The sequence below is a fragment of the Chiloscyllium plagiosum genome, chromosome 34, assembly GCF_004010195.1.
Source record: "Chiloscyllium plagiosum isolate BGI_BamShark_2017 chromosome 34, ASM401019v2, whole genome shotgun sequence".
In the NCBI taxonomy this organism is placed as follows: Eukaryota; Metazoa; Chordata; class Chondrichthyes; order Orectolobiformes; family Hemiscylliidae; genus Chiloscyllium; species Chiloscyllium plagiosum.
In genome coordinates this window covers 26,274,458-26,346,546 of record NC_057743.1, presented here as the reverse complement: position 1 = coordinate 26,346,546, position 72,089 = coordinate 26,274,458, and the positions used below count along the sequence as shown (strand labels likewise).

The following is a 72,089-nucleotide window of genomic DNA, read 5'->3' as shown; positions in this document are numbered from 1 at the left end:
CAATTATACAAGTACGGGAATGTTGCTTCAGGTGTACAGGACCTTAATAAGACTACCTCTGGAATTCTGATCCAATTTTGGTCTCTTTATTTAAAAATATAATTATATTGAAGCTCACTCCACTGATTTTTGTGATGGAATGTTATCTTACAAGAAAATATTAAGCATTTCAAAACTAAACTCAATGGAGTTTATAAAAATGAGAGGTGATCTTATAAAAACATAAAAGGATCTTTTGTCAGAATGGATACCAGAAGGATGTTTCATATTCTGTTAGAGATTAGACACAGTTTAAAAATAAGAATTATCTTATTTGAGGCTGAGGTGAAAAGAAGCATTTTCTTCAGGAAAATTGTTAGCCTGTGAAATTGTTTTCCTTGTTATTGAATATATTCAAGGCTGAATTAAACAGATTTTTGAACTGCAAGGAAGTGAAACATTATGAACAGACAGAAAAATGGATTTCAGGCCACAATCAGATTAGGCATCAGATTTATCAAATGCCATAACAGTCTGCAGAGGCTTTATAGACTACTCCTATTCCTAATTTTTGTGTTCCTATTGCATTCTCATACATCTTTTCACTCCAAATTGAATTTAGACTCTCACACTAGAGCTGAAAGAGCAGAATTTTAACATTTGCACCACATATTTGATTTGATTTGATTTATTCTTGTCACATGTAACGAGGTACAGTGAAAAGTTTTGTTTTGCATGCTGTACAGCAGATCATACCAAAGTGCACTAGGGTAATAAAACAGAGTGAGGAATACAATGTTACAGCTGCAGAAAAGATGCACAGAGACCAAGATCAATATTAAATTTAAAATTTGGGAGGTACATAACAGCAGTGAAGAAACTGTTCTTGAATCTATTTGTACATGCAAACTTTTATATCTTCTACCCAATGGAAGAGAGTAAAAATAGGTTGGGAGCAGTCTTTGACTATGTTGGTTGCTTTCCCAAGGTAGCAGGAAATATTGATAGGGTCAATAGATGGACGGCTGGTTTGCTTGATAGAATGGGTTGTGTTCACAACTCTCTGTAGTTTCTTGCAATCTTGGGAAGACCAATTGCCAAACCACATTGTGATACACCCAGATCGAATGTTTTCTATGGTACATCTATAAAAATTGCCAAGAGTTCTCGTGGACATGTTGAATTTCCTTAGCTTCCTGAGGAAGTACAGATGTTGTGTGATTTCTTCACCATTGGGTCAACACAGTGGACCAGGATGGATTATTGGTGATCTCACCCCCAGGAACATGACACCCTGGATGATCTCCATCTCAGCATCATTGATTCAGACAGGGACATGCCCTCCACTCTGCTTCCTGAAGTCAATGACCAGCTGCTTTGTTTTGCTGACTTCAATGGAGAGATTATTGTCTTTACACCATGCTGCTAAGCACTCAAGCTCTTTCCTGTATTCCGTTTCACCATTGTTTGAGATCTACTCTACAACTATGGTGTCATCAGCAAACATGTAAATGGAGTTGAGGCAGAATTTGACCACATAGTCGCAAGCGTATAAAGACTATAGGAGGGGGCTGAGTATGCAGCCTTGCAGGGCACTGGTATTGAGGATTATGGTGGAGGACGTGTTGTCACCTATTCTGACTGACTGTGGTCAGGAAGTCGAGGATCCAGTTAGAGAGGAGGGAGCCAAAATGTGGGTCTCGGAGTTTAGAGATGAATTTGTTTGGAATTATGGTGTTGAAGGCAGAGCTAAAGTCATTAAGTAGGAGCCTGACATATGTATCCTTGTTATCCAGATATTCCAGGGATGAGTGTGGGGCCAGGAAACTGGTGTCTGCTGTGGAGCTGTTGCACTGGTAAATTTCAAAGGAATTTGGTAGGCTGGAGTTGATGTCAGCCATGACTAACCTCTTGAAGCACTTCATAATTATGGAGGTCAGAGCCACCAGGCAGTAGTCATTGAGGCACCCTGCATGATTTTCCTTTGGCACTGGGATGTTGGTGATCTTCTTGAAGTAGGTGGGGACTTTAGATCATAGTAAGGAGAGGTTAAAGATGTCTATGAATACTCCCGCTAGGTAGTCCATACAGCATCTGAGTGCACAGCCAGGGACTCTAACTACAAAGGTCACTTTCCATGGGTTCATTCTCAAGAAGACCAATCTGCAGCAGTGACCATAGGTAGGGGGGCATCCAAGGCTGGTGAGATAGGTGACACTGTTTCATTGACCTTCCATTCAAAGTAAGTGTACAGTGCATTGATATCATTGGGTCAGAATGTACTGTTGCCCCCGATTCTGTTCGACTTTGCTTTGTTGCCCGTAATGTTGTGTTCCACAGCTTAATGTTTCAAATTGTATTGTAATATTTTGCTCAAAGAAGAGTATTGAAGATGCAAAGTCATTATTTGAGGGTGAGCTAGAAGTCATCCTGGTTAACATTTCTCCCTCTGCTGGAGACACACACCAAAAAAAGCAGGTTATTTGATCATCATTTTTAATGCTGTTTGTACATGTTGTACTGCACAACAATTGGTATACATCAAAGTAACTCCTCATTCATTAAACATTTTGAATTTGAATAAATACAACTCAACTTTTTTTTTCAGCAGCTGTATTAAAGTAAGAGAGAAGAAATGAGCAGTATCCAAGAAAAGCAATCTCCTCAGAACTTAATAAATTACACAGAATTACAGAACAACCAACAAGCAACTTCACAAAACACACGATGATCCCAGCCAGCTGAGTTCCTCATGGGAAGATTCTGAATGGATTCTAGACATTTTCCAAAATAAAGCAAAAATAAATAACAGAAGCAATTTTAGTTGACAAAATTGACTGGATAAATTGTTCACTTTTGTGAAGGATGAGAGACCTAGTGGACACTAATTCATGTGGTCTAATGGAATTGTGGTTATGACACTAGATGAGTACTCCAGAAACCCAGACTAATGATCCAAGAGCACAAATCCCATTGCAGCAGCTATGGAATTTAAATTCAGTTAAATTAATTAAAACTGGAATTTAAAAATCTTAGCACAGACCTAGTGATGTGGAAACTACTGGATTATTGAAAGCCCTAACTGATTCACAAATGTCCTCTCCTTCTCAAATCTGGCCTTATATGTGATAGCAGGCCAACATCAATTTGGTTGACTCTTAACTGAAATGGCGTTGCAAGGCACTTAGTTGTGTGGCAATGAGGAAATAAGTGTCAGTCATGCCAGTCATATGAAAATCCTATGAACAAATTAGCAGTAAGCAGGAAAGTGAGGTAAAATCTCATTTTGGTGAAGTATAGATCTATAGAACCAGTAACTTGGAAGGATATTTGAGGTGGATGGTATAGGTATGTTCAAGCAGCATAGAGAGCTGTACTTAGTGAGGAAAGCTACTGAGGGAAGTGAAGAGTGTAGCTGCAGTGTACCTCAGTTGCAGTTCACCTGGGAATAGCATAAGATAATAAAACTGAAACGTGCTGAGTTTGATATCTGGTATGTTCAGAATTAGAGCTGAAAATGTGTTGCTGGAAAAGCGCAGCAGGTCAGGCAGCATCCAAGGAGTAGGAGAATTGACGTTTCGGGCATGAGCCCTTCTTCAGGAATGCCCGAAACGTCGATTCTCCTGCTCCTTGGATGCTGCCTGACCTGCTGCGCTTTTCCAGCAACACATTTTCAGCTCTGATCTCCAGCATCTGGAGTCCTCACTTTCTCCTTTGTTCAGAATTAGTTAATCTCATCCAATACAGTGTCCAGGTAACTCCAACTGGCCTCAGGGCTGTCTTGGTTGCAAGGACAAAAGTTAAGCTCCTGATGATTATTGGGTGACTCATCCGTGCTCTTCTAAGGGGCTGCAAGTATACATGTCATTAGAAGGGGCATGATTGACCTCAGGTGTGATATCTCTGATGATCAAAAGATTGACTAAAATCAGAAGAATAAAATCTTGTATTTACACAGCCTTTCAGAACCTCAGAATATCCCAAAGCACTTTACACTCAAATAAGTACCTATGAGATCTAGTGACTCTTGAATGTAGGACAGCAGCCAAATTGTGCACAGCAAAGCCTGCAAACAGCAATGTGATAATGACTAGAATCTGTTTCAAGTGATGTTATTTCAGGGGTAGATGTAAAAGAATTTTCTTATTCTTCTTCAGTAGTGTCATGGAAGCGTTTATGCCCATGATGTAAAAAGGGAAAAGAGGCTTCAATTTAGTATTTCTTGAGAAATTATTGAGCATCTTCAACAATGCAACAGTCCCCCAGCATTGTCCTGGAAATGTTGACTGGATTATGATCTCAACTGTCTGGAGCAGGGCCTTTGGAAATTGTGTTGACGTAAAGAGGCACTGGAAGCGCAGAGAAAATCATACCCCAGTGAGAAGTCAGCAATTGACGAAAAGGAGGAAAAATGATGTTGGGAGAAACAGAGAAAGATTCTCAATTCTCACCATGTTTAACATAGTAAAATGACCCAAAGGAAGAGAATTTTTAGGCAAAAATTTGATACCAATCCACAGAGATATTAGGACAAGTAACCAAAAGCTTGCTCAAATAAGGCAGGATTTAAAAATAATCTCAAAGGGGAGAAATGGAGATGTTTAAGATGGAATTTCAGAGCTTAGGACACAGACAGCTGAAGGCTTTACCTTCAGAACAGAAGACAGAAGAAGGCAAGAATGGCCATATAAAGGAGAATGCTATTTGTTCAGCTCAATATTCAAATATTTTCTTATAATGTTTCAAAATTGAGAAACTCAAGAAAGTTACTCTATGCTTTCCTATGGCTGGCAGATTTGAGTGATAGTCAGATATCAGTTAAATGCTGTGCTATGATACTTAAACAGCCAGACTACCTATCGAGAGAAGAGTTAATACTCTGGAAGCAATCCAGAATTCAAGATTTTGGTATAATGTCTGCCACCCACATTCTTCTAGTTCAGCTGAAGAAACTCTGGATTCACTCCAGGATAGAAGTAACTGTACAAACTGGGCTAATTGCCATGGAGATGTCAGCACAACGCACTTCTGTTAAGTGTATAATCGATTTTCGACACACATCAGCAGCAGCACACACAAGAGAAGCTATAAGCTACACAGTGATAAAAATTAATTTATTTGGAGAAATCAGTTTTTATATCCTTAGTAATAAAATCATGTCAGGTGGAGCTGAGTTATACAAATCAGAAAGGTCCTAGGTATGAGATCTCTGCCCTGTGCTATGTCAGATAGCTTCAGTTGAGTTGTTAAAATTGGCCTTAATTGGCAAGCTAGGGTGAATAAAAATTCACCAGGATTCTCACCCTGGATCACTATTCACTAATTATCACTGGAAAACACACTTTGTGGAAGTTGGTCAAGATAAGATTGGCCGGCATGTCTTCAACAGCAGCTTGTTTTTATACAGTGTCTTCAATGTAATAAAAAGTCTGAAGGTGCTTTATATGTGGAATCAAACAAAATTTATCATCAAACCAAATGAAGAGCACACAGCCAAAAGCTTGGTCAAAACATTAGGTCAAAAAAAATTACAAAAGAGAGATTGACAGGGAGGAAATTTAGGCAAAGGAGGCTACAGTTTAGAGTCTTAGAAACTAAAGGCACAGCGATCAATGGCAGGGTGATTAAAACGAGTCTATGATGACAGGTGCACAGTTATTGGAGGGCTTTGGAGAAGATCATAGAGTTTGGGAGGTGTGAGGCTATAAAAGAATTTGAAAACAAGAATGTGAATCTTCTAGGACAGATGTCAGAGGGATGTTCTTTACTCAGCAAGTCGTAAGGGCGTGGAACATCCTGCCTGCAGTAGTAGACTCGCCAACTTAAGGACATTTAAATGGTCATTGGATAAATATATGGATGATAATGGAATAGTGTAAGTTAGATGGGCTTCAGATCAGTTTCACAGATTGGCGCAACATCGAGGGCCGAGGGGCCTGTCCTGTACTGCAATGTTCTATGTTCTATAATGGTGATTATGATTAATTAGTAATAATTGACAGTCAGCAAGTATAAGGGTGAAGCGTGAGCAAGATTTGGGGTGAATTGAAACATGGGAAGTCAGGCTTTGACCTCAAGTTGCAGAGAGGAAATGTGAAAGGTCAGCCAAGATTGCTTTGGAACGACCATGTCCAGGGATCATAAAGGCATGGATAAACTTTCATCAGCAGATGAGATGGAATAGTGGTACAGTTGGGCAATATTACATGATAGAAATAGATTGTCTTTATTGATGGTGCATATATGTAGGAGGACACTCATTTTTCAGGCAGCTTATACTCCACAGTCTATCAATTTTCACTGCCTTTGCTCATGAAGAAAGAATGGTCATTTGGAACTGGTATTGGAACACTAGTGACACCAATGGTGCCAAGTACAATTGGTACACTAGGAGTGAATGTTGGATTCCACATAAAAAGGAAGTCAATGCAGATCTAAGGGGGCCCAGTGAGGACTTGTTTATTACTTCCAAGCTTCAATTAGCTCGACATGAAACTCATTTTCATAGCACTCAGTCATTATCACCATCATTTATTTCAGAAAAAACATTTTTTGGAATAAGAAGAGATATAAAAATTGTATGTCAGGAAATCTAAAACTAAAACAAAAAGATGAGACACTCAGCATTTGTGGAAAAGACTGGTATCCTGCTGAGTAATTCCAACATTTTCTGTTTTTGTTGCATATTTCTTGGGTCTCGGTATTACAGCACACTAAATATTTGTTTTTTGAGTCTGTGACTTGCATTTGAAGTAAACCCAGATAATGGGGCTCACCATTTTCGACATCTCCAGCTCACCATTTTCTCTTTCCCTGGCTTATTAGCAGCCATTCCTTTATCTACCTGTCTTTCTCTCACTTTCTGGGCTCCGAAAGCTAGTACTTCCAAATAAACCTATTGGACTATAACCTGGTGCTGTGTGACTTTTAACTTTGTCCACCCCAGTCCAACACCGGCACATCCACATCATCAGCATAAATGATACTATCAGTTCTGAAGAAATCACCAGACTCAAAACATTAACTCTGTTTTCTCTTCACAGATGATGCTGAGTTTCTCCAATAATTTCTGGGTTTTTTTCAGATCTTCAGCATCCACAGTTCTTTGTTTTATTATGATGGGACTCTCTGTTAGTTGTAAGCATCCTGCCTAGGTGAGGGAAGTTTCACACCAGTCCCTTGAGCCCACAACATAGAAGTGACTCCCATTATACCTTACGAATTCCATAAAAATAGATTATCTGTTCACCCATCTCATTCCCCACTTGTGATAATTTGCTATTCTCAAACCGATTGCTGTGAATGATTACATACAAGCTTTGACTACTTTTCTAAAGTGTGAAGTGCTGTGGGACACCCTCGGATGAAAATGCTATATAAATGCATAATATTTCTTTCCAATCAGGCAACATATAAAATTGCCTGCAATTCAAAAACAGTTGACACTATACAAAATACCTGAAGCAGAGAGGACAAGACAGGAGGTGGACAAAAGAAATTGCCGCAACAGGAGGAGATTTACTTGGGTTCAGTTTCAGGCCAAGATGCCTTGTTGGGCTAAGGTTTGTTCTGGTAATTTGGACAATTCTGACCATGGCCCATCTCTAAGTTATTGATAGTGAACCTCCACCTTGTACTGTTGCTGTCCAGCTGATATTGATGTTGCCATGATGCTGTTAGTTGGGAAATTCCAGGATTTTACCCAGTAAACATGAATATGTTCAATTTATTCAAATAAAGATGGTGTATGGCTTGGAGAAGAACTTAAGAGCAAATATATTGTCTGACATTGCCACCCTTGTTCATTCTCGGTGATAAATGACACAAAACTAGGAGAAGCTGTTCAAGTCTGTCTCTACACTATATCTTATCCTTGACATTTGAAACACAAAATGAAAGTGCTCCATTCCTAAATGCAGATATTCCTTACTTAATAAGAACAAAATTCACAAAGTACAAAAAGAAATGTTAAAAAAACTACACTTTTATCAGATTATAGTGCTGTCAGTATTCATTTTATCTGATGGGCTCCTTGCAGAATGTTAAGTTTCTATGGAGACGAGCCAAAGCGGTTTTTTTGCAAGTTGTTCGTCTGGGAACTGCTGACGAATGTAATTTATAGAAGAGTTACATGACTTGCATTAATCCAGCACCACCAACCTCCAGTCAGTCATTAAAAAGTGATGACTTTGTTATAAAAGATCATGAGATTTCAGGGCTGCTGAATGACATTAAAATCCATGTCTCTACAGAAAGATCATCATATACTTTCTGTATTTTACTGCTTTTCAGGTAGCCTGCCATTTTCCCCAGGACAACGTTTTGCATAATGCAATATTTCTGTGCACATTCATTTTAGATAAGAGCATCACTCCTTTATGAAACATTGACCAATCAGAACTATTTCTATAACAGCTTTAGTATGATAACAAGTGTGCATTTATTTAGTGCTGTTAATTCGGTTAAGCATAACCCAAGGGACTTTAACAGAGTTTTACTAAACACAGTTTGAAGCTAAGGAGTATTGGGATAGGTGACCAAACATTTGGTTGATGACACATTGCATGGAACATCTTAAAGAAGGACAAAGTAGGAGAGGTTTAGATAAGGAATTCCAAAGCTTTGGACCAAAGAAGTCAACAGCCAGCAGGCAATGATACAGCAATTAAAACCAAAAATGTGCAGATGCCCTGAATTAAAGGACCGCTAAGAACCTGGAGGTTTGAGGACTAGGATTAGACTACAGAGATAGGGACAAGTGAGGCCTTACAGGGATTCTAAGTCAACATGCTACAACAATACCCCACAACACACTACCATAACATCTATCAGCCCATATCATAACAGCCTTCAAAGCTCTACCATCTTGCCCAATAATTGGAGCAGGATACTCTTCAAATCCTTACGATTACATCCCAAAAACCTAATATATCACCTTCAGTGCCATACTGTAATAGTCAGTAATATCCCAAAATAATTCTTATTGATATATTTATGTAACACATACTAACATTCTGCCAAATAGTGGAAATATTCTGGGGTTTTGCTTGATCAAATTTGGAGGGGGGAAACGAGTCCCGACCTTTCACCACGTGGTTCATTGCAAAAATGTGTTCAATAATACTCCCAAGAATTCCTTGGTATATTTTTCTACATATAGATACTACATAAATGCAAGCGTTTTGTTGCCATGGAGGTTATTATAGGAGTTGTTCACTTTGATCAATGTTTTTCAGACTGTCGCCTCAGGTAATCATGTGCTACAGGGTCCATATAAATTCTGTACAACTGGCGTGTTGGGGTAGAAATTCTTTTCCTTACTGTATGGTTTTTACCTTCTAACCTCTTTCCATGTTGGATCCTCATACATGGTGCCATTATTTTAAACTCAATTCCCACCTTTCCCAAAACTCCCGAATCTCTCTTCTAGTGTAGTGTAGCTTTTTCAAAGCACTGAAAGCAGCCATTTCATAAATGATATTGTTTGTGAACATGGTGCTTTCTCACATTGCATCCTCCTCTGTATTTCTGCAGAATTCAATGAGATTAAGGTCTGAAACACCATACTCTGCTCTGTCGTTGAACTCTGTGAGATTGCTCCTAACTTTTAATGTATTAATTCATTGCAGACCTGACAAGGTCAGCATTCGTTAGCCATCTCTTGTTGTCCTTGAGAAGATCTGGTGAGCCTCCTTCTTCAACTATTCAGTCTATGTGGTAACAGTACTGCCAAATTGTTGTTCCATTCCTAAATTCCAAGGCATGCTATTATCATTAGACTACTAATCCAGCTACTATTCTGGGGAACCAAGTTTGATTAGTGGAAGATGGTGGAATTTTAATTCAATTAAAAAATAAATTATGGAAACCAAGAATTTACTAATGATCATGAAACCATTATCGGTTGTTGAAAAAGTTCATCTGGCTCACTAATGTCCTTCAGGGAAAGAAATCTCCATCCTCATCTGGTTTGGCCTACATGTGACTCCAGACCCAGGGCAATATGGTTGATTCTCAACTGCCATTTGAAATGGCCTAGCATGCCAGTCAGTTGTAACAATCGCTATGAAGTCTTAACAAAGAAATGAAACCGGACAGACCACTTGCCATCCACATAGGCACCAGAAAAGACAACAGCAGAAACAGCCCTGTTGACCCTGCAAAGTTCTCCTGACTAACAGCTGGGGGGTAGTGCCAAAATTGGGAGATTAGTCAAGCAACTGCCAGTATAGTCATACTCACAGAATCAAATGTTAGTGACAATATCCAAGACACCATCACCATCCCTGGATGTGTCCTGTCTCACTGGCAAGACAGATCCAGCAGAGGAGGCAGCATGGTAGTAAACAGTTGGGAAGGAGTTGCCCAGGGAATCCTCAACATTGACTCCAGACCTCATGAAGTCCTAGGTTACATATAGGTAAAGAAACATCCTGCTAATTACCATGTACTGACTCCACTGATGAATAAATACTCTTCGAAGTTGAAACAACAATTGGATGCAGCACTTAGGGTGGCAAGGGTGCAAAATGTAGTCTGGGAGTGGGATTTCAATGTCCACAACAAGAGTGGCTCAGCAGCAGCACTACTGATCGGGCTGATCGGTCCGAAAGGACATAGCTGCTAAACTGGTTCTGCAGCAAGTAGTGAGGGAACCAATGAAGGGGCAAAACATATTTGACCTCATCCTTACCAATCTGCCCGCTCTAGCTGCTTCTGTCCATGATATATGGACTGGGTGGACAAAGTTAAATATCAAACAACACCAGGTTATAGTCCAACAGGTTTATTTGGAAGTACAAGCTTTCAGAGCGCTGCTCCTTCATCAAGTAGCTACCTTATAAAGGAACAGCGCTCTGAAAGCTTGTACTTCCAAATAAACCTGTTGGACTATAATCTGGTGTTGTTTGATATTTAACTCTGTCCATGGCAGCATTGGTAAGGGTGACTATCACACAGTCCTTGTGAAGATGAAGGCCCATCTTCACACTGTGAATACCCACCATTGTGTTATGTGATATTACCATGGTGCTAAATGGGAGAGACTTTAAACCAATCTAGGAATTCAAGACTGAGCATCAGTCACCATCAATAGTAGCAGAACTGTACTTTAGCACAATCTGCAACATCCAGCATATCCTCCACTTAACCATAACTGTCAAGCCAAGGATTAACCCTGGTTCAATGGAGTGTGCTGGAACAGCATCAGACATACCTAGAATAAGGTGTCAACCTGGTGAAACTATCAAACAGGACAACTTGCATGCCAAACAACATAAGCAGCAAGTGACAGACAGAGTTAAATGATCCCACAACCAATGGATCAGATCTAAGTTCTGCAATCCTGCCATATCCAGTCATGAATAGTAGTGGACAGTTAAGCTCACTGGAGAAGGAAGCTCCACAAATGTTCCCAACCTATTCATCTATTTGTCTCCGTCTTAAATATATTCAATGACCTGGCCTCCACTGTCATTTTTGGCACTGAATTCCATAGATTTGCCACACTCTGGCTGAAGAAGTTTCTGCTTATCTCCTTTCTAAAAGGTCTTCTCTTTACTCTAAGACTGTGCCCTTGGATCCTACCAATGGAAACATCTTCCCAACATCTACTGATGCAAAGTAATTATTCAGTTCCTCAGCCATTTCTTGTTCCCCACTACTATCTCTCCAGTGTCATTTTCCAGTGGTCCAATATCCACTTTTGCCCTTTACATCAAGAAACTCTTACAGTCTTTCTTTATATTACTGGCTAGCTTACCCTCATATTTAATCTTCTCCCTCCTTATTTCTTTTTTTGTTGGTCTTTGTAAGCTTCCCAATCCTCTGGTTAACCACTGCCCTTTGCCACATTATATGCTTTCTCTTTTGTTTTTATGCTATCCTGACTTCCCCAGTCAGCCATGGTTGCCTCATCCTCCTTCTACCATGCTTCTTTTTCTTCGGGATGAATCTCTGCTGTGTCTCCTGAATTACTCCCAGATATTCCAGCCATTGCTGTTCCAATGTGTTTCCTGCTAGGCTCCTCTCCCAGTCAATTCTATCCAGCTCCTCCCTCAAGCCTCTGTAGTTGCCTTTATTAAGCTTTAGTACCGTTACCTCTGATACTATCTTCTCCCCCTCAAATTGCAGAGTAAATTCAATTATATTATGCTCACTGCCTCTTAAAGGTTCCTTTTACCTTAAGCTTTCTTATCAAGTCTGCCTCATTGCACAACATTAAACCCAATATTGCCTGTTCCCTAGTGGACTCCACCACAAGCTCCTCCAAAAGCTTTCTTGTAGACATTCTACAAATTCCTTTTCTTGCAAATCACTACCAATCTGATTTTCCCATATTGAAATCCCTCAGGATCACTATAACTTTGCCTTTCCTGTACATCTTTTCTATCTTGTGTCCTAGCTCCTGACTACTGTTTGGAGGCCTGTTCATAATTCCAACTATGTTTTTTTCACATTACAGTTCCTCAATTCTACCCACACAGATTCTACACTATCTGACCCTACTTTGTTTCTTACTATTGATTTAATTTAATTTCTTTCGAATAAGGCAACCTTACCCCTCTGCCCACCAGCCTATTTTTCCAATAGGATGTATATCCTTGAATATTCAGCTCCCAATCCTGATCCACTTGAAGCCACGTCTCCGTGATGGCCACCATGCTGTAACTGCCAATTTCGATCTACACCACAAGCTCATTTACCTTATTCCTGATACTGTATGCATTTAGATATAACACCTTCAGTCCTGTATTAACCGTCCCTCTTCTCGCTGACATTTGTTTGTCCAGTGTGCTTGAAGTTTGATTGCTAACCCTTTTCAAACACTCTGTCCGAGTTGTATCTGTGCTGGAGACTTTAATGACCTCGCTGCAGTTCTGTACTCTTGCTTCCTCTTTAATTCAGGTTTTCTAATTTCTCCTATAACTGAATGCTTACCCACCTCCCACTTAGTTTCATCAATCTTCTTCGTTACTTCTTCAAAAAACTTAATCAAGTTTATGAGACATGATTTCCCACACACAAATCCATGTTGACTATCACTAATCAGTTCTTGCCTTTCCAAACATATGTACATCCTGTTCCTCAGAATTTCTTCCAACAACTTGCCCACCACCGATGTCAGGCTCACTAGTCTATAGTTCCCTGCCTTGTCCTAACCACCTTTCTTAAACAGTGGCACCATGTTAGCCAACCTTCTGGGCATCTCACCTGTGACTATCGATGATACAAATATCTCAGCAAGGGGCCCAGCAATCACTTCCCTTTCTACCCTAGAACTCTGTGACAAGCCAGGGAACTATAGACCAGTGAGCCTGATGTCGGTGGTGGGCAATTCGTTGGAGGGAATCCTGAGGGACAGAATGTACATGTATTTGGAAAGGTAAGGACTGATTAGGGATAGTCAACATGGTTTTGCGCGTGGGAAATTATGTCTCACAAATTTGATTGAGTTTTTTGAAGAAGTAACGAAGTGGATTGATGAGGGCAGAGCGGTAGATGTGATCTATATGGACTTCAGTAAGGCATTCAACAAGGTTCCCCATGGGAGTCTGGTTAGCAAGGTTAGATCTCATGTAATACAGGGAGAACTAGCCATTTGGATAATGAACTGGCTCGAAGGTAGAAGACAGAGAGTGGTGGTGTAGGGCGTGTTTTACAGACTGGAGGCCTGTGACCAGTGGAGTGCCACAAGAATCGGCGCTGGGTCCACTACTTTTCATCATTTATATAAATGATTTGGATGTAAGCATAAGCAGCATAGTTAGTAAGTTTGCAGATGACACCAAAATTGGAGTGTAGTGGACAGCGAAGAAGGTTACCTCAGATTACAACAGGATCTTGATCAGATGGGTCAGTGGGCTGAGAAGTGGCAGATGGAGTTTAATTTAGATAAATGTGAGGTGCTGCATTTTGGGAAAGCAAACCTTAGCAGGACTTATACACTTAATGGTAAGGTCCAAGGGAGTGTTGATGAACAAGAGATCTTGGAGTGCAGGTTCATAGCTCCTTGAAAGCGGAGTCGCAAGTAGATAGGATAGTGAAACAGGCGTTTGGTCTGCTTTCCTTTATTGGTCAGAGTATTGAGTACAGGAGTTGGGAGGTCATGTTGCAGCTGTACTGTACAGGTTAGGCCACTTTTGGAATACTGCGTGCAATTCTGGTCTCATTCCTATCGGAAAGATGTCAAGAAACTTGAAAGGGTTCAGAAAAGTTTTACAAGGATGTTGCCAGGGTTGGAAAATTCGAGCAATGGGGAGAGTTTGAATAGGCTGGGGCCATTTTCCCTGGAGCATCAGAGGCTGAGGGATGACCTTATAGAGGCTTATAAAATCATGAGGGGCATGGATAGGATAAATAGACAAAGTCTCTTCCCTGGGGTGGGGGAGTCCAGAACTAGAGGGCATAGTTTTAGGGTGAGAGGGAGAAGATATAAAAGAGACCCAAGGTGGTACGTGTATGGAATGAGCTGCCAGGGGAAGTCATGGAGGCTAGTAGAATTGCAACATTTAAAAGGCATTTGGATGGGCATATGAATAGGAAAGGTTTGGAGGGATATGGGCCAGGTGCTGGCAGGTGGTACAAAGGTGTCTAGGTACAGATACTCAAGATCAAATTCTTAGGAAATAAAAGAAATTAGGCAAATAAAGAAATAAGCAGTCCAGCATTACAAGTCATAGGAATAAATCAGAAAGATAAAGAAGTGAAAATTTCAGAATATCAATCTTTCTGACCCCAGTCCAAGATGGCACTCAGCCTCAAGGGAGACTTCCACTGCCTTGACACTGCCTGCACCAGACCCACCAGCATAGGAGTTGCCCCACTTTAAGTACCATCTCTTCACTGCAGGATGCTAGTGAACCCACATCCCTGGACCATCTGGACAACAAGGACATATACATCAAACTCTTGCTCATTAATACAGCTCTGCCTTCAACACCATTATCCCCTCCAGAATAAACTCAAAACTCTGAGACATAGGTCTCGGCTCCACCCTCTGCAACCAGATTCTCAGCTTTCTGACCCATAGACCACAATCAGTGTAGATAAGACAACTGCACTTCCTCCACGATAACATTCAACACTGGAGCACTGGATGCGTTCTCAGCCCCCTACTGTACTCTACAAGTTTGCCGACGACATCACCGTGGTAGGACGGATATCAAACAATGATGCATCAGAATACATAAAGGAGGTAGAAGGCTTGGTGACATGGTACAATGCTAACACTCTCTACGTCAGGAAATCAAAAGAACTGATCATTGACTTCAGAAAGAAAGGAGAAGCACACGCCCCCATTTATATCAACACAGCAGAGGTTGAGAGGGTTGAGAGCATTTAGTCCCGACGAGTGATGATACCTGACAACCTGTCCTGGATTTCCCACACAGGTGCAATGGTCAAGAAGGCACAATGATGCCTCCTCTTCCTCAGGCAGCTCAGGAAATTTGGCATGTCCATAAGTACCTCACCAACTTTTACAGGTGCACCATATAAAGCATATTGTTTGGTGCATAACGCCCTGGTATGACATCAGCTCTGCCAAGGACTGTAAAACTTGGTTGTGTGCACACAGCCCAGACCATCCATCATGGACTCCAAGTATACCACTCATTGCTGCGGAAAGGCTGACAACATCATCAAAGACCCATCCCATCCTGGTAATGTTCTCCTAGAACCACTTCTGTCAGGCAGAAGATACAGAAGCATGCACACACACCAGCAGGCCTCAGATCAGCTTTTTCCTTGTTGTTATTAAACTGATGAACACACTCTCCAACTTCAAATAATGTTGATTTTGTTAATGTTTTTCTTGCGTTGTGCAATGTAGCCTGTGTGCCTCACTCTGTCCATTTTTTTTTCACCCTATAATCTGGATGTCCTTGCTTACTATGACCTGTACTGCTTGCAAACAAAACTTTACACTAAACTTAGGTACATGTGACAATAAATCAAATCAATCAGAATGACCCCGCTGCCACAGCCATAGGCCCCAAGTGGCAGGAGAATGAACTTGCTGCCACTGCCTCCTATGACTGGGACAAACCACGTCTGCCATTTCACATCCAGCCCTCTCTCGCTGCCACACCAATGCTACCGACCAACCCGCCACAGAAAAAAAGAAACAAAAGAACAAAAGGAAAATAAAGTCAAAGAGCAGAAGCAAAAGTAAAACAAAGAAGGAAAGAGGGTGGGCCTCGTGCTAGAGCTCGTATGTAGCCCTGTTACTCTGCCACTACCTTGCACCAGGTTGGTGAGAAACAGGATGTTCATCAGTGATCACACTATATTCAGCACCATTCACGATTCCTCAGATACTAAAGATACTATAATAACTTACTTTATTCATTTGTGAGATATGGGTGTCACTGGCTAGGCTGGCATTTATTGCCTGTCCCCAGCTGCCCTTAAGAAGGACTTGGCCTAACAAATGGGAAGTAACATATGTGCCACCCAAATGCCAGGCAATGACCATCTCTAATAAGAGACAATCTAACCACAGCCGCTTGAAATTCAATTGTTTTACCATCACGGAACATCTCTGAACATCCTTTGGGTTACCACTGACCAGAAACTTAACTGAACTTGCCACATAGACACAATAGCTACAAGAGCAGGTCAGAAGCTAGGAATACTGCAGCAAGTAACTCACCTCCTGACTCTCTAAAGCCTATCATCTACAAGGCACAAGTCAGAAGTATGATGGAATATTCCCCACGTGCCCAGATGGATGCAGCTCCAAAAACACTCAGGAAGCTTGACACAATCCAGAACAAAGCAGCCTGTGATTGGCACCATATCCATAACCATCCAGTCAACTGATGCTCAGTAGCAGCACAGTGCACTAGTTATAAGATGCAATGTAGAAATTAATCAAAAATCCTGGAACAACAAATTCCACACCCATGACTACTTCCATCTAGAAAGGCCAAGTTAGCAGATAAATGGGAACACCACCACCTGCAAGTTCTGCTGCAAGTCACTCACCATCCTGACTCAGAATATATTGCCATTCCTTCAGCGTTGTTGGGTCAAAGTACTGGAATTCCCTCCCTAAGGGGTCAACCTATGAGACATGGACTGCAGCAGTTCAAAAGGGCAGCTCACCAAGTCCTTCTTAAGGGCAGCTGGGGACAGGCAATAAATGCCGGCCTAGCCAGTGACACCCATATCTCACAAATGAATAAAGTAAGTTATTATAGCGTGGGTCATGTACCCCCAAAAATAACGTCTCTGTCTTCTTCCATTATATTAGTTCAAGAGTTCTCCCAAATATTTATCCTTAGCTCCTCTTATTTTATCTATATCTTGTCACTCAATAACATCAGCTGAAGAATAAAAAGTACTGCAGAAACACAGCATGTCTGGCAGCATCCATGGAGATAAAAACAAAGATCCAGTATGTCTCTTCCTAAGGAACTGAAATGAGCTGGAAAATGATGGCTTTTATTTGATGCTGCTATCAAAGAGAGAGGAGGAAGGAGTGGATCAGATGGTGAGGCTGCCCAGAGGGATAATCAAAATAAGAGTATTAATGATGGTAAAGTTTAAATAGATGCAAAACAGGTGTCGATGGCAGGTATGAAAAGCAGAAAATAGGTTCAGTTTTGCCAACAGCAAACCTATTACAAATGTAATCACAAATGGAGCACAGCATTCATGTTCTTAAGTTGTTGAACTCAACATTGGGTCCTGAAGGCTGTACAGTGCCTAAGTAGAAATGAGGTGTTGCTTTTCAGGGAACTGAGCCTCATAGGAACACTACAGCAGGCATAGGATGTACCTGTTGGTATGAGAGCAAGGTGGTGTATTGAAACTGCAAGCGAGTAGAAGGTCAGGGTTGTTCTTACAAACAGATCAGAGGAGTTCCAGACAGCAGTCCCCCAATCTGCATTTGGGTCTTGCTGATGTACAGGAGATTGCATCATAAGCAACGTATACAGTTAACTGGATTGTTAGAAGTTCAACTAAACTGCAGTTTCAGCTGGAAGATGTGTTTGGGGCCTTGGACAGTGAGGAGGGGGAAGAAATAAGGGCAAGTGTTACACCTTCTGTAATTGCATGAGAAGATGTCATGGGCAGGGATGAGGAAGTGTTAGGAGTGACAACAGAGTGGACTTGGTGTCAAGAAGAGATTGGTCCTTGCGAAATGCTGACAGTGAAGAAGCGAAGATGTGTTTGGTGGTGCCATCCTGCTGGAGGTTATGAAATAGCAGAGGATGATCCTTTGAATGCAGAGGCGGGTGGGGTGGAAATTGAGGACAAGAAGGACCCTATCATTATTCTGGCAGGGAGCAGAAGTGGGTCCAGACAGAGTCCTTATTGAGAGGAACTGTAGTCAAGGTGACTGGGGGAGCCAGTGGGTTTGTAGTGGATATTGGTGGACAGTTGATCCTCAAAAATAGGAAGAGGAGTCAAGGAAGAGTCAGAGATGGACCAGGTGAAGGGAAGAATGGAAATTGAAAGTAAAACGAACTAATTCTACATGACAGCAGGAAGCAACATTGTAATCTGTGCTGTTTTCTGCTGAGGTCCAGAGTTAATTGGTTTTGATGTGATTAGTGCACCAGATAGAGTTGTGGGACATCTCTATGACACTGAATATTCCACATACCCCTTAAAGAGACAGTCATAACTAAGATACAACACTGACTTGGAGGAAATGTGACGAGTTGAAGGAGAAATTGTTAAAAGTGAGAACAACCCCAACAGGGAAGAAAGGTCGTGGTGTACAGGGGCTATTCAAATCTGCTTTCAATGAAGAAATGTGAAGAGACTTTAGAATATCCCAACGGGGATTGGGCATGTACGGGCTTCATTACCTGTTAGCATGGGGTCACATCTCACATGGTGATACTCAGCTTTCCTTTTCCATAATAGTTTTGAAACCCCTTGCTGTCTCTCTGCAGTCCGAGTAGTAGGTCACAAATTCCTCCAGGAGACTAAGCCTCCAGGAGACTAAGCCTCCAGGACAAATTCTGTTTCCCTACCACTATCTTTGGGCAGAATTTTACCAGTCCCCAGGAGGTGGGAACAGAGCCTGGGGCGAGACAGGCTGTGTATTATTGGGAAAATCATGAGGAACTATAATGGTTCTCCAACTGTATCCCATGGTTGGGAAATTTTACTAATGACAGCAGCATAATCAGATAGGCTGCCCAAGTGAAGTAGCTGGGCACCAGTTTACATGAATTATATCCATTACTGACCTTTTTATGGTGCTGCAGGCCCTTTGATAATAGCATATCAAAACCCAACACGTACAGAAGTTAAATGGAATCGGTTTCTCAATTACAGCCAGAGCTTTTTTTATGTGCATGACTGGCAGGGGAAATTTTGCAGGTGGAGTTTTCTTCCATTAGGTACCTATTTATGTTTGTTTAAAATTATATGTATACTTGTTCTGCACTGCAAATCCCTGCCTCAGAAACAACCAATATTCTTGGGCCGATTGATCCAGTTGGGTGGTTGTGAGCAAACTGGGGCCTACAGTAAGGCTTTTTAGCTGCCACCGCCGCATGTAAAACTAAGGAGGCAATCCATCTAGTTTCCGTCAGAATCAGTTCTCCTTTCTCTTTCCATAAATGCTACCAGGCTTGCTGACCATTTCCAGCGTTTATTTGATATACGAGGTGTTTTGACGACCTGAAATGTGCCATTACAAAGTCTTAAAGGTCCAAACTCTCGCTTCTGGGACGTCATTTCCTGTTTGATTGGGTTCACACCCCACACCCCACACCAAAGTCCTCCCAGGCCAGCAGAGGGCAGCACAAAGGAGTTGTGCCGTATGAAAGGAGAGGGAATCTCTTGGTGAATCGTTCCCTCCTCGGCAGCCGGGGCCTGGCGAGAAGCCGGTGCCCCGCTACGGGGTGAAAGGTGACAATGGCGGCGGCCTTGGTGGATGAAGAGATTAATAACGATGACTTTTACGCACTTCTGAACGTCAGGAGGGAGGTGAGGGGGTGGTTGTCGTTACCGCGCTCGGTTTATTTTGTGGCTGATTTAGTGAAGGGCATGTCGCGGGAGGAGGAGGTGGCAATCTCGTCGTCAGTTGCTGCTTTGTCGTTGGTGACCGCGGGCGCCTGGCGGATTTCAGTTAACGTGCGGCACGGCCTTAACTAACACCGTGCGATCCGCCGTGTAATACAACACATTCATATGTGTATAGAGCAAACCTGAATATTAATGTAGAAGCCTATTTTAATTATTAATCAGGCTGTTCAATTATTATAAATAACTCAATAGTGCATGGACTTTTTATTTTTCCCCAACTATCTCACGATCTGTTTGAAAATTTTACACTTAATCCACTTGATTTGTGGGTAAACGCAGACACGACAGTTGGGTTTTGTCCTTGTGAAGGTATGACATAACGAAACTGGCATCTGTCCAGTTTAAGGACCGTGCAACCTCAGGCTAATTAAGTTTCCCCGGCCATTGCTTCTGAACCCGGCTGTCGGTAACCTTGCTGTCCAGGTTGACCCAGAGCTGAGCTTGTAACCCCTGTTCACATCTTCATCAAGATCGACTACTTCTCGTTCCGTAATATCAGCCAATTCTCCCTCTTGATTAAAGTGTGTGCCGCAGAAATTTTGATATTCAAGGTTGTCTTCTCCAAACTCGCCAGTCAACTATGTACCATCCTCTACATTTGAGCTCACCCTAAACTCGACAGACCATCTGACCAACTCCTGCTTGCTGATCTGTTCTGCACTTTGAGCTACATTAGCATCTAATCTGGTAATGCCTCTTTTAAGAATCTCTCTCTTCTACTCAGATTGTTCCTTTTGCTAGCTATAGAACATAGAAAAATACATCAGTACAGGCCCTTTGGCCCTCGATGTTGTGCCGATCCAAGCCCACCTAACCTACACTAGCCCACTATCCTCCATATGCCTATCCAATGCCTGTTTAAATGCCCATAAAGAGGGAGAGTCCACCACTGCTACTGGCAGGGCATTCCATGAACTCACGACTCGCTGAGTAAAGAATCTACCCCTATGCCTCCACATCCTTCCTATAGTATGTCGACCAAAACTGCACACAATATTCCAGATGCGGCTGCACCAGAGTCTTATACAACTGCAACATGACCTCAGGGCTCCGGAACTCAATTCCTCTACCAATAAAAGCCAGTACGCCATATGCCTAAAAGCCAGCACTATTTACCTGGGTGGCAACTTTCAGAGATCTGTGTGCATGGACACCAAGATCCCTCTGCTCATCCACACTACCAAGTATCCGACCATTAGCCCAGTACCCCATCTTCTTGTTACTCTTACCTTTCAACTTTACAAACTACCAAGACTTTTGTCCTCTTCCAATTCTGGTCTAGTATGAAACACAATGTTAATTGTGCCATCATTGGCAGCGAAACCTTCAGTTGCCAATGTGTCTGATCTATTATTGAAGTGCATTATATACTAAGGGATTCAAATGTATACTAGGCGATATGAGTGCCGTGCCTGAAGAATTTGTCCTTTAACCTTTTTGACTTGGCAGCAGCATTGACTCTCTTCGATGTGATGGCTGCGCACATTTAGTGTGCAATTATTTTGAGTGAAGGTCAACCAGTTTCAAGTGGACATGAAGAAATAAGCTGTACCTGTAAAGTGACCATTTTTGGATATGTTTCACTTCTCCAAAATATTGAGGTTTCAATTTTGTTACTGATAATGGCATAATTATTATACAAGAAGTGTGTTGTCACAGTGTACTGATGTGAAGATATAAAAAGTCCCAAGAACTATTGCTTTTTGCCAAATCCAAAAAGTACTGGGGCAGTGGTTTAAGACTTTGCTTTGCTGCTGACAAAAATCAGTAGCCTCAATAATTAAAGCCTGTATATCACGTGACATAGAAATACATGGAAGGAATTGATTCCCATAGCAAAAGACATATTGGCACCTGTTTATATTGTAGATAGTCTTAGTGCAACATTTTTTGGAATAGAGAGCCTTGTCAGCAAGTGGTAACTCTGGCACAGATTCATATGGGTGTTAATCCAGGGTGTGTAATCTGCCAAAAAAGTGGTGAGTTTGCAAGCTACTATTTTTGCACAGAATGAAATGTAAGGTTACATTCTTCTGGATACAAGCGTAGTATTTTGACATAATTAGAACCTTGCCAAAGTTTACTATGCTCCAGTAATAAGTTCCCAACTGGACTGAGTAGGCATAGATGTCTAGTAGGAGTCAAGTGTATTTCCCAGTGGAAACAAGCCTAACTTCATGACTTCATTGGATTGCTTGCTGGGAGATAGAGAAGAGGATGAAAAGGTAGAAGTCATTGTTTTATATAGTCATAGAGATGTACAGCGTGGCATACCCTTCGGTCCAACTTGACCATGCCGACCAGATATCCCAACCCAATCTAGTCTCACCTGCCAGCACCTGTCCCATATCCCTGCAAACCTTTTCTATTCATACACCCATCCAGATGCCTTTTAAATGTTGCAATTGTACTAGCCTCCACCACTTCCTCTGGCAGCTCATTCCAGACATGTACCACTCTCTGCGTGAAAAAGTTGCCCCTTCGGTCTTTTTTTATATCTTTTCCCCCCTCACCCTAAACCTATGCCCTCTAGTTCTGGACTCCCTCACCACATGGAAAAGACTTTGTCTATTTATCTGATCCAGGCTGTTCATGACTTTATAAATCTCTATAAGGTCATCCCACAGCCTCCGACGCTCCAGGGAAAACATGCCAGCCTATTCAACCTCTCCCTATAGCACAAATCCTCCAACCCTGGCAACATCCTTGTACATCTCTGCTGAACCCTTTCAAGTTTCACAACATCTTTCCGAAAGGAATGAGACCAGAATTGCACGTAATATTCCAACAGTGGCCTAACCAATGTCCTGTACAGCTGCAACGTTACCTCCTAACTCCTGTACTCACTCAGTACTCTGACCAATAAAAGAAAGCATACCAAACACCTTCTTCATTATCTTATCTACTTGCAACTCCACTTTCAAGGAGCTATGAACCTGCACTCCAAGGTCTCTTTGTTCAGCAACAGTCCCTAGGACTTTACCATTAAGTGTACAAGTCCTGCTAAGGGTTGCTTTCCCAAAATGGAGCACCTCACATTTATCTAAATTAAAATCCATCTGCCACTTCTCAGCCCATTGGCCCATTTGATCAAGGTCCCGTTGTAATCTGAGGTAACCTCCTTTGCTGTCCACTACACCTCCAATTTTGGTGTCATCTGCAAACTTACTAACTATACCTCTTATGTTCACACCCAAGTCATTTAAATCAATGATGAAAAGTAGTGGACCCAGCACCGATCCTTGTGGCACTCCACTGGTCACAGACCTCCAGTCTGAAAAACAACCCTGTGCCACCACTCTCTGTCTTCTACCTTTCAGCCAGTTCTGTGTCTGAATGGCTAGTTCACCTTTGTATTACATGAGGTCTAACCTTACCAACCAGTCTCCCATGGGGAACCTTGTTGAACATCTTACTGAAGTCCATATAGATCACGTCTATCGCCCTGCCTCATTAATCCTCTTTGTTACTTCTTCCAAGAAAACTCAATCAAGTTTGTGAGACATGATTTCCCATGCATAAAACCATGTTGACTATCCCTAATCAGCCCTTGCCTTTCCAAATATATGTACATCCTGTCCTTCGGGATTCCCTCCAACAACCTGCCCACTACCAACCTCAAGCTCACTGGTCTATAGTTCCCTGGCTTGTCCTTACCACCCTTCTTAAACTGTGGCACCACGTTAGCCAAACTATAGTCTTCCGGCACCTCACCTGTGACTATTGATGATACAAATATCTCAGCAAGAGGCTCATCAATCACTTCCCTAGTTTCCCACAGAGTACTAGGATACACCTGATCAGGTCCTGGGGATTTATCCACTTCTCTGCGTTTCAAACATCCAACACTTCCTCCTCTGTAATACGGACATTTTTCAAGGTGTCACCATCTATTTCCCTACATTCTATATCTTCCATGTCCTTTTCCACAGTAAATACTGATGCAAAATGCAAATTTAGTATCTTCCCCTATCTCCTGCAGCCCACACAAAGGCTGCCTTCCTAATCTTTGAGAGGACTTATTCTCTCCCTAGTTACCCTTTTGTCCTTAATGTATTTGTAAAAACCCTTTGGATTCTCCTTGACTCTATTTGCCAAAGCTATCTCATGTCCCCTTTTTAACCCTCCTGATTTCCCTCTTACGTATATTCCTACTGCTTTTATACTCTCCTAAGGATTCACTCGATCTGTCCTGTCTATACCTGACATATGCTTCTTTATTTTTCTTAAACAAACCCTCAATTTCTTTAGTCATCCAGTATTCCCTACACCTACCAGCCTTCCCTTTCACCCTGGCAGGAATATTCTGATTCTGGACTCTCGTTATCTCATTTCTGAAGGCTTCCCATTTTCCAGCCTTCCCTTTACCTGCGAACATCTGCCCCCAGTCAGCTTTTGAAAGTTCTTGACTAATACCATCAAAATTAGCCCTTCTCCAGTTTAGAACTTCAACTTTTAGATCTGGTCTATCCTTTTCCATCACTTTTTTAAAAATCTAATAGAATTATGGTCACTGGCCCCAAGTGCTCCCCCACTGACAGCTCAGTCACCTGCCCTGCCTTATTTCCTAAGAGTAGGTCAAGTTTTGCACCTTTACAGCTGTAATGCTATCCCTTATCAAAAATGCCACTCGCTCTCCTCTCTTGTCTCCCTTTCTGTCTTTCCTGTAACATTTGTATCCTGGAACATTATGCTGCCAGTCCTGCCCATCCCTGAGCCATATTTCTGTAATTGCTATGATATCCCAGTCCCATGTTTCTAACCATGCCCTGAGTTCATCTGCCTTCCCTGTTAGGCCTTTTGCATTGAAATAAATGCAGTTTAATTTATCAATCTTACCTTTGTTCTCTGCTTGGTCCCTGCCTGCCGTGACTGTTTTCAACTGTACATTTTATCTAAAAATGAATCTTAAGAAATGCTGTGCAATTTCCAGATCAAAAATTGTAAATGGTGAACTTTTGGAGAATGTTTGATTATTTCACAGATAATTGTCAGAGTTTAGCAAATCTAAAATACTGAATGTATTCTCAGTAGAAAAATTGGAACTGTTACACTGTAAATCATTGGCATCCCATATAGCTTCATGGTTTGCTTCAAATATAGAAAATACACTGAAAACAATTACTAACCCTGCACTTGAAATTGCTCCAGTACAATCCAATCACTGGGGTCTCAGAAAAATGTAGCAGTGGAGCCATCAAATGTTTCTTCTGGTGTATATCCACTCAGTTGAAAAAAAAGTCCTAAATGTCGGCTCCATCTGGAAGAGCACATTGATTTTTATAGACTAAAGTATTAGGCAAAAGCGAGGACTGCAGATGCTGGAAACCAGAGTCTAGATTGGAGTGGGTGCTGGAAAAGTACAGCAGGTCAGGCAGCATCCGAGGAGCAGGAAAATCGATGTTTCAGGCAAAAAACCTTCATCAGGAATGGAGGCCAGGCTTTTGCCCAAAACGTCGATTTTCCTGCTCCTTGGATGCTGCCTGAACTGCTGTGCTTTTCCAGCACCGCTCTAATCTAGAGTAAAGTATTGGGGAGTATAAACCTGCCTCTGGCAATTAAGGGATAAGTGAAGAGAATCACAGTCGAGGTAATATTGACAGGGCATATCTGTACCAAGTCATTGAATCCAGTGATGGTATGCTTGAAATATATTGGTATTGCTTTAGATTGCTTTGCCTGATAACTCCTTGGCTGTTTTGTGAGTTAGGTATGCATATAATCAAACTTTTATTTTTGTTTTGAAAATCATTTTATTATCAACAAATGTTTGTTTCTAGTCATCACTAGAATATCAGCTCTTGGGTTAACATTTTTACATCATAGCTACTCTGAAATCTTGTCCAGTCTTTGAATACTGTGGATGAAGTGAATAATAACCATTTTAAAGATGGAACATTTCAAACTCTGCAACAACTGGAATTGATTGCTTTCAGTTGGGTACATGTCCAAGAAAATACTCTTAGATCAGGTATGTATGGTTCAGATCCTTAGCTCCTTCTTTCGTACCTTAAGGAAACATAGACTTGCAAGTAACCATGTCTGCAGGACTAACTTTGCTTTTGTCTGATGAACTAGATTAAATTCAGCACTGAGCTGTTGGGTTACTGAGAGAATCTCCATTCCACTGCATGTTCACTGTACAAACAATCTTGTGTTTAACTTTTTCTTATACAAACCTTACTCCAACAAACATCTATCCAGAATTCAAACTATTGACTATTGTCAGACATTGTCTGGTAATCTGTTCCATTAATAATGAGCCCTCTTGCTTGTTGAAGGTCTGTATATAATACATGACGATTGGAGCTACATGAAGCATCAAGGCTCTGAGTCCTTGTTGCAATCTTGTTGAGCTCTTTTTTTTTTAAGAAAGGATCTTAATTACTGCATGTAAAAGCTTATTGATGTGTTCTTTAGCTTTCCTAATTTGGCCAGTTTATAAGTGCATTGTATGCTTTGGGTAAGAGAGATCCCTGGACAGTGCACCTTGATGTGATTGTGTGCTCCAATAGTCTTGCTCCTGCTGGTTGAGGAAGGAGGATATCCACTCAAGTTACAGCTCCTGGTTGCTATCCAGCTGAATGCTCTGATGTCAAGTGAGTACAGGAAAGCACTTGGCTGAAGTGTTTCCTTCAGATGAGCCAGCTCATTCAAAGAAGTGCTGCTTTGTTGACTATTGGTCTCAAATCCAGGTGAAAGTTGAAGGGAAGGAGAAGGTAGGTGGGAGGAGGAGTAAGGAAACAAATTTCATTCACCCTCCAATATATTCTATTGATAACACACTGACAGTGTGGGATTGACAGATGTAGCTTGTTATGATCTGGGTGGAGATGGTACCTTGCCCTGTACAACCACTACAGACGTAAGTTGTCATTCATCAAATGTTGAACATCTGACCTTAAGGACTCATCTGTGATGGATGATTCAATCTGCTGTCTCAATGAATTCAATATTCACGAGAAATGAAACTGTTCACTTATATCACATAATCAATAGATTATTAAATAATTTGTCAAATAACTAGGGAGAGAAGGTCATTCTTGAAGTGCCTATTCAGGGATCTTCACTTCTAATTTAGTTTTATATTAATAACTGTATGTAATATGATTGTATGGATCAAAGGTTCGAACAATATTTTACTTTTAAACTTTGATTCCCTGTCATGTTTCTTGTCTATTTTGGCTTGCTTTTGTCAGGTGATGGGTGCAGGTATAATGATATAGGTTAGCTTCTCTCCCAAGCTGTCAGAATTAATTGACAGATTTTTCATTGCAGTATTAGTATTGATGCATATCATCAAGATTGCTCTAAAATGGTGCATCGTATTCTGGCCTTTCTTGGTGTGGCTGATAATGTGGCTTTCATTTTTAGTAGGGTAGATGAAGAAGAGGCCGTCGTTCTGAAGGCTAATTGGTCGAGTTGATCCAGATGCAGACTGCTTTCATGTGCTTTGTAGTGCTGACTAAATGGGCTGGGAATATTGCTTGGTGTCAACCATGTTGAATGAGAGATAAGGAAGTAGTTTCCCAAACAATGAATTATCTTTCTAAAATAAACTGTAATTTCTGGTCATTTAAACATCATTAGATAAAGATTTATGTTTTGGGTGTTTATCTTTTGTTCAAATTGGAAAGATCTATTTTGCACCCTGCTTCCAGTGATTCCAGTTTCAGCTTTATTTTACAAAATGCTACTTAATGCCATTGGACCTTTTTTAAAAAATATGGTTTTGAATAATGTTTACAAAAATAAAGCTTTGGAAAAAAATTCCTATCTGTCCTTTGATGAGGCTTCATTGAAGAACCTAGTGGTCAAAGTTAAAGTCTCAACCAATGTCTTACTGAAAGCTTGCCCATTGGAATGCAGTGAACTGCATTGTAAATAGACAGGGCATAGATCAGCACCTGTGTCTCTCCACACTTTGAATTCCTGATTTTATTTGTTGTTGCTGGAGGTCCTGCTGCTTTAGACTGGAAGAAAGCAAAATTCTGGGTGAATTGTTCAATTAATTACTCCTGTTTTCACGTGGCCTCTTCACTTACTGTTGAGGTTCTGGCTGCTTCCCAACTCTTAACTGTCTTTTTGTCAGAACACAAGTTTCTGGAAGCAAATCCCTGATGCCTCTTAGCAAACATGCTGAACATGTATGTATTGATTGAAATGGTGTACCAGAAGTCTAATACTGTAGTTAGTTTTACCGTGGAATGATGCACCACTGATACTGCTCATTAGTTTTCCTGTTACATTTGAGATACAGAAAATGTTTTGCACTGGGCTAAAACTATTGATCAAATTTGTTTGTAAGCAAGATCTGAACTCTTGAATAGTGAAGGGTCTTGACAAAGTAAACTTAAGAGAAACTACTCCTGTTGGCAGAAGAAGTGAGAACCAAAGGACACTGAGTTTAGATGATTGGCAAGGAAGCAAACTGGGTCTGAGGAAAAACATTTTACATAATAATATGATGTTATCAGTTAAATTTGGCTTGATGATATTGTTGCTGGACTATTAATCCAGAGACACTGTCGTGTTCTGAAGACATGGGTTCAAATCTTGCCATGGCTAATGGTGGAATTAAGAGTCTAATGATGATCATGAAACCAATGTTGAATGTTGTGGGGGGAAAAAAGCATTTGGTTCACTGTCCTAAAGAGAAGGAAATCTGCCGTCTTTACCTGGTCTGGCCTATATTTGACTCCAGATCTGCAACAATATGGTTGACTTTTAACTGCCCTGCAGGCAATCAGGGATTGACAGTAAATTCTGGCCAGCCAGTGATGCCCACATTACCTGAATTAATAAAACAACAGTCTGGAATGCAACACCTGAGTGTATTGAAGCAGATAAAGTTAGGAGCTTTGAAGTATTTGGATAAGCTCTTGAAAAGATTTTCAGGACATTGGGGCAAGTGTAAGGAAGTGAGAAAGCCTGCATGGGCACGATGGACTAAACTGTCTCTAATTGTGCTGTAACCATTCTATGATTTGATATATCAACTCCTTCACATTTGAAACTTCACTACTCATTATAGAGACAAGTAATTTGAAAAACCCTAGTTTGTTGACCGTGTGTATCTCTTGAGATCATTCTTTCAAGTAGAAACAGCCTTTGAAGAATGGATATATTGTTTCTCAGGTTTTAGAAAATATATTATTTGTCACTCAAAAATATAGTGTGAACAATCTCTGGGGTTCTTTTTTGCTTTTGATATCTAATCACTATAAACTATTTTGGGTGCCTGCCACAATTCTACAAGCACTAATATTTGAAAACTGAGATTGGTAAATAACTGGATTCGATCCTGATTATAATAAATGATGCCTCTAATGGCTGGCCCTGTCTCTCTTTGCCCCTACCCGAGTGCCAAATATATGTCTTGGCTGGATTGTCTTATTGAGGAGAAAGGCATTGTACTTTGTTTATACATAGAACATAACAGCACAGACAGGCCCTTTGGCCCTCGATGTTATGCCGACCCGTGAACTAATCTAAGCCCATCCCCTACACTATCCCATCATATCTAAGGATTGTTTAAATATCACTAATGTGGCTGAGTGAACTACATTGGCAGGCAGGGCATTCCATGCCTTTACCACACTCTGAGTAAAGAATCTTCCTCTGACATCTGTCTTAAATCTATCACCCCTCCATTTGTAGCTATGCCCTCCTCGTACAAGCTGACATCATCATCCTAAGAAAGAGACTTTCACTGTCTACCCTATCTAATCCTCTGATCATCTTGTATGGTTCTATCAAATCCCCTCTGAGCCTTCTTTTCTCTCAGCCTTTCCTCATAAGATCTTCTCTCTAGACCAGGCAACATTCTGGTAAATCTCCTCTGCACCTTTTCCAATGCTTCCACATCCTTCATGTAATGGGCAACCAGAACGGTAGCTGAAAATATATTGCTGGAAAAGCACAGCAGGTCAGGCAGCATCCAAGGAACAGGAGAATCGACGTTTCGGGCATAAGCCCTTCTTCAGGAACGGTACACAATATTCCAAGTGTGACTGCACTAGTGTTTTGTTTTGCTGCAGCATGACATTACGGCTCCAGAACTCAATCCCACTACCAATAAAACCTAACGCACAGTGTGCCTTCTTAACAGCACTGTCAACCTGGGTGGCAACTTTCAAGGATCTATGTACATGGACTCCAATATCCCTCTGCACATCCACACTACCAAGAATCTTTCCATTGACCCAGTACCATCCTGTTATTCTTACCAAAGCGAATCACCTCACATTTATCTGCCTTGAACTCCATTTGCCACCTCTCAGCCCAATTCTACAGTTTATCCAAGTCCCTCTGCAATCTGCAACATTCTTCCACACATCCACTACTCCACCAAGTTTAGTGTCATCTGCAAACTTACTAATCCATCTACCTATGCCTGTGTCCAAGTCATTTATAAAAATGACAAACAGCGGTGGTCCCAAAACACATCCTTGTGGCACAGCACTAGTAACCAGACTCCAGGCTGAATGTTTTCCATCAAACACCACTCACTGCCTTTTTCCAGAAAGCTCGTTTCTAATCCAGACTGCTAAATCTTCCTCCATCCCATGCCTCTGCATTTTCTCCACCCTTCAGGCTCTCTGCCTGTATTCCTGATGAAGGGCTTATGCCCGAAACGTCGATTTTACTGCTCCTCGGATGCTACCTGAACTGCTGTGCTTTTCCAGCACAACTCTAATCTAGACCCCCATTTTCTCCAAATGCCTACCATGTGGAAGCTTATCAAAGGCTTTACTGAAGTCCATGTACACCACGTCAACTGCCCTACCCTCATCCACATGCTTGGTCACCTTCTCAAAAAAACTCAGTGAGGTTTGTGAGACATGACCTGCCCTTGACAAAACCATGTTGACTATCTGCAATCAAATGATTGCGTGCAAGATGACTATAAATCCTATCTCTCATAATCCTTTCCAAAACTTTTCCTCCAACAGATGTAAGACTCACTGCTCTATAATTACCTGGGTCATCTCTATTGCCCTTCTTGAACAAGGGCACAATATTTGCAATCCTCCAGTCCTCTGGTACTAAACCTGTAGACAATGATGACTCAAAGATCAAAGCCAAATGCTGCAACATCTCCTCCCTAGCTTCCCAGAGAATCCTCAGATAAATCCCATCCGGCCCAGGGGACTTGTCTACTTTCACTCCTTCTAGAATTGTTGTCAGCTCTTCCTTACTAACCTTGATCCTTTCTACTCTAATATCTTGTATATCATTCTTCTCCTCTACAATATTCTGCTTTTCCTGAGTGAAAACCGATTGAAAAATATTCACTTAAAACCTCTCTGACCTCCATAGGGTCCACACACAATTTCCACTTCTGTCTTTGACTGACCCTATTCCTACCCTAGTCATCCTTTTGTTCCTCACTATAGAATCTATAGAAAGATTTAGGGTTCTCCTTTATTCTACCTGCTAAAGACTGCTCAAATCCTCTCCTTGCTCTTCTTAACTCTCTCTCTTTAAATCTTTCCTAGCTAATCTGTATTTCACCATCACCTCATCTGAACTATCTCATCTTAAAGTCACATAAGCCTCCTTCTTCCGCTTAACAAGGGATGCAATTTCTTTAGTAAATCATGGTTCCCTTACCTTATCACCTCCTTGATACATACATGCCTGACAGGGATGTATGTATCAAGGACACACAATATCTGTTCCTTAAACCACCTCCACATTTTGACTGTCCCCATCCCCTGCATTTTGCTACTCCATTCTATGCATCCTAAATCTTGCCTAATCACATTATAATTGCCCTTCCCCCATCAATAACTCTTGCTCTGTAGCATGTACCTATCCCTTTCCATTGCTAAACCAAACATAATAGAATTATGGTCACTCTCTCCAAAGTGCTCACCTACCACTAAATCAAACACCTGGCCTAGTTCATTACCATGCACAAGATCCAGTGTGGCCTCCTCTCTTGTTGGCCCTTCAACATAATGTGCCAGGAAACCCTCCTGCACACAGAGTGTCATGGTGTCATAGAGGTGTACAGCATGGAAACAGACCGGTCGGTCCAACTCGTTCATGCCTACCAGATATCCTATTGGACAAAACCTGATCCATCCTACGTACTAGAGTTATAGCATTTCCAGTCAATGTTGGGGAAGTTAGAGTCCCCCATAGTGACCACCCTTTTACTTTCACTCCTACCCAGAAACACTTTGCCAATCCTCTCCTCCATATCCCTGGAACTCTAGATATTATAACCCCTCTAGTTCAAGCGAAGACTGTCCTGTTTGTAGAGGTCCCACCTTCCCTAGAATGACCCCCAATTTTCCATGTAGCTGATACCCTCCCTTCTGCAGCCACATGTTCAGCTGATCTCTCTCCCCATTCCTTGCCTTGCTATCATGTGGCACAGGTAACAAACCAGAGATAACAACTCTGTTCTCAATGATACATTGATGGTAACAGAATACAGAAATATTTTCTTTTGAGATACTTTGATCTATCAAAGCACTGCATAATAGCTGGGATAATCTTGACTACGAATTTTTTTCTGCTGGAGCACAACGTGGTTTACATTTCATCACACTTTCACAATAATATGAAGTTTTGCAGGCTGTTTAACAGTCTGACATGCTGCAACATGAACACTGGTTCTTGGGCTACAACTCTTTTTTATCCTAATTGTTGGGGTCTTACTGGATAGAGTCCCACAACCCACTTAATGAGGGGATCACTCACAACACATTCACAATGTTGGACATTGACCCAAAAATTTAACCACTGATTCTGATGTCCACTTGCTATTGCTGTCTCAAGTGGGGTTTAAACTTAGGTTAAATATTTTCCAATCGATCTGTTCAGACTAGACCTTTGGAACAGATTGATTGATTAGATTTGGGTTCCCTGGCTCAGTGGTAGGTACACTAAGACTGTACCATAAAAGTCCTTTAAAATTAGAATGTTCTGGCTCCTTGGGAATATTACCTTTTTAACTAGTGAGGTTTAAGGAGAAATAGCAGTACTGTATCTTGCTGCAGTCAATGTATCACAGCTGGGGAGCAAGACAATGGAACCCAAAGGCACAGAGCAATAAGTGATCTGAAAGCTGTAGACAAGGCAGGTCTCAAATACTCTTGCTCTTTATTAGTTCACAGCTTAAAGAATTTTGAATAAAGTTATGGATGAGTTGGCCAGTGAGTAACTGCATGAATGATTGTGGCACAATTGTTCAGGACTGATATTCTTCCATATTTGAGCACCCCACTAACATTTACTCCAGGTTAACATATGAAGGATGATCACTGGGTGAGGTCAAGAAAGGCAATAAATTCTAAAGCTAGATCCTTTCCTTGGTTTTATTGTTAATGGGTATTGCTGTGGAGGATCAAGAAAGCAGTGTTCAGAAAATTAATGATCCTGCTGAAACACTCTTCCAAGAGAAAAGTGGTAGAAGAACAGTTTGTCTCTTGAGCTCATGAGTTTTAAACTACTAATTCTACCAACAAGTTCCACTTTCCAAAACATTCACAAGGAAAATTTGTTGCAAATGATGACAAACTAATACTGACTGCAGAAAGTATATGTTAATGACTGTGTCTAACAGCTTTTGGAGCCTATCATCTTTCTTTTTGACTATTTTAGTCAAAGGTGATTACCTTTGTTGTTTAACTTCCTTATGCTTGTTTTGATGGCTTTTTAGTTCTATTGAGTGAGAAACATGACTATCCAAGCAAGGAAGATCCCCAGTTCCCACCTCTTGCTGTGCTTGCTGATCACAGCAGTGAAAATAGCAAGAGTGTTTTAGTGGATTTGAATGTTTCTGGAGCCAGGTGAAAAATCTTGAGTGAGATATTGGGGCTTAATTTGTAAACTAGTGACTCCTACCTTTAAAGTGTCATCATGTGAGGGTATGATCAAGCTGTGCTGTTTATCTCTAGTTGATTTTTAAAATTCTTTCAAAAGATGTGGGCTTTGCTGGCAAACATTTTTTATCCATCTTTAGTAACCCCTGAGAAGGTGATGGTGAGCTGCTTTCTTAAACTACTAGAGTCCATGTAATGTTGAGAAGAAGTTTGACCTAATGGCAGAGAGACAATGGCAACATAGTTCTCAGTCAAGGTGATGTGTGACTTGGAAAGAAACTTGCAAGGTGTTGGGACTCTATCAACACTCTGTTTAGTTTCCTCCCTGGCTATGCAGGCCTCCATGGCTCATGTGCATCAGCGGCTTCTGAAACTGGAAGTTAACGCCACAATCAATGAGCCAACACTAATCACTGTGCATGGAACCTTGAAGTGGCTGTGCATTACTTCGAGGTATTTTAGTTCTGCTGCCCTTGTCGTTCTAGTTTGTAGAGATTGCAGGTTACAAAGATGCTTTTGAACATGTCTTGGTGAGTTCATCTTGCAGATGATATCAATTGTTGCCACTCTGTGTCCCTGGTGGAGGAAGTTAATCTTTAAAATGGTGGCTGGCGTGCCAATTAAACAAGCTGTCTTGTACTGTATAGTACTGAGTTCCTTAGGTGGTGTTGGATTCATCTCGGCAAGTGGAGAATATTTCATTTCACTCTTGATGTGCTTTAGATGGTGGGCAGACATTAGGAAGTCGGAGATAAGTTACTTGCTGCAGAATTCTCAGCCTCTGACCTGCTCATTATATTTATGGCTGGTGCAGTTAAATTCCTCATCAGTAACCACAAGATTTTGAAATTGAAGGATTCAGCATGAATGTTGCTTGCCATTATCAGTCCTCGTCTGCATACAACCATGTACATTTCAGTATCTGAGCAGTTGTGAATATTATTGAATGTTGTGCAATCATCAGCAAACATCTCAACTTTTTGATGGAGGTGAGATCATGAATGCAACTAAAGCTGTTGGTGTTTCGATAAAGGACACTACCCTGAGGATGTTTTATGGCTCAGATGACTGGCTTCCAAAATCTACTACCATTCCTTTTGCTAGATATGACTTTAATTAAGGCAAAGTTTTTTTTTCCCATCTCCTACTGACTTCAATTTTGCTAGAGTTTCTTGATACCACCTTTATTCAAATGCTGCCTTGATGTCATGGGAGGTCACTCTCATCTCGGGCGGCACGGTGGCACAGTGGTTAGCACTGCTGCCTCACAGCGCCAAAGACCCGGGTTCAATTCCCGCCTCAGGCGACTGACTGTGTGGAGTTTGCACATTCTCCCCGTGTCTGCGTGGGTTTCCTCCGGGTGCTCCGGTTTCCTCCCACAGTCCAAAGATGTGCAGGTCAGGTGAATTGGCCATGCTAAATTGCCTGTAGTGTTAGGTAAGGGGTAAATGTAGGGGTATGGGTGGGTTTCGCTTCGGCAGGTCGGTGTGGACTTGTTGGGCCGAAGGGCCTGTTTCCACACTGTAATCTAATCTAATCTAAAATCTAATCTCACTTCTTAGATTCAGGTCTTTTGTCAAGTTCTAGACTATGGCTGTAATGAATGGTCTTGATAGAACCCAAACTGCGTATAATTGATCAAGTTGTTTCTGGATAAATGCTTTTGTTGTACTTCAGTGACCCCTTCCCTCACTTTGATGATCAAGAGTAGACTAGGGAAACAATTAACTGAGTTGGATTTGACTTTTGTTTGTGGACAGCACTAACCAGGGCAAGTTTCCATGTTGATGGATAGATGCTATTGTTGTAATTCATAGAACCCAACCCATCAGCCCATCCAGTCCACACCAACCCTCCAAAGAGCATCATACCCAGACCACCACCATCCCCCACCCATCCCTGTACCCTAGCCCCATAACCCTGCTAATCCACATAATCTGCACATCCCTGGACAATGCAGGACAATTTAGCATGGCCAATCCACCTAACCTAGTTATATTGGAACAGCTTGATTGGAATAGTTCTGGTGTATAAGTTTTCAGTGCTACTACCAGAATATTGTTAGGGCCCATTTTCTTGGCAGTATCCATATGTGTTCAGTTTCTTATAAAGTAAATCAAATTAATTGATGACTGGCATCCACGATGCTGGTGACCTCTGATAAATTGGGGAGTAAGAGGCAAAGTAAGTTTTCCCTCTTGTTGGTCTCTCACAACCTGCTGCAGACCAAATCCAGCAGCTATGTCCTTCAGGACTCATTCAATTTGGTCAGTATTTGTGCATCAAGCCACACTTGATGATCGACCTTTAAATCTCCACCCACAGTGCATTCTGCATACCTTTGCCATCCTCGGTGCTTCTTCCAATTGATGTTAACATGGAGGAGTATTGATTCACCAGCTGAAGGAGGGCAGTAGGTACAAATTTAAAATTATAATTAGTAAATCTAGAATTAAAATCTTTACTCATTAATAATGACAATGAAACTAGCATTGATTGTAAAGACTTATTTTGTTCACTAACATTGTTTTGGGAAGGAAATCTGCTATCCAGTCCTGGCCTGGATGTGACACCTGACCCACAGTAATGGTCAACTCTTAAATAGCCCTGTTGACTCTAGAGAGTCCTTCTTACTAACCACTTTCAATTCCAACATTGAGAGAGTTGTACCACAGACCAATAGCAGATGAAAGCAATAGGTAATCAGCAGGAGATTCCTTTGCTTGAGACATCATGTGGTCCAGAGTCAACATCAGAGGCAAATCCCATCCGACTGTATACCACTGTGCTGTCACCTCTAGATCTGTGCTGCTGCTGGACAGGGCATAACAGGATTTTTGGTGTTAGTGGTGTCTGATATATTGATGGTAAGTGTGTACATTTAGTGTGTATAATTATGTAAGGCTGGTGCTTGAATAAATATTAACAAATGTCTGCATCTATTCTTGACTCATTGCAGAAGATTGATTGCTATGATTGTCAACAATCTCATCACTGTTATATCAGGCAACTACTGGTATGATAGGAGGTGAATTAGATTGACCAGGATTTATTTTTCATCCAGCAAGTCTTTTTGTCCAGACCCTTGTATGAAGAATGACCACTTGGTTGAAATTCCAAAAGACATTTGTTCCCTGTGGAACAATGGCTTAATAGAAGTAGAAATGAAATTGTCAACAAAATAGTTGACAAAAGTATGAGAAAACAACTTCTGACATTGCATTTAATTTCAGGTTTTCAGTGCTTCGAATTATGTACCTCAGTCTCCCTGCAGAACTAAGAATAGATTTGCCACATCCACTTGACATGTGTAATAAATGTTCTGGCTATTCTTTCAAAAGATGATCATGATTGTGTGAGTGAGAGAGAAGCTGAGAGGGAATTTGAAGGTACTGAAATCATGATAGTTTTCATCTGTATGACTGTGTACCACTTAACTTGTTAAGTCAATCTGATGAGCCCTAAAGAGTAAATGAGAAGTTCGTAATTTAGCACTCAGCTTTTCAATGAGGTAGACAGTGTCAGAATGGCTGTACCTGTCATCTTCCATGCCAACAACCCCAGTGCTTCATATGTAGACTAAACAGAGAGAATTGAGTGAATTTTCCAAAAAAAGTATCTAATGACCAAAATTATGTTTTTTGGATCAAGCAGCACCACTATCATCTTGACTCTATCAGGTTACTTTGAAACAACACTTTCTGTTTTTTTAATATAATTTTGCTGATCTGTCTGTTTTTTGCAGGCCACACAAGATGAACTGAAGGCTGCCTATCGCCGGTTGTGTATGCTGTATCACCCAGACAAGCACCGAGATCCTGAACTGAAACAACAAGCAGAGACTCTCTTCAATCTTGTACATCAGGCATATGAAGGCAAGTACCTTGGGTCATGGAAAAATTAAGTGCTTTCTCTCTGTTCCCCCATCACCACCTATTTTGCCAGTGTTATGGGAAAAATCACCAGTCTCGGAGTCAGAATCGGGATCCAATAACAAAATTTATTGTACAAAGAAACTGGAGCTCTAGGGAGAGAGAGACATTCGTCGACATGGCTGTCAGCTGTGGGCCTCGTCTCACTCTCGGAGCACATGTCATGATATTTTATACCTTTTGTGGTACAATTATTTAAGTATCAAGTCTTTGTACAACATGGTTTGTTTACAGAAAACGTTACAAAATTAGTGTCAGTTTCAGTGGTCGTGATTGTTCTTCCTGAGAAGGAAGATCATTTTCCATTACTGCAGATCTGAAGTATGAACACTTCTATACAAGCAGTGTCAGGTAGTTAACATTGCTATTGAAGGTAGTGGCTGGACTCAGGCACTTGGGCAGCAGTAGCCGTTACTGATGTGTATCCTCTTCCCCATCCACCTTAAACTAATCATCTATGCTCTATGTCTATTGTGCTGGTATCCTGTTAGCCTTAGGCAGTATCTGTATATTTTTGGCTGTATTTTTCCATGTAATGGCTCAGCAGCCATCTTGTGTGCTACGTGACCAATTTATGGCTCAGTGGCCATCTTGTGTCTGTGTCAACCCCCCATTTCATCAGTAACTTTACTCAGTTCGTACATTGCATTTGTAACAATCCCAAATTATTTTTTTCCATAGTAGCTGCGGGAGTTGTGGACCAATTCACAGTGTGGCACATCAATTTCCCATCTTCCCTTTGCAAACAAGAAGCAGGTTGCAGATCACCCTTCTGAAAGCAAAAAGAAAAATAAAATGTCCCTTAATTCCCGCTTGTATTTTATAGTCTTTTGTATAGTGCTCTCCTGTTCTGTTTGCTCCCTTTTGTTCTCCTAGCTTGCTTTTACTTTTCTCTTTCACCCTCACCCTCTTCCCCCTTCCCCTCCCTGTTTCTCATATTCTTCGTCTTTATCTCTTTCTCTCTCGCCCTCTCTGTCTCTCAAAATCCTCCTACAACCTGGGCTACAACTATTTGAATATGGAATCGTGTATTGCGTCCCTTGTGCATCATGACTCTTCTGATTTTCAAAGATCAGTTTGTTCTGAATCCTTGTTATTTTTCTATTTTTTCCTTAACAGTACTTAGTGATCCCCAGAGCAGAGCCATCTATGACATCTATGGTAAAAAGGGCCTGGAAATGGAAGGATGGGAGGTAAGCCATTATTCTATTCCCAAAACTCACCCCATTGTAGAATGCAATTCAATTTTCTTTCGTTGCGAGCTAAAAGAGCCTTGCATGAAACAAATCTGTGTGTTCTGTGTCAGGAAGTGAGCTTGAGGCCATAGTTCAAACTATTCTCTAATTCATCAATAAATTAACAAGCCAACAGGTTTCATTTTTGGGAGGACTGATTTTAAAAACATTGTCACAGTGGTACTGCAGAAGATACCAAAATCTTGGTGGCAGTAGTGATCTAATTGCATGTTGCAAATGCTTAAAGATTTGTTTTCAGTATGATCAATTTGAAGCTTGCATATAAACTGGTGCCTGGACAACATAAGGTCAAGGAGTTTTGGAAAGTTTATGTATTAGTACAAGAGGGAGTAACAATTCAACTTTGTAAACTGTTATATTCATTGCTCAATATACAATCAGAATCTCTGTATCCTGATCTGAGTGACTCTTGTCAGTGACTTGCCTATCAGACCAATTTAATGTGTCATTAATCCATTTCAATTTTCAGCTTTCTCAATCCTGCTTTTCTGTCTGTTCTTAAGTATACTGCCTCACATCTGTGTCAAAATTCAACCAGTTGAACTTCCCTCTCCTTTCCCAATCTTCTTCACTGAAGCTATTGACTTCATGAGCATGGATGCTTTTTTTGTGCCTGTATATTGGCTTCTGGCATGATTTGTCCTCATGTGACATCTACATGTGTGCATGCTTCCCAACAGAGTTAAATTACAGCCCCCAACCTCGCTGAGATCCATTAAATACACAATAGAATGCAGAACTTAAAACATTTCAAGTTGGGTCCAGATAACACTCTCTGCCTTAACCAGCTGAGCCACCAGCTTTACCTGTTCCAAGTAGTGAAAGTTAGGTTTTACAGGGCTGCTTTTTTTTGACTTGTGTAGAAGATTTAGTCCTTCGACCCTGTATTATACAATAAACTGCAACTATTGTCTGTGACTTATCTGGCTAATGCTGTAATTTGTGAATTGATGTTTTGTTCTGTTTTTACAGGTAGTGGAAAGAAAGAAAGCGGCAGCTGAAATACGAGAAGAATTTGAGAGGCTACAACGAGAAAGGGAAGAAAGGCGATTGCAACAAAGAACAAATCCCAAGGTACACAAGGATCTGCTTAATCATTTGGAACTAAGGTCTCCGAATGATCGCATTGTATTATTCATGAAACCGTTATATTGTCATACACTTGGTGACTTTAAAACTTGAAACAGATTCAGAGGTGAATACGTGAAATTGTTTCAAAATGTGCATGTATATCTGAGTCTGTATCCTTGGTATTTTTGAAAATGAGTTACTGTAAATAGTTTCCATTATAAATCCTTTTTTCTGCAGTTAAAAAATATACTATTCTAAATTTTTCACATTCTAATTGCACACTCCCATCAATCGAGCGCTACAATGCCACAACTATTGCGATTAGAGAATAAGAGTATGTCTGGTTTCCTTTCCAAATATGGACATAGCAATTTATAATGGTAACATATAAAAATACAGAATTGTTCCCCTAAGCCTACTTCCTCTGAAAATCGGACTTGGTTTTGACTCCTTGTGCACCACTGTAAGAGATGGCTTAGCATACATATCAGCTTAAGACTGAAGTTCTTCTTTTGAATTGTTCCAAGAGCAACATGCATCAGTTGCACTGTCACGTTAGAATAGTGCATTCTCATAAATGAGTCATGACTTATTTAATTTTCTTGCAGGGTACGATAAGTGTTGGTGTGGATGCCACTGACCTCTTTGACCGCTATGATGAGGAGTTTGAAGAGCCAGGCAGTCGGTTTCCTCAGATTGAAATTAATAAAATGCACATATCACAATCTATTGAAGTAGGTATTTCAAAACCTGTCACAAAAGTTCGTAAAAGGGATAACTTTTGAAACTGTACAGTAACCCTTTCTTGATGACTTCTTAAATGCCAAATATAAATGTAAAGAGCTAAAACAAATGCTGAGCATTTCCTAATGCTGTTCCTCCTACCAACATTCTGTACTCCCAAATGATGGTTCAAGATCAAGTGACACCTCCAGATCCTGTTCTGGTTTTGAAGTATGAAGCCTTACAGACCAGGAAAGGAGGTGTTAGATAAATGGCCTTGGTTGGGGCAACAGTGTAAAACTGCAGTTACCTAATGGACTGTAGACACTGCACATTGGATAGGCACCGTCTGTTAAGCTCTTCAGATAATATGCACTGACCAGTTGTTCTTTGCTTTCAGTAATCCAGCTGTTTTGTCAGCGTTTTGAGACGAGTGCAGGAAACCTAGGAATATGAGGCATGGGTGGGAGAGTAGAGTAGAGTTGAGGCAGAGGGCAACTATAATCCTATTCAGTGGCAGACTACATGTACTGACAGGACTGAGAACCGAGCACTGACAGGAACATATACTTTCCTACTGCTCCATTTTCTTGTTTCATTGTAAAGTAATTTCAAGGTGTGGTTATACTGCCCAATACTTGCTACAGATTAGGCCCTATTATGAAGTTTAAGACATGCAGAAACTATATTGAGAAATTAATAGATGGGGAAGGTAGCTGCATTACTGCTGTTGATCACTACCTGGTAGTGGTAGGAGTGTGTTTGTGTATGTTTTGGGTTGACCTATAATCCCCTCCATAGTCAAATATTTTGTTAAGTTGCACTGTCCAGCTGACAAAACAAAATCTCCACTTGCATGATATATAACAGGACTGCTGTCATCATGGTATGCACCCCATTGTTCATCTTCAGAAGAGTAAGAAAGGTGAAGTTAATCACTAGGTTGATGTTTTTCTCGCAGGCTCCATTGACCACGACAGACACAGCTGTTCTTGCAGGGAGCCTATCAACGCAGAATGGCAATGGCGGTGGCTCAATCAATATTGCATTGAGGCGGGTAACCTCTGCAAAAGGATGGGGTGAGGTAAGGGCTGAACTTTTACTCCTTGCCGTAACAGTATACTTCGTACTTCTTGAAATTCCTTTGCAATTATTGTTTGAAATATCACTCCCAATTCAGGAGGAGTTTGCTCAGCAGTTTTGAAGTTGAACTTGGATTGTGCTTGCATATAAAAAAAAGTTGCGCAAAGTTGTTAGTTTGTACATGGTTGCTCCACAGACCATTTAGTTACTCCAAACAAAGTCTGCCTTGTTGATGAATTGAATAAGTGTTTGATCCATTGTGAATTTTCCAGATATATACATGAATTTATGTTTTGTCGCCTGTAAATTTGTGTTTTATGATTTTTTTTTTATTCGAGTGTTGTATGTTCTGCAAGGCTATGATTCACAGAAGAATGCAAACAGGTTGCTTGTGTGATGCTGCAGCAACCTAATGTGGCTGTTCACATGAAAATGGCATGCTATCAAACTCCAGATTTCATGTGTTGAAATACATAACACTTCCTTTTCATCCTTAATCAGCAGATGTGGTTGTTTTAGTTTGGGAAGTATTTGCCATCACCACCCCAAGTAATGCCCAATACATTGCTCCACTTAGCTGATTCCCATGTATCTCTTTGTATTGCTAAAGATGGAGTGCTGTGTAGCATTCTCCACTAGTAGTGCCTGTCAGATACCTGCCCGAGAACTTCAGCTGGTGTATCCATGTTGTTGCTGTCAGTTTGAGCATAGGATCATGCAGCAACAGTTTTTTTTTTCAAAAATTGCATATGATCTTGCCTTCACTACACTAATATAATCTCTGGGAATGGAGTTTAGACATAAAATGTTTGTGGGTCGAGATTTGTGTTCTGTAGTCTGAATAATATGCAGCTGTAAGTTTTGTATTTGTACTATTCCTCATTACATTTCACCGGAATGTTTTAAAGCACTGAATTTCTTTGAAAAGCAATGACTACTGCTTGACTGAACAGCAAAGCCATTTGTACAACCGCACAAAAACACAACTGGAAATGAAATGAATGAGCTGTTGTTTTTTTTCGTTTGTTTTAAAGAGAGCATGTTATCCAAGGCACAGGGGGATCTCTCTGTTCTTAAGTGTCCTGAAATTTTTAATGTTCACCTCTGTATTTGCATTTCACCCTTCAAGTGAACTTGTATAATCAAGTCTGAAGTGGTGCCTGAACCCCCCCCCCCCCGTTCTCAATTCAGTTGCAAGAAAACTATTGACACAACAAATCAGTAAGAATTGGTGATAGCATCTCCTCCACCATAATCCTCAACACCAGCGCCCCGCAAGGCTGCGTATTCAGCCCTATACTGTAGCACTCCTTATGCTCTCACAACTGGGTGGTCAAATTTCACCTCCGCTCCATTTACAAGTTTGATGAACACGCTGCCGTTGTAGGTTGGATCTCCAACAATGACAAGACAGAGTACCGGAAAGAGACTGAGTGCCCAGTAGCTTGGTGTAAAGACAACAATCTCTCCATCAATGACAGCAAAATGAAGGAGCTGGTCATTGACTTCAGGAAGCAGAGTGGAGGGAACGCCCCTGTCTGCACCAGTGGTGCTGAGATAGAGATGGTCCAGAGCGTCAAGCTCCCAGGAGTGATAATCACCAACAATCTGTCCTGGTCCACCCATGTCAAGAAAGTCCAACAACACCTCTACTTTCTCAGGAGGCGAAGGAAATTAGCCATGTCCACAACGACTCTTACCAATTTTTATAAGTGCACCATGAAAGCATCCTAGCTGGATGCTTCACAGCATGGTTTGGCAACTGCTGTTCTCAAAACCACAAACTACGGAGAGTAATGAACACAGCCCAGTCCATCATGCAAGCCAGCATTCCATCCATTAGCTTTATCTATACTTCCTACTTCCATGGGAAAGTAATCAAGGACCCCTCCCCTCCCAATTATACTCTCTTCCACATTCTTCTGCACGATGTTCCACGACCTAATGCACTTGCAATCTGCATGTAGAACATGCAAAACAGCACTTCACTGTACCTCGGCAGATGTGACAACAATAAATCAAATCAAAATGAACAATATAAAACCCTGATATTAAAGCTGTCATAAAGTTAACAAGAGTCTGGATTTTTCCATTAAATCTTGATTACTCCCTCATTTTATGTTTGACAGTTGGAGTTTGGAGCAGGAGATATTCAAGGGCCTTTATTTGGGATGAAAATATTTAGAAACATCACTTCGCAAAGGTAGGTGACATAAGCAAGTTCCAATTTTAATTTCAAGTAGACTTGAACATTGCTATTAGTATTTTGCTCTGTATTCACCAGAAATTGCTGTGTTCTAGATCTCCATTATCCTTTGTGTGAATATGAACTTCTTGATTTTTCTCTTGGACTGTCAAATGCTCCCTCCTTGTTTTGGATCTCTACCTCCACATCTACCCTTTGAAATCCTTAGGGCGGCATGGTGGCTCAGTGGTTAGCACTGCTGCCTCACAGCACCAGGGGCCCGAGTTCGATTCCAACCTTAAACAACTGTTTGTGTGGAGTTTACACAATCTCTATGTCTGCATGGGTTTTCTCCATGTGCTTCGATTTCCTCCCACAATCCAAAGATGTGTAGATTAGGTAGATTAGCCATGAGAAGTGCAGGGCTACGGGGATATGATAGAAAGTGGGTCTTGGTGGGGTGCTCTTCGGGGATGGGTCTAGGGAGGATGCTGTTCAGAGGATCGGCATGTACGCGATGGGCTGAATGGCCTGCTTCCACACTGTAAGGATTCTGTGATCCCTCAATCATGTCAAATATTCCAATTGCCCTTCCAATATTTTAAGCTCCAGGGGAATACGCCTAAGATTGCACAACCTGTCTTCATTACTGTATTTATACACAGTTCATGAATAGGCAATGTACCTCGCTCTAAAGCCAGTAGAGTCATAGAGATGGACAGCATGGAAACAGACTCTTCAGTCCAATTCGTCCATGCTGACCAAATATCCTAACCTAATCTAGTCCCATTTGCCAGCACTTGACCCACATCCTTCCAAACCCTTCCTATTCATATAACCATCCAGATGCCTTTTAAATGCTGTAATTGCACCAGCCTCCACCACTTCCTCTGGCAGCTCATTCCATACACGCACCATGCATGAAAAAGTTGCCCCTTAGGTCCCTTTTGAATTTTTCCCCCCTCATCCTAAACCTATGTCCTTTAGTTCTGGACTCCTCCAACCCAGGGAAAAGACTTTGTCTATTTATCCTATCCATGCCCCTCATGATTTTATAAGGTCACCCCTCAGCCTCTGACACTCCAGAGAAAACAACCCCAGCCTGTTCAGCCTCTCCCTATAGCTCAAACCCTCCAACCCTGGCAACATCCTTATAAATCTTTCTGAACCCTCTCAAGTTTCACATGATCGTCCTGATAGGAAGGAGACCAGAATTGCACACAATTTTGCAAAAGTGGCCTAACCGATGTCCTGTACAGCTGCAAATCTTTCTTGAGCTGCAGGCACTGCACTGCTTAAAATTAAAAGTTTAAAAATGTGGTCCATGCGTTGATGCTGATACAGTGTAATTTCAGCTGGCTCCTCTTCATAATACTTGCTCCATAATCCTTGATTGATAGTTGGGAAATACGTGGAAATCTGGCTAGATTCTTGCCAATTCTGGCAGATAGTCAGACAGCAGCAAAAGCAGTCGAGTAGTGGCCATTCTCCACAATTCTCCCTATTAGGAAATGACTGATCTTTTGTATGAAAAAATTAGAAAATTAAACTCCTGGGATCATGATTGACAAATTGAAAGAAAAATATTCAGTGATAGTAAGTAAAACAAATCAGATGTGGGGGACATTTTTATAGAATTGATATTGAGCGGAAATGGTGACGTAATCCAGCAACATTGTAAATCGTTGCCATGTATAGTTCTGGTCACCACTGTACCAAAGGAAGTAGGTGATCGTAAAGGTACAGAAGACAGCAATGATTGAAAGGATAGAGAGTTTGGATTATGAGGACTGATTATGTCTTCTCTAGAATAAAAAAGGTGATCTAATCTTTAGCATTGTAAAGGAACTGCATAAAATAGGACATGGCCAGCTGTTTTACACTGTCCAGAACAAAAGAACTACAAGAACACAACCTGCACATTTTAGTGTAGTAAATTCAAAACTAATCTAGAGGAACATTATTTCAGTAACAAAGTGACCAGTCTGTAGATCCCGCACCACCGGGCGATGGTACAATTTGTATTGATTCATCTCAATACAAATTAGAAACACTTATTTCAGCAAATGATAATTGGGGATGAAGTATGTCAGTAATTTGACACACGACATCATGAGTGGTGTATGCTCTGGCAAAAATTAGTTTAGACACATGATTTTCAGAGTTCTCCATTACCATGGATTTCCTGGAGGCAAGTTAGCCAATTGGCCATTCCAGATTGTGGAAATTGAACCTTTTGTTTCAAATTCAATAGAAACTTAGTTAATGATGACTGTTCCCCTCCATCCAGCGTTCATGCTGTTTTCTGGAGTAGAGCAACTGATCGTGTGGCCATACAATTTAGAGTTGAATCATACAGCAATCAAGGTCAAGCAGAAAAGCAAACCTGCTGCAACAAAGCCTTGTTAGGGGGAAAATTCCCTTATTAGCTGAGAATATTAAATTAACCTGTTCTCAAAAGTTTGATTCACCTTTGCCAGATAATGGGTAAGTAAATATGCAGCTAACAGACTATGGAACCATACTATCCAGAAGGACTGGACACGATCTCTAGCCAGTTGCTGATTTATCTGATCTCCATTGAGTACTGCTAGTAACTACATGGGTTAGGAAGGGACAAATCAGGTAGGATTTCCATACCTAACCACTGCCATTGGTTAACCCTACCTTCTGTCATTTTCTGGCACTTGTGAAAATTATTTGGGTATGGGCAAGGTCTGGCTTGACTGATTTGGAACCTATATTTAAGTTTACACATGATCAACAGCTACTCTGGCAACCTAAGAAGGTGGAAAATTAGGAACAATCAACTTTTTGTTTAAACAGAACAGCAGCCTTCACTGACAAATGTTCTTTCTCTTTTTCTCGACCCGATACAGTTTTATCACCACTCATTGTGGGCTACAGTTTTCATCTCGTGGAATCCGTCCTGGCTTGACCACAGTCCTAGCACGAAACCTGGACAAGAACACAATGGGCTACCTGCAGTGGCGCTGGGGTAGTCAGTCTGCCATGAATACCAGTCTAGTAAGAGACACGAAGACCAGTCACCTTACATTAGCCTTACAGGTAATGTAAATTTAAGCAATTTAAAACCTGTACTATTGTCTCTTGTATCCATCATACACATAACATTCAGTTCAAAGTATCTCTTCCTTCCTCCTGGTAATTTGAGGGGGCAATGAAACACAGTGATACTGTTACACAACTAGTAATCTAGAAACCCAGGTAATGATCTGGAGATCTGAGCTTGAATCCCATCATGTTAGAAGATGAAATTCAAATTCATAAAATCTAGAATAGAAAATGTAATGATGATTGAAATCATTGTCAGTTGTTGTAAAAAGAAACGACTGGTTCACTAATGTCCTTTGGTCAAGGAAATCTGCCAGTCTTTCTTGGTTTAATTGACATATCACTAGGCGAGACTAGATTAGATTAGATTAGAATAGATTACTACAGCCCTACTTCGGCCCTACAAGTCCACACCGACCCGCTGAAGTGCAACCCACCCAAACCCATTCCCCTACATTTACCCCTGCCCCTAACACTACGGGCAATTTAACATGGCCAATTATCCTAACCTGCACATTTTTGGACTGTGGGAGGAAACCAGAGCACCCGGAGGAAACCCACGCAGACTCTGGGAGAATGTGCAAACTCCACACAGTCAGTCGTCTGAGGCGGGAATTGAACCTGGGTCTCTGGCGCTGTGAGGCAGCAGTGCTAACCGCTGTGCTGTCCACTAGTGAAACCATAGCCTGACATTGTCATATTCTTGGAATCATAATTTGCAAATCATGTCCCATATACCATTAACACCATCCCTGAGTATGTCCTGTCTCACCAGAACAAGAGACCCAGCAAAGGTGACAGCACAGAGATATACACATTAGGGAGAGAGTTTCCCTTGGTCCAGACCGCTCAAGGTCTCATGGCATCCAGTCAGACAAGGAAACCTTCTTCTGATTACCAGACACACCTCAGCTCATTAATCAGATCTTCTCCATGTGGAACACCACTTGGAGGAAATATTCAAGGTCAGTGTCCATCTCCAAGAGTTGCTCAACAGCACCACTACTGACTGAGCTGATGAAGTCCTAAGGGGAGGCAATGGCCAAGTGGTATTATCACTGGACTGTTAATCCAGAAACCCAGGTAGAATTCTGCTTCGAATCCTGGAATTTGAATTCAATTTACAAAACTCTGGAATTAATGATGACCATGAAACCATTGCTAATTGTCGAATAAACACACCTGGTTCACTCATATTGTGGACTAATGTGACTCCAAAGCCAGAGCAATGTGGGTTAGTCTTAAGTGCCCTTCTGGGATGAGCAATAAATGCTGGCTTAGTCATCAACGCCCACATCCCATGAATGAATTAAAGGGTTTTTTTTAAACAGCTGCAAGATGGGGTCTGCAGCAAGTAGTAAGGGAATCAACAAGAGGGCAAAACATACTTGATCTCATCCACACCAATCTGCCTATTGCAGGTGCATTTGTCCACGATAAAGTCAGTAGGAATAGTTCTTGTGGAGATAAAGTCCCATTTTCACTTTGAGGATACTCCTCATGGTGTTATGTCATGCTATCACTGTAACTAAATAGGATAGATTTGGAGTAAATCTTGCAGCACAAGAATGAGCATCCATAATGCAGTGTGGGGCATTGGCAGCAGAATTGTACATAATTGTAACACAGTCTACAATGTCGTGGACTGGCATATCCCCCATTCTACCACTACCATTAAGGCAGTGTTGAACCTTGGTTCAGTGAAGAATGCAGGACAGTATGTCATGAAAAGAATCAAACATACCTAAAAATGGGTGTCTACCTGGTGAAACCACTGCACACAAATACTTATATGCCAACAGCAAAAGCAGCATGTGATAGACAGAGCTAAGCAATTCCTCAACCAGTGGATGCAGTTCTAGCTGCATCCAGTTGTGAATAGTAATGGACAATTAAAACAACTCACAAGAGGAAGAGGCTACAAATGATAGGGAGCTCAGCATATCTGTGCAAACGATAAGGCAGTAATGTTCACTTTTGCAAGTGTTTCAGCCAGAAATATCAAGCTGCAGATCCATCTCAACCTCTTCCTGAGGTCCCCAGTATCACAGATGGAAGTCGTCAGTTAGTTTGATTCACTTTGTGTGATATCAAGAACTGATTAAAGGCACTGGATGCTGCAAAGGCTTTCTACACATTTCCATTTGAAACTCTGTCAGGATAGCTACTACACTGGTTAAGTACAGAGTAAAGATCACTCCATGCTGTTCCATCAAATCTCTCCAGACATTTAACCGAGGTTGCAACCATATTTAAGCTTCCTCCACATTGTCCTATCAAACACTGTCAGGAGTAGTGTGGAGAGAGTTTATATTGTATCGAACCCATGTAGCACTTGACCTAGGAGTTCTGATAATTAGGTAACTGATTCTGTGACCGAGTTGAGCAGAGCTCAAAATCTTGGCTCCATTCATGATGGTCACAGTACAAGTTCAGTATGGGTTGGAAATAGTTCATTTTACACTGTTGTAAGTTCAACCATGCTCAAGTAACATTTACATCTGTCACTTCTACATCTTTGATTAACAGATTAGCAGCTTGTGTCCAGTTAAAAGTATGTTATTTAATGCGGCTTGATGCTTTCCAAATCCATCTTACATTGGCCTTCTGTAACTTGTACATAGTAGACACTTTTATCCGATCAGCCTGGTAAGGGTTTAAACCAGATCCCTTAAAGTAAATCTGATGAGTCACCCTGTACCCCACTACCAATCCTTAATATCACTGAGTAATCCCCATCCAAATCGCTCATAATCCATTACATTAGAACCTTTCGTAAGTAAGGAGGACAAAACTATAAACGGTACTCCAAAGTTAGACCTCATCTACGTTTTATACAATATTTGTAAAACATCCCTACTCGTATTCCATTCTTTTCGCAATAAACAACAGCATTACACCCTTAATTACTTGCTGTACCTGTGTACTGACTTCTTATGATTAATATAACAAGACACCCAGATCCCTGTGTACCTCCAAGTTCTGTGATTTTTCTACATTAAAACAATACGCTGCTTCAGTCTGTTTCACATTTTTCCACATACTAATTTTGCTGATTTGTTTACAGCTCGGAATTCCTCATTCATTTATGCTAATCAGCTACCAATACAAGTTCCAGGATGATGATCAAACCAGAATAAAGGGGACAATCAAGTAAGCTTTTTTTTGTTGTAATTTTAAATATAAATTATTTAGACTGTATAAGAAACAGGCAATTCTAATGCACAACGTACAATATTAAATATTTATTAAAGCAAGGTAACTTTAATAATAATTAGAAGGTTAATGGTTTCAAGTGTTTCTAAGAATAAATGTGTAGAAGTGAATTACAGGATGAAACGCTAAGAGTTTCAGGCTGTTCCTATGTAGAATGAAGGCTTGTGTTTCCAGACTGGAAGTGAATCAAGGTTCAGGTGATTTATATAGAGAATAGCACACAATTGAAAATAAGCCACAGGCAGGGATCTCACCAAAGTATTGGGTGTTCATATGTAAAATTTAATTATAATTAACGGTGAACTACAGGCTGGAAAATTATAACAGATAACTAGGAATGAAAACTGCACAGAGGTAACAATGTTTGAACGGGTCTGGTGTGGTTCTGCCTGCAGGACTGGATTCTTCGGCACTTTGGTTGAATATGGTGCCGAGAGGAAGATCTCCAGACACAGCATCCTAGGAGCAACCGTCAGTATCGGAGTGCCTCAGGGAGTGTCCCTCAAAATTAAGTATGTACTGAAGATCATTTAGCTTATTCTCAAGATAATTTTCTTTGTCCAAGTTAGGAAGCCAGAATTGTTGACTTGAGGGATTTGTTGCAAGTTTACCATTTTTCAGGTGCTGTGTGTAATTGCTGTGTTACTTCGTGACATAGAGTAGCTTCAGTCCTTCTCTTTAACCCTGCAGGTCTTGCCATGCCTCACTGTTGTAACACACCGGAAATCAAATTGAGTTGTTCCTGGAGTTGTCACAAGTTTTTTTTTTAATTTCAAAGTATGCAAATCCCCCAATTTACCTGTCTGATAGATTCAGGTTAACAGAAAATACTGACCAAGTTTCTGCACTGAACAATTATTTATTGCAAATAAATAGATTCTAACCTACTTCTAAACTCCTGCCCCAGGTTACGTACACATTCAAACAGACACAGATGGACAAAGAAAACTGGTGTTTGGGTGGAATAAATAAACTATGAGGAAAGCAGTTCTATAGCACCAGACCACAGGATTTGCATGGGTGTTTCTTTTAGTCGCCAAGTTCTTTTAATCTTTTCCTTCAGGTTCTTTCACTTACTCACAGTAAGCACATAGTGACTGATTAACAAATGAAAGTGACTTATTAGTTAAAAGCAACAGCTTGCAGCTACTAATGGGAAAAAACAACATGCATTCTTTAGCTTCAAATATTTTACGGACTGAGAAAGAGACAGCAGCGTTTCCAGTTCCAAAGATCTGGAGGTTTTTCAATATTGTTCATACTGACAAGCTGTACAGCTATCCAGTAACAAGTCAGAAAGTTATCATTAAGCTGCTAACCTTTGGTACCCATAAACCGGTTAGCTACTTGTTGCTGGCCAGAGCTTACTTTTGTAGACACACCCTGCTGCTATGCCTTCTGTTTACCTCCTTGCTCCACTGGTTGCAAAGCAATACTGTAACCCCACAATGGGTTTCAGTACCTTACATTTTAAAAGCACAGCCACTCCTTTTATACAATTCAATCCACAATCCTAAACAAAGTAAGATAAAAGGATGTAGTCTTTACAATCTCCCACATGGGGAATTACAAAGATTTCTGAAGACTTTTCCATTAGAGAGCCAAATAAGAAATTACACAGGTTGGGGTTCAACTTCTTCCTCCTCATTTGCTTGAACCAGCTCATTAATGAGAGAGCTTGGCAAAGATTGAAAGTGGATTATCTGGCTGTCTCTGTCTGATTGTACCGAGAGAGCAGGGACAGAAATAGCTTTGCAGTTTAAATTTTATGAAAAATATTTATACCTTCTTGTTTTTAACAAGGCACCTAAAAGATGTTGTGTTGTTATTTTTCCTCTCCAGTAGAATTTTATGATGTGAAGATATCCTTCCTAATCATATCGCAACCAGGTGCCTTTTAAATGATGTAATTGTACCCACCTCCACCACTTCCTCTGGCAGTTTGTTCCATACACACACAACTCTCTGTGTAAAAATGTTATCTTTGGGGTCCTTTTTAAATCTTTCCCCTCTCAACTTAAACCTATGTCTTCTACTTTTGGACTCCCCCATCCTATCCATGCTCCTCATGATTTTATAAACCTCTATAAGGTCACCTCTCAGCCTCTGATGCTCTAGGAACAAAAGCCCCAGCCTATTCAGCCTCTCCCTATAAATCAAACCCTCCAGTGCCAGTAACATCCTTGTAACTCTTTTCTGCGCTGTCTCAAGTTTTTAATGATAACCTTCCTGTAGAAGAGCAACCGGAATTCCTGATGAAGGGCTTATGTCCAAAGCATTGAATCTCCCGCTCCTTGGATGCTACCTGACCTACTGTGCTTTTCCAACGCCATGCTTTTCAACTCGAACCAGAATTGTACGCAAAGGTAGCTTCACCAAAGTCTTGTACAGTCACAACATGACATCCAAACTTTTATACTCAGTGTTATGTCCAATGAAGACATGGTCCAAACACCGCCTTCACCATCCTGTTTACCTGTGACTCCAAGTTTAAGGAACTATGTATTTGCACTCCGAGACTTCTTTGTTCGGCAACACTCCCCAAAGCACTACCATTAATTGTACAAATCCTACCCCAGTTTGCCTTATCAAAATGAACACCCCGCATGAATCTAAATTAAACTCTATTTGCCACACCCGGCCCATTTGCCTATCTGATCAAGGTCCCTGTACTCTGAGATTATCTTCTTCACTATCCACTACACCATCCAGAAGGAAATGGACCAAATGCTGGCAAATGGGACTCAGTCAGATTGGGATGTCTGGTATGGATGAGTTAGACTGAAGGCTCTGTTTCCATGCTGTATGACTTTTATCATTGTAGTGAGAGATACAGAACACAGCAGGTGGATGGAATACAGATCAGTCACTATCTAAATAAAGTTGATACAGGCTCAACGACGTAAAGGAGCTTATCCGATTCTTAAGAGTCATTGGGACCATCCTACAGACTGTGAAACACTTCTTACGTAATTATTCATTTTATTAATCTTAAGAGATTGTTCCTTCCTTGGCATTTCCTCAGTCCCTTCCAGAATATGATGATCTTAATAGCACGTGATAGGTAGAAGCTGCATCCAGTGACTATGGCAACAAGTATTCACAAACGGGAGTGACTTTTCTTTATCAAAAGCAAGCTGTTGATTCTTTTTGTGTTCCTCCTTAGGTTAGTGAGTAGAGGCACTGCTCAAAATAATAAAATTAAAGGTTCATTTTCAGGGCTGTGTTGCTTTAGGTGAATCTCAACTGATGCATTAGCAATAGAAAAGCCTTCTGAAACTCTTTGCACATGCAGAGTGGGCCTGTACTGAAGGCATGTTGTTTTGGTCCCTGCTCCTATTTTCATTCCCTAATTACCTGACACAATCCCTCTCCCTGGCAAAGGCCATTGATGAAGCCAGACTGTTTGTAACCTTGGTGTTGCCTGTGATCCCAAATTCATATGCCAATGCTAAGATTGCCTATTTCCAACCCTGAAACATTGCCTGCCTCTGCCCCTGCATCAGCTGATGTCTTACTAAAATCCGCAGCCAAGTCTTTATATTTGACAATTCCAATGCATTCCTAGATGGTCTCTAGTCTTTGACCTTCCATAAACATGGGGTCATCTAAATCTTCCCTGCCAGAGTTTGATCTTGCACCAAGTCCTGATCCCTATCAGCTTTGTGCTTGCTAATCTACATTGACTCCCAGTCAAACAATGTCTTGGTTTTGAAATGTTTATCTTATTTTTCAAATCCTTCCGTAACCCATCTCCATAATCTCCTCCAGACTCCAGCCTTCTGTGAAATCTCTGTTGCTCTAATTCTGGCCTCTTGTTTTCTCTGATTTTTCTTTTGCTTTACCACCTTCTCTTGCCAAGGTTCTAACTAGTACCATCCCTGCATAGTTGTGCCTTGCTTTCCACTTTTTTAAGGCATTCCTTAGCCCTTCTCAAGGTTTTGGTCATCTGACCTAAATCTCCTTGTATAACTTTGTCATACTTTGTTTTATAATGCTTTTTTGGACATTTTATGATATTGAATTATTGTACAAGCCTCATCCCAACAATTAGAAGTGGATGTCCAGCTGCTGAATGAGTATTTCATGAGCAAATAAAACTGCCGCAGTGCCTTATTATAATGCCTAAGGATTGTGTAGTGGACTGGAATCCTTTAATCAGTAGAATAACCTGTGTTCATGATTTTTACTTTTCCTTCCTGAATTTTGTTTTTAAACCTTTCTTTTGCTCCAGGTTAAATCGAGCCAGCCAGACTTACTTCTTCCCTATTCATCTAACAGACCAACTCTTGCCCAGTGCCATCTTCTATGCTACAATTGGACCTCTAGTGTTCTATTTTGCCATGCACCGGCTTATCATCAAGCCCTACCTCCGAATGCAGAAAGAAAAGTGAGTGTGCTTTTGCCTGGCTGTCAAACTGTCTAGGTTTTTCTTCTCTATTCCTTCTGTATATTTCATTCTCCACTTGCAGCTGATCAGTTGTTCATTCACCACAATGTACTACTACCTTCTTCTCTACTGAACCATAGAGAGCAGAAAGCCCCAGGCATCCAAAGAGGAAAAGCAAACTAATGCTATTTGATATTGAAATCCATTGTGCACTTAGAAATTTATGATGATTACTAAATACTCTGGTATAATCTAGTAAGAGAATGTGAGTACTATCTCAGTTTTTGCAAACTGTCTATTAGATTCTTGGATCGGTTAGGCACTATTTTAAGCCAGTGGCGTTGTTCTACTTATAAACTGTCTGATACCCTTGGTTTGACACTTGCCTGTAGCTGATTCAAAGTGTCCACTATTCAATTTCTAAATTTTCCAATGCAATCTTTTAGAACCTGGTGGATAGTCTGATCTTGGATCTTTACCATTTAGTTTATATAAACGACACATATTTGTTAGATTTTTACCTGCAACTTTATCTTCAATCCATTGCATGAAGTATTTTAAATATTTTGCATGCAAATCTTAATTATTTTTCTCCAATTCAGATTTCTTTCCTAAATATGAATTTTCATTGCAATCTTTGCCATTGTAAATTTCTATGTCAATATTTCCCATTAAAGTTTGCTGTGACAGCTATCATGGTACAGGCCACTGGGTGGCACAAGAGAAAGTTTCTGATGCGTCTCAACTCCACAACAATCTGGTAGAGAAATGTAGTTATCAATTGGCTGTCAGCAGCACTAGCTGAAATGTTCTATTTCGGTGAGGTAATTTTTGCCTATGACCTTTATTAGACTGAAAATGGCTCGTCTCAGAAGCTAAGACTTTTTGCTTAGTATTTAGATGAAGGATCACCCGAGAATATTTTTTCACAGAAAGGAAGACCTTGATACCAATAACATGTACGCCAAACTTTATTCTCATTGATTTACGAGGTTATAATTAAATCAGTATTATTACCTCCTAACTTCAATATTGAATAAATTATATATCTAATTACCAAAATTGTAAAGATTCGAAATGATATAACTACGTAATTTAACTTTGTTTATTAACTGTGTCAGTCCGTTTAGGTTTCCATCAAAGCTTATGGAGATTGCAATAAATTAATAGAGTACACTATGTTGGTAAAATATCATCTTCTGTATTGGAGCCATTCAAACTCAAATTAATGCCGACAGCTGGGGGTCCTTATACCTAGAGCCATTGAGGCTGAGGGGTGACTTCATAGAGGTTTATAAAATTGTGAGGGGCACAGAAAAGATCTTTTCCCTAGAGTGGGGGAGTTCAAAAAACTAGGGGCATATTTTTAAGGTGAGAGGAGGAAGATTTAAAAAGGACACGAGGGGAAACTATTTTACGCAGAGAGTGATTCGTGTGTGGAATGAACTGCCGGGGAAGTCGTGGATGTTGGCACAGTTACACTGTTTAGAAGACATTTGGATACGTTCATGAACAGGAAATATTTGAAGGGATATGGGCCAAACGCAGACAAGTGGGATTAGTTTGGTTTGGGAACATGGTCAGCGTAGACTAGGTGGACCAATGAGTCTGTTTCCATGCTGTATAAATTTATGGCTCTTTATGGCTACACTATAGGCTTGGGCTTTTGTTGCACAGTGGTAATGTCTCTACTTTTGAGCTAATTGGACCAAGTTCAACTCCCACTAACCCAAGAGGTGAGTCATAATGAGTCCAAACAGGTTGATTTAAAAATAACTAAATCAATGAAACCCTGTTAGATTGCTCATAGCGAGTTTTGAGAAGATTTGTAGCTCAGGTTGTTTATTTTCAGCTGTTTTTCCCTGTATTTCTCCTACTTTGTTAGGAAATCCTTTTAATACCATTTTTTTTTGTTTTACTGGGTGTAAAAATTTGAGACTTCTGGCGGTCACTTAAATAACGTGCTGTTTTGTTTTGTGTGCATATATGTGACAGAGAATTAGAGAAACAAAGAGAAAGTTCATCGAGTACTATAGCATTGAAGAAACAAGAGGCTGAGGCAGCGGTAAGTGCAGTCGTTGAAACAAGGAGAGGAAATGGTATAAATCTCATATAATCTGAGAGAGGGATTACTTGTTTTAAAATCAGAGTTCCCCACCCAAGATGATGGCGTGAGTCTTTGGAGCTCCCTTCCTAAAAAGGTGAAACAGAATCTTAAAGGCAGAGATAGGTCGATTCTGTTAAGAAAGGAGCTGAAAGATTCTTAGGGCTAGGTGGGAATGCTAATTTAATGTTACAATTAGATTAGCCGTGACCTTATTGAATTGCAGAGCAAGCTCAAGGAGCTAAGTAGCCTACTTCTGCTCATTCATCTGCTTATATGTGACAGCAACATTCTTCACAGCAGTTACGTAGGAATAAATAATCATTCAACTCATATAGCCTGTTGCACTGTTCACTAAGTTCATGATTGACCTGTATCGTAATTCTGCTGTGTTATCTTGGCTTCATGTCTCTAGATAACCTTAGCTAGCAAAAAAAACCCTAAAACTATTAATTGAGTTAGCTTCAACTACTTAGGTGGGAGAGAGTTTGACACTTCTACCATCTTTTACCTGAAGAAATGTCTCTTAACTTGCCTCCTCCTGGTTCTAGTTTTTGGGTTGGATCACATGGTTTCAGACTCCAGCTAGACTTAGGAGCTTTAATCCGAAAGCAAGGATAGACTAATTAATAAAATTAGATCACATTCGATTCAGGGTGAACTTACCAATTGGATGCAAAATTCTCTTTGGATGAGAATATAGGAAACGTAGTCAGTAATTTTGCAGGTGATTCCAAAATTAGTGGTATAGTGGACAGCAAAGAAGGTTCTCTAAGATTACAAAGACATCTTGATCAATTTGGTCAAAGGGTTAAGAAATGGCAGACCGAGTTTAATTTGGATAAATGTGAGGTATTGCATTTTGGTGAAACAAACAAGGGCAGGGTTTACACAATTAATGGTAAAGCCCTGGCTAGTGCTGTAGAACAGAGAGGTAAGGGTTCAGGCACATAATTCTTTGAAACTTGCATCACAGGTAAACAGGGTGGTTAAGAAGGTACTTGGCACACTTGCCCTCATTTTCTCAGACCTTTGAGTATAGGAGTTGGGACATCATGTTGAGGTTGTACAGTAACTTGATGAGGCCTCTTCTGAAATAATGTGTGTGGTTCTGATTGCCCTATTTAAGAAGGATCTTGTTATTCTGGAGAGAGTTCAGAAAAGATTTGTCAAGATGTTGTCAGGAGTGGAGGGTTTGAGTTATAAAAATTGGCCATGAGAAATTCACAAATGTTTATTTTCTGCATCGAGTAGGAAAATCAATTCAATGCATATACATCATTTAGAGTAGGGAGTAATCTATTAAAAGTACTAAGACTTTCTTTAATAGTTTTTGCTTTTAATTTTAAGGTCCGGTTGATGCAGGAGTCTGTGAGGAGGATAATAGAAATAGAAGAGTCCAAACTAGGTCAGAACTTAATATTGCTTATCTGGATTTCAATTTCAATCATCTGTCAGGTATTTTTTTGCTGCATTTTCTTCTCACCCATTAATGCTGCATAAGCCAGCCACTGACTGTAAAGTGGCCTGAGCTACAAAACTGTAGAGAAAAACATCGGAAAGTTTATTGAAAATTGAAATTCTTCCTCCAAATTAATGCAACGCTGAGAGATTAATTTACTTTGTAATGTCTACCTGAGCAAAATAGTGAATAAAAGCTGAAAATGTGTTGCTGGAAAAGCACAGCAGGTCAGGCAGCATCCAAGGAGCAGGAGAATCAACGTTTCGGGCATGAGCCCTTCTTATTCCTTCAGAAGGGCTCATGCCCGAAACGTCGATTCTCCTGCTCCTTGGATGCTGCCTGACCTGCTGCACTTTTCCAGCAACACATTTTCAGCTCTGATCACCAGCATCTGCAGTCCTCACTTTCTCCCAAAATAGTGAATATCATAGCTGAAGATAATGAAAAAATGTAAACCAGTTTGGACCCATATGTTCACGAAAGAGGAGGAGAGAAATCTGTGGCTTATGTCTGTGGAGAAATTGCACTTCTCAACATCATCATTCTTAGATTCTGTATATAATGTGAGAAGATTATGATAGCCATGTTTCCAGTCTTCTCTATGTATCTGCCTTCTGCTAATATTTATGTAGTTTCAGAGAGAAATTCTCTCATCTGATCCATAGCCTCATTCTTCAAGAGTCTATGACCCACATCTGAACATGCGAGGGGGTCCTTGAGTCCAATATTCACACAATCCTGGAATCCCCTTGTACTAAATGGCAAAGCGCAGATTGGGAATGGAAAGAAAGCCAGAGCTAATCAATAATTGCTATGGATGTTTCATATCTTGAATATTATAATTCAGATAAACCCAGACCAAATTAACAAATATAGCCACGCTGTGCCAGACCCTACAAAGACGGGAATCCACTGACCCCCAAGCTTTCATCACAATCCTTAAGAATCGTTCTGTTCATGAACTTCGTATTGAGAATCTCTGTTTTAGACTCCCACTGCTTTGTACAGCAGTATTGGGCATGTCTGTGTGAATATGATATTGCTGAACATGTGTAAATATCTACTTGTCTCCTCAGGCTTAATTATTACCAATGCCTGGTATGGAAAGTTTGTAACTGACAGCAGTGGGAAGAATGAGAGGGCCAAGGTGATTGATGTGACAGTTCCTCTTCAGTGTCTGGTAAAGGAGTCAAAACTCATTCTTACTGAAGCCTGTAAGGTGAGGCTAAATATTTATTTGATAAAAAGTTGCCCTTTGCATTGGTTTGCCAACACTGTATTGCTTTCACTGCTCTCATTCTGGACCAAGAGAACTTTTTTTTTCCCTTTCTCTATCTTTTTAACTACCTGCCGTACCTGCTTCTTCTTAATTCAATCTCTCCTCAAGGTTTCTTCTGACCTGCGGAAGTGTGGCTCCCAAGTGTATCTCAGCAATGATCAAGAAGAACAGCAAAGACATATTTGCATTTATGCAACCGTTTCACAGCCTCAACTTCCTGAAGCACCTTACAGCCATTTAAGTCATTCTGAGGTGTTGTTACTATTGTAATTAAAGTAACACAGAAGCCAATTTATACAGACAATTTATACAGAATAACAATGTGACAATGATGCAATAATCTGTTTTAAGATGTTGATTGGGAGATAATTATTGGCTAAGACACACATTAGCTAAGAAGTGGGAGTAGAAATAGCTCTTCAGTCTTTCAAACCTCCTTCAACTTTCAATGAGATCATGGTTGAAATGCCACATCAGCTCCTCTATCCTAACTTATTGACCAAGAATGTCTGGATCACAGTATTGAATATACTCATTAACTGGCATCACAGTACTCTGGGGCAGAGAATTCTGAAGGTTCCAATCTTTCGAGTGAAAGAATTTCCCCTTATCTCATTCCTAAGTGACAATCTAGTTATCCTGAATCTATGCCCCCAATTCAGGAGCAAAGGGAGCATTTTTCTTGAACATCTACCTTGCCAAGTTGTCCTAGAATTTTATGCTTTTCAGTCAGATCACCTCTCATTCTTCTGACATTGAGAGAGCATGGGTCCACTCGACTGTTCTTATAGGGCAGCAGCCTCATTCCAAGAATCCATCCTAGTAATCCTTTGTTGCAATTCCTCTAAAGTAAGTACATCCATCCTTCTGCAGTCTTCTGCTGTGATCTTACCAAAGTCATAATACTTGTATCAAGACTTTCTTATTCTTGTACGTTCTTCAATTCTTTTGCTGTTAAAGCTAACGTACAATTTGCCTTTCTAATGTGTTATCATAGAATCCCTACAGTATGGAAACAGGCCCTTCGGCCCAACAAGTCCGCACCGACCCTCTGAAGAGCAACCCACCCAGACCCATTCCCCTACCCTATTACTCCACATTTCACCCCTGACTAATGCAACTAACCTACACCTCCCTGATGTACTATGGGCAATTTAGCATGGCCAATTCACCTAATCTGCACATCTTTGGGTCGTGGGAAGAAACCAGAGCACCAGAGATCATTTTACTTCTGTGATTCAAGTGCAGAGGAATCCAAATTCTTATTACCAGCATTATAATAATGCTTTATCTTTTGAAACTATTCCTCTTTTCCATATTTCCCATCATTGTGGATAATTTGCCGGGCGGCACGGTGGCACAGTGGTTAGCACTGCTGCCTCACAGCGCCAGTGACCCGGGTTCAATTCCCGCCTCAGGCGACTGACTGTGTGGAGTTTGCACGTTCTCCCCGTGTCTGCGTGGGTTTCCTCCGGGTGCTCCGGTTTCCTCCCACAGTCCAAAGATGTGCAGGGCTTGTTGGGCCGAAGGGCCTGTTTCCACACTGTAATGTAATCTAATCTAATCTAATCTAAATTTCATACTTATGGCAAAAGTCTAGATTAGAGTAGTGCTGGAAAAGCACAGCAGGTCAGGCATTGTCCAACGAGCAGGAAAATTGATATTTCGGTTAAAAGCCCTTCATCAGGAATGAATTTCATACTTATACTCTTTACATTCCATCTGCCAGTTCATATCCATCCACTTAGCCCGACTGTGTTCCTTTGCATACTCGTTGCAAGCTCCTCAGTTTCTTTTCTCCCCTAACTTTGCATTGTCAGCAAACTTTTTTATATTACATTCAATCCAGTCATCCAAATCTCGATCTAGATTGCTTGAGCTATTGCTCTTTACATTGATCCTCCCAACACAACATTAGTTACACGTTGCTATCTGGAAAACTGCCAGTCCATTTATACATCCTGTTTTCTGTCCATTAGCCTATCTGAACTAACGTATTTTTCCCCAATCCCATGGACATAATCTTGTGCAGCAATTTCCTCTAGTGCCTTGCTGAATGCTTTCTGAAAATCCAAATATACTACATTTCTCTGATTTCCCTTTACCTACTATTACACCTTCAAAAAGGTAAACCATGATTTTTTCCTATTCGTAGTGATTTTCCCAAGTGCCCAATTACTGTGTCCTGAATAATGGATTCTAGCAGTTTTACCTATTACTAATGGCCTTTGATTCCCTCCTTTTTTTTAAATACCAAGGTTATATTTAATGTAGTGTAGTGTACAAAAACTAATGTAGTGTACAAAATCCCATGCAAGGACTGCACAAAACACTATATAGGACAAACAGGAAGACAGCTAACGATCCGCATCCATGAACATCAACTAACAGGCCACTATAAATGGCGGAGGAAACGCCACAGAAGCGCTTCACAGGAGGCTCCCAAGCACTGAGGATGTCACCTAGACAGGGGACGAAACGTTTGCAACAAAAATTTCCAGCTCGGCGAACAGAACCACAACAACGAGCACCCGAGCTACAAATCTTCACCCAAACTTTGAAGTTATATTTACACATTGTGAACCACTCCCCTACTCTTTTCTTTGCAATAGTGCCACCTGAGGCAACAGACAGGGCTTTAGTTTACAGCTTATCTGAGAGGTGGCATTTCAGTGGTGCTGCTGTTCCTAAGTGCTGCTTGCCTACAATATTTGCTCAAGTTTCTGGAGAGGGCCTGTAACGTGTAACCTGCTGACCTGAGGTGACTGCAAACTATTGAGTGCTATGATGTGGGAATTTGATCCAAGCAGTGATGTAACATCCCATACTATAATGTACAGCTCTTTCGTTCTCTTTTCAAATCTCTCCACCTCTGTGCTCTGTCCTGGCCATCAAAAAGCTCCTTATAATATACCACTTGGTCAAAGTGTTTAGTCACCATGCTGCCAATTCATCCCCTTTACTCAGGAACCTTGAACACGGTTCATAATTCTTCGGGTAGTTTCTCAACATTGAACCTAGATATGTTCTATTAAACAAAGAATGAACTTTAATTTAAAATGTTTTTTGTGACCTTAGTACATCTCAGAACATGTCTCGTACAATTGAAGTACAGTAATTGTTGCAATTTAAGGAAACACATAGTCCATTTGCACACAGAACCTTTCACAAATAGCAATGCTGTTCAGTTCTGATATTGTTTAGGATAATTGTTGACCAGGTAACTTGGAGAACCTGCTGTAATACACCCAGCTAAAATAATCTCAATTTAATATTTCATCTGAGTGCAGTATTTCCACATTACTGCACTGGTCTGTTAGTCCGAATTGTATAGTCAAATACTGCAACAGGGTTTGAGCCTGCAATTACTTGTCTCAAAGTTCAATGTGCTGCCAGTTGAGTTAAGCTGCTACATACCAGTGAGGTAAGTTAAAGTTCCAAAACAAAGTTGTCATTAAATGGGGAGAGCAAAGTTTGAATTTTAATTTCCTTGAGGACCTGTTATAGTGTACATTGCCAGATTCTTCCTACTGAATTCGGTTGTGTGTTTGTATAATCATTCACAAACTATATGTTTATTACAGATTAGTGTACCAGGATTCTATGACCCATGTGTCGGAGAGGAAAAGAGCCTAAAAGTGATCTATTTGTTCCGAGGGGTTCTGCACCAGGTCATGACAGCCGATAATGAATCCCTCAGGATACCAAAGCAATGTGAGTTATATTCAAAATTATGTCCAGGAGACAATGGAGATGATGAAAAGTCCTCAATAACATGGTGAGCTCTTATTCCCAGTTCACTAGATACAAATTTCACTTCCATACAGTTACTTTCTCCACTGAAATTTCACATTTCAGTCATTAATATGGAACATTTCCAAGAACTTTCTGAAGTGATATGGTCAGTAATACCTTGGGCCATCAGTTTGTTAATAAATGAGAACGTGAACTGGATCTTGCAGGAAAAATAACTACGTTAAACAGACACTAGTCCATCAATGAGTGCAGGAGATTGAGAGACCTGTATTTTGAGAACTTGCTGGCTCATTTACACCACATTGATTGTCAGGGGAAATTGTCAGAAATGGTTAATGTCTGACAGTTGTGTGGGAAATGAGTTACTTTCCTGTTAAAGCACAAGCCTGAACTTTTTGTAGGTTAGATTGCATTTGTATATTGACTGCTACATTATCTGAAGAGTTGCAAATGGAAATCAAAGCTAAACATAATTTGGGGGAATGAAATTTATTTTGCAAGACGTCATGCAAGCACTTAAATAGAAAGGACAGTTAATATGAATTCAAGCAAGGTTCAATTGAATAAAAGTTTAATTGTCTTGCTATATTTTTATCCACCCCAAGCCCAAGGTATTACTGACCATATCACTTCAGAAAGTTCTTGGAAATGTTCCATATTAATGACTGAAATGTGAAATTTCAGTGGAGAAAGTAACTGTATGGAAGTGAAATTTGTATCTAGTGAACTGGGAATAAGAGCTCACCATGTCATTGAGGACTTTTCATCATCTCCATTGTCTCCCAACCCACACAGAATAAATCTGTTGCAATCAGCATTTTTGTCCAATTTAAAAGTTTGTTACTGCTGCAAACTGAGATTTTGTTTGCTTTCAGTGTTTTTGCCTTTATGAAAGTGATGGAAATGTTTGATTTATTTGAACCTTGCGTTAAATTTGAAAATGTAACCCATTAACTTTTCAGTTGAAGTTCTTCACTAATAAAGCTGTCTCATCAGCTTCTTTGTTTTGAAGATGCTACTAGATTTGGTTATTCCTGCTCATCGATGAGTTATCCGTTACTGCAAAATAACTGTTTCCTCTGATTCCCTTCACAGCACACAGGATTGACACAGATGGCTGAGGAGAAAGTGATTTGCAGGCTGTGATGAGAAGTTGAACCTGAACAGAGACCAGCTGCTAAAACTCTTCAGTGTCCCATAAATTAAAGAGAGTGCACATATAATTATTTTTATGTATGTAGAATTTTTTTGGTTCTTTTCAATGTACAAAGATTTAAAAACTGCTTTTACAGATCACTAAATAGCAACATCCGGTTGTGGGTTTCTCCGTGTCATCTGTCACAGAATGCTGTAACAATTTGAAGTTTGGGATTCAGACCTTTTGTCAGTGATTCCTGTACCCTGGAAGAAGATTCCATTTTATGAAGTCTATTTGATGTATAAAGAAAATTAAAATTAAAACCAGACGCTATTACCATAATAAACCTTGCTTTTGAATAGAAATCCCCTCCTGCCTTATCCCTATCCCTGCAAACTACCCCCAACCAAACTACTACTACTGTAAACTGAAACTCTCATCCCACCTATTTTGTTTATGCACCAACTCAGGTCTTGCATATTGACTCCAATATGATGTATCTTCACTATAAATCTCTCTCTCAATTTTTTTTGTCACCCCACTTCTCCCCTTCCATCAAATCTCTTGCTATGTTTGTGTTACTGCTGGGCTATGTGACATTTATATAAATATCAATCAACGCAATAGGAGTGCAGCATGGGAATATCGAACGTTTTGCTGGTTCAGACTCTAAGGACAGTTCAGGTTATGGTTCAATGTCACAACAGCAATCACTATTGAACTATAGGCACTGACAAAGTTAGATTTATCAATGGCTTTATCACACATGCTGGCAATGGGAAAGACTGGCTGTAATAATTATCTTTGCAATGTGTTCTAAAATAGAAAAAAATCAGCAGCACAAAACTATGAAGGTATGGATTCTCAGGATCTATGTATCCACAAGAGCCTGGAGTATTTGCAGTCATGCTAATTTTCAACATATACAGATACAGTCAGAAGTTTGAGCTTATTCTTGGTGCTGATCAGCACCCGAAAAGCACACTCCTGAAACCAGTCCTTCTATGAGCATGTCAACTCACTACACTACACTACACTATACCATACCAGCTGCTCAAAGGCAAAAGTGAGGACTGCAGATGCTGGAGACCAGAGACAAGATTAGAGTGGTGCTGGAAAAGCACAGCAGGTCAGGCAGCATCCGAGGAGTACTAAAATCAACATTATGGACCGGAGCCCTTCAGCAGGAAGGGCTCCTGCCTGAAATGTCGATTTTCCTACTCCGCAGATGCTGCCTGGCCTACTGTGCTTTTCCAGCACCACTCTAACCTATACGCATGCTGCTTATGATGAAGGTTATTGCCACAAATCTCTAAACATCTAATAGGGTCTGCTTGATTCATGTGGCCAAGGAAAACCACTTTCTGGTCTAATTAGAAATCTAGTTACCACAATACAATTTTTGCAACTAGTTACTTGTTCAATTCATATGATAGATATTGTTGCAGAAACTTTGAGGATCACACATTGGGTAATGAGATGGTGGAGGCCTAGTGCTATTATTGCAAGACTATTAATCAAGAAACTCAGCTGATGTTCTGGGGCAAACAAACCGAAAGAATTACAGATGCCTGAAATACAAAACAAAACAAATTGCTGGAAAACCTCAGCATCTGTGGAGAGAAATCAGAGTTAATGTTTCCCAGTCCAGTGATCCTTCTTCAGAACTGATGTAGCTAGGAACAAGTTTTTTAATTAGAATATAGGGTGGAGGAAGGGGATAAGGGGTAAACGGTAGGTAGAGATAGAGCCCAAACAGAAAGAAGAACAGTTGGACAGACAAAAGAGTGAATAATGAGTCCCCTCGGAGAATGAATGACTGCTAATGGGGATGATTAGTGGCTAACAATGGGTTGTATGTAATAACAGACCATGTGATATCAAAGTGGGGTAAGGACTTAGGTGAAATTGTGAAATTTGATATTGAGTCCAGAAGGTTAGACCCCATGCAGGAAATGAGATGCTGTACTTCCAGCTTGTGCTGAACTATGCTGGAGCACTGCAACAGATCTGAGTCAGAGATGTTGGCCAGGGAACAAGGTGGTGTATTGAAGTGGCAGGCAACTCTACAGCCTTCTGGATTCAATATCAAGTTCAACAATTTTAGAGCTTGAGGCACCTTTTCCCTTGTCCTAACCCAAACCCCTACATCTTTTCCTAAATAAAGTACCTTGAACTGAACATAATACTCCAAATAAGGTCTGAACAATGAGATGTAGCATCGCTTCCTTGTTTTATACTCTATCTCTATTTATAAACCCAAGGATCCTATAAATCTTCATCATAACTCTTTCAATTTGCCTGGCCATCTTTGGAGAATCATGCAGTTGAACTCCACGTTTCCTCTGCTCCTGTACTCCCCTCAAAATTGTGCCTTTGAGCTTGTATTGTCTATGTTTCTTCTTCCGAAATGCAAGTTAAAGACAAAATACAAGGTAGTAGTCCAGAATTGCAGTACAAGTAATAGTAGAATGTGACAGGAAGGAAACAAAATGTCAAAACACAATAGTGCATAGACTACTATGACCAGAATAGGGACGAATGGTTTTAAACTACAGAGATAGGGAAGATTTTCAGGTGAAGAGATATGTCCAAATCCAAATAGAAACGTTGAGATAATAGTGATGCCTATCAATGTGGGTAAGTACATGCTGATGGGACCAGAAGCAGCAGAGTTTAGTGGCAATAGTGCCTCCGAGAACTGTCGTAAAAATAAAATTGAAGCTACTTTGTCTGGATGTGCAGAGAATCTGCAATAAGACAGATGAACCTGTAAAGAAAAAGAGAAAGATATGGTTTAGATCTAATTGCCATCACTAGATGTAAGAACAAAGTGACCAAAGATGGGAAACAAATATTCCAGTGTACGCAACATTTCAAAATGACTGGCAGAATGGAAAAAGAGGTTGTGTAAGCCTAATAATAAAGGATGGAGATTAATGGAAAAGAATATTGGTTCAGAAAATGAGGAAGCAGAATCATTATGAATGGGGATTAAGAATAGCAAGACTCAGAAAACACTGGTGGGACTAGTTTATTTTCCATCAATAGTAGTTATGATTGGACAGTGCATTAAACAAAAAATTATCACAGCTTGTAACAAAGGTAATGTAGCAGTTATGGGAGAATTTAATCTTTATATTTTGTTTTTAATTTGTTAATGGAATGCTGGCATTGAGCTGGTCCAACATTTATTGCTCATCTCTAGTTGCACTTGAACTGAGTGGCTTGCGAGGTCTTTGCAGAGGACAGTTGAGAGTCAACTCCATTGCTGTGGGCCTGGAATCACATATAGCTAGACCAGGTGAGGATGACAGTATCACAATTATTATGGGTGCAGAAGGAGGCCATTTGGCTCATCATATTCTACTATCTAGTTGGTCTGTATTATCTAACGCCAATCTCCTGTCTGTTCCCATCTTCCCACATGCCATTTCTATCCAAAGAAAAATCCAATGCCCTCTTGAATGTCTCAATTGAACCTACTCCAGCCAGTGCATTCCATACTTTTAACATCTGTGTGAAATTTTTTCTCACATCAGTCTTGTTTGCACATCACTTGAAATCTATGCCCTCTTGTTATTGTTTCTTGTACGTTGTGGATGTGGGGAAGAAAATAAATCAGGAGATAGAAAAGGCATGTAAGAAAGGTATTATTACAATAATTATGGGGGCTTGAAGTCACATTGAGTCATCAGTGGACTGGTAAGATGGATACAGAACTGACTTACCCATGAGGACAGAGAGTCATGGTTGAAGGGTTTTTTTCCTGACTGAAGATTTGTGACCAGTGGTGTTTGCAGGAATCAGTGCTGGAACCCCTGTTGCAAAACATATAAGCGATTTGCGGAGGATTTCGAGGGATATGGGCCAAATGCAGGCAGATGGGACTGGTTTAGTTTGGGAACATAAGTCGGTGTGGAGTAGTTGGACTGAAGAGTCTGCTTCTCTGTTGTGTGAATCTATGAACCACAGCCTCTGGTTTTTCACTGTCCTAAAAAAAGCTAATCTCATCTTGATTCTGGCACCAAGAAGGCAACATACAATCCTGAAGTCATGTCTACAGCTAAATAAACACCCCAGTCAAATCACCTACTCCTATTGCCTTTGCAGTCCTCATCTGTGCAGCTGAACCTCTTCTGGTGTCACAAGGTTAGCTCTTGATGCATTCCTCTGATGTGCCATTACCCACACCAGCATCCAGGGTGAAAACCAATTAGAGACATATAGATTCATGGCATTCCAATATTACGTGCCTGGTCTTCTTAAACTGCTAAGCATTTATCTGTTCCTTTTTTGCCTGGTTACTCTAAATCTGCAATGTGACCATTTTGTTAAACACACTATTCATATATGCCCCAGTGATTCTACCTCTGCTTGAGTTCAAAAATCTAGAGCTCAAGTTCTTGCTGGAATCACTTCCCATACATGTGATTGTCTAGACCACATTGAAACTTCCACAACTCCCCCCATGACACAGGATAGGCATTCCACACAGTCGAGTTATCCTGTCATGCCTTAAGCTTACTTTCAGACAATTTAATTAAATTGGAGACAAGAAGTAGGTCAGATTATTGATGGGCACATCTCAAGAGGAGTTTGGTAAACACTTTAAAATACTTGAGAAAGTGTGAACTTTTAGAATATTCTCAGATGTCCATGAGAGAATACAATTCGCATCTAACCTGCACCACAGGGCCTGGAGTTGCTCTTATTGCATACCAATGTTTTAGTCACTATGCAACTATTTAGAAAGAAGAATCATTACATTTTAAACAATTCTCCTTCAACTGCAGATTCTTTTATTATAAATAATTACATTTGGAATCAAAGCTCCCCCTAGTCTCATGAATACCAAAGACCCAATCCAATATAAATCATTTGCAGTCTTTCATGAGGGAATAACCTGCCATTACTCATTGTCTAGATTCACATGTGGAGACTGGAGATTTGGGTCAGTCACCTGAGACCATTGATTAATTTGAACTGAGTCCAATTTAGAAAGAAAATGTTCAGGCCTGGGTCTTCATAGTATCTATTCAATCAACATTGAGGGGGAGGAGGATTTGTCACTCAAGCAGATCTTTACTAGTTTTTCTTTTCCATCCATGTGTGTGGTTGTAGCAGCCTTTGGGCCTGATGGATTCACCCATTGATGCGGGCTTCAAGTACTGACTACATATAAGAAATTCTCAACATAAAGAGAGACTCATATTCCTGATGTAAAGTCAAACACATAAATACCTTTTATAGATGTATGGATTGTTTTGTGCCAAAATTCCCTGAGTAACTAAATTATTCACTAGCTCCCTAAAGCACACATGAAAACAAAGACAAACTAACAAACAGATCCCAACAATTCCTGGCACAAACTGAACCTAAGTTCAGTGACCTGCATTGACTGACTCCAAAGTTATTGTCCCTGGAATGTACAAACTCTTCAGAAAAGCCAGTAGATTAATACCAATCATAATATCTGACAAGGACCCTGTAGGTTTTGCTTAAACTATTCAATAAGATGATAACCGGAATAAATAGTTGCTTCCATTCCTTGTAATACTGCAAGAAGACCTTTGACTAAATTAAAGTTTCAATCTTTTACTGTTTATTTCTGTTGAATTCAGTCACAGTATGTAGACATCACTGGCAAGGGCAATGTTTATTTTCCAGCTCTAAATGGCCTCAACAAGATCGTGATGAGCCTCTTTCATGAACCACTGTAATCTACAGAGTCAATATGGCAAAGGAAGAGAAAGTTTGACCCATTGAATCTGGATGGTTTTCTATTAAGCAATCCTGTCATTCCCATTCCCTGCTCTATCCCAGTGGCCCTGCAGATTTATTTCCCTCAGGCAGCAAGTTCTGGGCTATTAGCACTTCTTACTTCAAAAAGGTTTTTCTCAGATCCCACCTGCATCTCTTGCCAAAAACTCTCTCAGGAAAATCAACGTTTCGGACAAAAGCCCTTCCTGCTCCTCAGATGCTGCCTGACCTGCTGTGCTTTTCCAGCATCACTCTAATCTTGACTCAAATCTCCAGCATCTGCAGTACCCATTTCTGCCTCATTGCTAGCTATCTGGTTCAGCTCGAGATAGTGGCCTGTCAGAAATGTCTCTGTTGATTACATCAGTCAAAACTTGCTGTTTCATTCTCATTAGATGTTTGAACTTTTCTTGTTTTAAGTTAGTAGGAGCCACTGATCCTGTGTACACTGCACAAGCTGTTCAAATGCATTAGCAGAGCCTCACTCTCTTTTTAATATAGAAGTGTTACACCCCAGGCAAAGGCAAATTCATGTTGAAATTTCAATTATTTTTAATTGTAATGAAACATAATATTTTAGTTCCATTCCTGAAGAAGGGCTTATTCCCGAAACGTCAATTCCCCTGCTCCTTGGATGCTGCCTGACCTGCTGCGTTTTTCCAGCAACACATTTTTCAGCCATAATATTTTAGTTATAAACTGCTAAGAAGGACTTCCATCTATCAGTACAGATCAAAGTATGAATCAGAAGAATAACAATGATTACGGTGCAAATGCTGCTGGAAACAATAGCTATTAGTTGAATACTTTACAAAGTGTAATATTCTGGAATTGTACGTGAAATGGTATTCTCAATTTGCACACTTGATATTCTTCTTGTAACTGTTGATGAATAAGGAAAGGATGACGGAAATTATCATTGCTACACCACAATAAGACACATTCTTTACATAAAAGGAAACTGAACTCTAAACATTTGCAAGTGTTCAGAGGGGAGACAGCTTCAGTTTGAATTGTCAGATGCTGCCAGTAAATCCTCAGGTTAAAAGGAAGAGAGTTCTTCTCAGGATAACAGCAAGTGACTAGTGGTTTCGCAAGGGTCAGTGTTGGGAAAATAACTTTTCACTTTATACATTAATGATCTAGATGAAGGAACTGAAAGCATTCTGGCTAAATTTGCAGATGATACAAAGAGAGGTAGAGGGTCAGGTAGTATTGAGGAGGCAGGGAGGCTGCAGAAGGATTTACACAGGTTAGGAGAGTGGGCAAAGAAGTGGCAGCTGGAGTACAATGTGGGAAAGTGTGAAGTCATGCATTTTGGTAGGAAGAATAGAGGCATGGACTATTTTCTAAATGGGGAGAAAATTCAGAAATCTGAAGAGTAAAGCAACTTGGGAGTCCTAGTCAAAATTCTTTAAAAGTCCTAGTCTCTTTAAGTAAACTTGCAGGTTTATTTGGTACTTAGGAAAGCAAATACAATGTTGGCATTTATTTCGAGAGGACTAGAATATAAAATCAGGGACGTATTTCTGAGGCTTTATAAAGCTCTGATCAGACCACATGTAGAATATTGTGAGAAATTTGAGCCCTATACCTCAGGAAGGATGTATGGGCCCTGAAGTGGGTCCAGAGAAGGTTCATGAGGATGATCACAGGAATGAAAGACTTAACGTATAAGGAACATTTGAGGACTCTGGGTCTATACCCAGTGGAATTTAGAAGGACGAGGGGGGATCTAACTGAAACTTACAGAATACTGAATGGACTGGACAGATTGGGCA

General features: G+C 40.6%; 1 protein-coding gene across 3 annotated transcripts; it reads left to right on the top strand.

Moving 5' to 3' along the window:
- The first annotated feature begins 19,797 nt into the window (after positions 1 to 19,797).
- On the top strand, positions 19,798 to 64,887 carry dnajc11a (DnaJ (Hsp40) homolog, subfamily C, member 11a). 3 transcript variants are annotated; one of them, XM_043675988.1, is made up of 16 exons: positions 19,798 to 19,935; positions 37,621 to 37,750; positions 38,927 to 39,000; positions 40,036 to 40,137; positions 40,743 to 40,868; positions 41,819 to 41,941; positions 44,070 to 44,143; positions 47,005 to 47,194; positions 50,268 to 50,353; positions 50,812 to 50,928; positions 54,651 to 54,806; positions 56,802 to 56,871; positions 58,261 to 58,318; positions 59,449 to 59,591; positions 63,236 to 63,365; positions 64,503 to 64,887. In XM_043675988.1, exons 1-16 carry the CDS (start codon positions 19,864 to 19,866, stop codon positions 64,526 to 64,528), a joined length of 1,677 nt encoding a protein of 558 aa, XP_043531923.1. In that variant the 5' UTR covers positions 19,798 to 19,863; the 3' UTR covers positions 64,529 to 64,887. The 3 variants fall into 3 exon arrangements, with proteins under 3 accessions (XP_043531923.1, XP_043531924.1, XP_043531926.1); XM_043675989.1 differs by lacking the exon at positions 19,798 to 19,935 and adding an exon at positions 25,964 to 26,005; XM_043675991.1 differs by lacking the exon at positions 19,798 to 19,935 and adding an exon at positions 36,720 to 36,742.
- The last annotated feature ends 7,202 nt before the right edge of the window (positions 64,888 to 72,089 follow it).

Coding starts and splice junctions, on each gene's coding strand:
- dnajc11a (XM_043675988.1), top strand. CDS start 19,864: ATGGCGGCGGCCTTGGTGGATGAAGAGATTAATAACGATGACTTTTAC. Junction 19,936..37,620: donor TTCTGAACGTCAGGAGGGAG/GTGAGGGGGTGG, acceptor TGTTTTTTGCAG/GCCACACAAGATGAACTGAA. Junction 63,366..64,502: donor CCTCAGGATACCAAAGCAAT/GTGAGTTATATT, acceptor TTCCCTTCACAG/CACACAGGATTGACACAGAT.